The 60,948-nt window shown below is 38.7% G+C and overlaps 3 protein-coding genes across 10 annotated transcripts in view; 2 read left to right on the top strand and 1 right to left on the bottom strand.

Moving 5' to 3' along the window:
* The first annotated feature begins 1,082 nt into the window (after positions 1-1,082).
* On the top strand, positions 1,083-23,453 carry LOC112569122 (A disintegrin and metalloproteinase with thrombospondin motifs adt-1-like). Of its 6 annotated transcripts, XM_025246810.1 has the most exons (15): positions 1,083-1,238; positions 6,287-6,434; positions 8,053-8,225; positions 12,052-12,199; positions 13,065-13,237; positions 15,132-15,287; positions 15,751-15,921; positions 16,821-16,964; positions 17,377-17,547; positions 17,904-18,047; positions 19,198-19,368; positions 20,233-20,376; positions 21,256-21,426; positions 21,566-21,709; positions 22,237-23,453. In XM_025246810.1, the coding sequence occupies exons 1-15, from the start codon at positions 1,181-1,183 to the stop codon at positions 22,413-22,415; spliced, it is 2,295 nt and encodes a 764-aa protein (XP_025102595.1). In that variant the 5' UTR covers positions 1,083-1,180; the 3' UTR covers positions 22,416-23,453. The 6 variants fall into 6 exon arrangements, with proteins under 6 accessions (XP_025102595.1, XP_025102596.1, XP_025102597.1 ...); XM_025246811.1 differs by lacking the exons at positions 17,377-17,547; positions 17,904-18,047; XM_025246812.1 differs by lacking the exons at positions 19,198-19,368; positions 20,233-20,376.
* Positions 23,454-43,811: 20,358 nt separating this feature from the next.
* On the bottom strand, positions 43,812-45,250 carry LOC112569221. Of its 3 annotated transcripts, XM_025246950.1 has the most exons (5): positions 45,074-45,250; positions 44,918-44,971; positions 44,672-44,792; positions 44,202-44,443; positions 43,812-43,906 (listed from the first exon to the last, which is right to left on the bottom strand). In XM_025246950.1, the coding sequence occupies exons 3-5, from the start codon at positions 44,746-44,748 to the stop codon at positions 43,848-43,850; spliced, it is 378 nt and encodes a 125-aa protein (XP_025102735.1). In that variant the 5' UTR covers positions 44,749-44,792; positions 44,918-44,971; positions 45,074-45,250; the 3' UTR covers positions 43,812-43,847. The 3 variants fall into 3 exon arrangements, with proteins under 3 accessions (XP_025102735.1, XP_025102734.1, XP_025102736.1); XM_025246949.1 differs by having other exon boundaries at positions 44,672-44,971; XM_025246951.1 differs by lacking the exon at positions 45,074-45,250 and having other exon boundaries at positions 44,918-45,067.
* Positions 45,251-57,541: 12,291 nt separating this feature from the next.
* Positions 57,542-60,948, top strand: part of LOC112569220 (deleted in malignant brain tumors 1 protein-like) — a 32,464-nt gene continuing 29,057 nt past the window's right edge. The window contains exon 1 of the mRNA XM_025246948.1: positions 57,542-57,686. The gene's annotated coding sequence lies outside the window, so the exon portion shown is untranslated. The remainder of the gene's footprint in view (positions 57,687-60,948) is intronic.

The raw sequence follows: 60,948 nt of genomic DNA, 5'->3' as shown, positions 1-60,948 counted from the left end.
TTAGTTTCACAGAGAATGCTTACATTAATAATGACGCACACACAAAACGCAGACGCATATTAACACACACACAAACTAAAAAAAAACAACAAATATACAACACTTGAGTGAGCGCAAATAAAAAGTATTTGACAAGGCACCTTTAAAGTGACTTAGTGTCCCTAGAGGGCGTGATAGCTTAATATTCTTTACTTCTGTGCTTTGAAGACCTCATATATCTCTGGTGTGTTAATGTAGTGTAACATATATTTTGTTGCATTCAAACACACACACACTTGCACGAACTAACATTGATTAACGCATAATAGCATTTATACATCATACTACATATATGCACGCACTGTTACAATATGTTTATATGAGCTTTCATTTGTTATGATCGCCAAACGGTAATGAGAAATCTAACATTCACAATTACACAGAGTCAATATTGAGAGAGACGGCAAGAGAGAGAGAGAGGTTGAGGTTTCATGAAGGTTTTATTCCTCACTACCACCGATCGGTTCCGAAAATGTCAGATGATAAGCACATACTTACAACATACTAATGAGCCAAACATGCAATGATATGTATGAAGTCAATAATACATACGACACGAACAAAAAATCGTTTCAGAAGGTCCAAGAACTCTTTCTTAAGGGTATGTTTGTCTTAGTCTCACAAAATGGAGTAGGAATTTTTCTCTCGTATATGGCTCAATCATGACTATGTTCAGTTGTTAAACGTTATTAAGTAGAAAGCTCATTATTTTCTGCGTACGAAATAGATTGCAGCTCCTCTTTAGGAATGATTAACGATTAAGTCTTGTTCTGAAAGCAAACTACAAACTACTAAAGATAGTCATACAAACAAGATTATTTTGCACCAAATTTTGCACCATGCTGCTTTGTCTTTCAATAAAGCTGTACTTGTCTAGGGCTCAGTGCACCGCACGACTATTACTGCACTTCGGAGACACACGCACGTCCTCAGGCAGAGAGAAAGAAAGACATAAAAAAAATAAATAAAATAGCCGACCAATCACAGCGCGGCACGTGACCTATCGACGAATCACTGATCGTAAAGCTTCACATCCTGGTCGCTGTGTGTAAAGTTGCGGCGCTGCTGTCGACGTCCAGTGTCTTGTCAGTCACAGACACACCATCATTGTAAGTCTTCATCACCTGAGTCAACGAGCATCATGAGGTACAGGGTGGTCACTACTTACCTCATGTACCTGCTGTTGGTGCCAAGCCTGGGTAAGTAGTCATCATATTGCTTTAATAACTTTAATAAACTTGCTAAGGATATGAAATTCTCTAGTGGTGTGTAGTTCCCACTGGCAAGATAAGTAAGCGTTTTATGACAGGTAATGTCAATTAGGTTACCAGATTGCTCAATACAAGAGACGAAAGGTAGGTGACAGTTATCACTGGGTGTATCTGCAACAGGTGTCGCTCATACTTCCGATTGTTACTTCCGAAACGTACCAACCTGAAACAAAGCGTCTAAAGCACGTGGTATTTTGCTTTAGTTTCCCTTGGACATTCTACAAGATTTCTTATTAGAAAAAGTTTGTGTCCTTAGTCCACGTCGTGAACTATGTTTACACAAACTAGTTACTCAGCTTGACCTGATAATTAAAGAACTTGAAATGTGTTAACAAAAGCGAAACTTTAATTTGAAAGGAATAAGTAATTGAAGGTAATAATAGAGTTCCTCGCACACCTTTTAAAAAGTAAATTTTAGTTGTTGTTAACATGTCGTCCTACAAATTGTACTTAACTACTTTTACAATTAAACTGACAACTCAAAAGGGTCCACTAAAACATCAACATGAACTAAATTACAAAAGCTTCAATAACAGATTAGAGTCACATACAAAGATTGTTTCCTGAAATATTGGTTATAATAGATTTATTTTATCGAAGACCCTATTACCCGCTTGCTTAAAAATTCATAGCCTCATGGAAGTCCACGAGTTTTGCTAAACTATATACCTAACATTACCAGTGTAACCTTGATAGCATAAACAAGTGATTGTGACTATTTTGTGTGCATCATAGTTTTATTAGGTTTGTATCTCGACGTTATTATTTGATACGATACTACTTTTATTGCTGGGCACAATACAAAATGAAATACCCTTGGTCGTTTTCAAAGCACTAATTTGAGAAAAAAAATTATCTGACTTAAAAAGGTAAAAGTCAAGGATTGTAATGTAGCATTATTACGTGAGATCCAAGTTCACAAATTATGGGAAGTCTAGATTTCTCCATGACAATAACAGACCACTGCGGGGTAGACGGTGTTGTCGCTGAACGAGCCAAGCGTGACAAGCTGCCGAGTGGAGGTGGTAATGACCTCTGTGACCTAGAGGCCGTCTTTAGGGTGAGAGTGGTCAGTCAGTCGTCCGTTGACCGGCACCTTTCGTTGGGAATAACACATGGATAGACGAGGCAGCTGACAGGGCCTACCAGTTGCCTATTGTGGATGATAGTCAGCAGGTCCTGTACAGGACGACCAGTCCAGATTTTGACCTTCATAAGTCTTTTGTTCCTCTGGCCACCGCGGCGTTGGCTACCTTGTCTTGGGGGGAATTTGTCTTCGACAGGGGATCGTGCCGGGTCACATGCCCAAAGAAGACCTGCTTACGTCGCTTGTCTGTTGAAAGTAGATGTTCCTGGTGTCCTATGAGTGTGGTAATCTTACTTCGTACAAAGTAATTGTTTCTATGTTCTTTGCATGAGATCCGGAGAAATCTTCTCCTGTACCTGTTCGCCAATGGCTGGAGTTTCTTTTCCGTCTCGGCGTGCAGTGTCCATGTGTCACATCTGTAGATTATCCCTACCGATGATTTGTACAGTTTGTACTAGTAAACCTTATCTCATCTCTATGCTAGATCATGTCTAGCTTAACCATTACTACTGTTGCTGTTTACGATCCTGTTTAGATATCTGGCGTGGAGCTGCTATCCTTGAAGAGGGTTGCTCCCATGTACGTGAAGCTGTTTACTTATTCAAGCTGTACCCCGTTCATATAAATCTCTGCTTTGCCGCTGCCATTAACCAGAACTTTGCTCTTTTTATTTCTTGTCTCCATTCCATGTGTGTTTGAACTGTTTGTTAGTCTGTTGCTTAGGTCTTGTAATTCTTTGTTAGTGCCTGCTATCAGATCAGTGCAGTCTGCAAAAGTGGACTGCAAGCAGATCGGTCTTCCATTAATTGAGTATGGTGGTATTGAAGAGTTTTGAGCACGATGTTCTCCAAATCAGAAATTAGGCAGCATCGATGATTAGGGGCATCCTCGAAGTAGTCTTCCTGTGGTGCGGACGTCTGTCCTATTTGATTACTTAAGAGCAATATACTCGATGAGATACTGTACAGCGCTTCGACGAGTAGAACGATTCCGTCCTTGATGTGGAACTTTTACATCACATGGCATAGCCCCACGTGCTAGAGTCTCTCAAATGTTTATTTAAAGTCAATGAAGTTGTGATAGAAGTCCACCTTGAGACGCTTTTCTATCAGAATGTGACATTTGAAGATCTGGTTAACTGTGCTCTTGCATAGCCTAAACCAATATAGCCTGTTATAGCCTGTTATAGATTGTTATAGCCATATAGCCTGTTACAGCCTGTTACAGCCATATAGGCTGTTATAGTTTATTATAGCCACATAGCATGTTATAGCCTGTTTTAGACATATAGCCTGTTATAGGCGTATAGCCATATAGCCTGATATAGCCATAAAGCATGTTATAGCCTGGTATAGCCATTTAGCCTATTATAGCCATATAGCCTGTTATAGCCTGTTACAGCCATACAGCCTTTTGTAGCCATATAGCCCATTATAACCATAAAGCCTGTTATTTCCATAAAGCCTCTTATAGATTGGTATAGCCATATAGCATATTATACCCTATTATAGATTGTTAAAGGCATATAGCCTGTTATAGCCTTTTATAGCCATATGGCCTGTTATAACCATATAGCCCATAATAACCATATAGCCTGTTATAGCAATATAAGCTGTTATAGCCTGTTATAGCCCTATAGCCAGTTATAGATTGTTATAGTCATATAGCCTGTTATAGCCCTATAGCCATATAGCATGTTATAGCCATATAGCCTTTTATAGCTATAATGACCGGTATAACCTGTTATAGCCATATAGCCCGTTATAGCCTGTTATAGCCTGTTATAGCCATATAGCCTGTTATAGCCTGTTATAGCCATATAGCCTGTTATAGCCTGTTATAGCCATATAGCCTGTTATAGCCTGTTATAGCCCTATAGCCATATAGCATGTTATAGCCATATAGCCTTTTATAGCTATAATGACCGGTATAACCTGTTATAGCCATATAGCCCGTTATAGCCTGTTATAGCCTGTTATAGCCATATAGCCTGTTATAGCCTGTTATAGCCATATAGCCTGTTATAGCCTGTTATAGCCATATAGCCTGTTATAGCCTGTTATAGCCATATAGCCTGTTATAGCCTGTTATAGCCTGTTATAGCCATATAGCCTGTTATAGCCTGTTATAGCCATATAGCCTGTTCTTCTACGGCGCTCATGCTGTTCTGTATGACCTTCAGCATGACTTTGAAAAAATGGCTGATAAATCTTATGGCTTTGTAGTTCTGGGATTGTTTTCTATTTCCTTTTTCTGGGAGAGGTACAATTAGTGACTGCATCTATTTTTGAATTTTTTGTAGCTGAAGACCAGCACTAACACCCTTTAAAACAAGTAGACTAGTAACAGTTAACCTATAGAACTCCAAGTCGTGCGGCAAGGGGTCAAAGGATCTCTACGAAGTCGGAAGGAAAGTCACCAAACGTTGATAATGAGTCAGCTGAGCTGCTCAAGCCAGACGGGAAAAATCTAAAAAAGTTCTCACTATTCTTGTCTGGAAACGCGAGGTTTTGTTCCCCAGATGGAGTCAGGAAACATCAAACCGTGTCAGGATTACAGAACCATAAGTCTTATCAGCAACCCAAGCAAAGTCATGCTAAAGGTAACAGAAACATCATCAGCATCACCACAGAGGAGCTGCTAGCTGAATAACGGGAGTTTACCTTTGCACCACAGTAGGTGTACATAAAGAACGCCCTCATCACCGGTGACAAAAGGTCTCCACGACCATCATACCGTTTCCATTGGCTGAAAAACGACATTCAGCCTACTCTCTGCAGATGACAAAATCTGTTAGCAGGTACTAACTAACAACTGCAATGTCGCACCAACAAACAGACAAACAGTTCAAACGTATATGAAATGGAGTTAAGCAGAATAGTAATATTGTCTATGCTAGATTGGATTTGGCATAGTCGATAAGTTGAAATATCAAGTACAAGCTGTAATAATCTCTGGTAACTTGATCCTTCTCTACGGATGTGACACGTGAATTCTTGTCTAAGAGTTCATGCATTAGAGAGCAAGTTCATAAGGAGGCTGCTCTGGATCTCAAACCTAGAACATAGAACCAACTACTTTATACGAAGGACGATTGTCTCTCTTGTAGGGCACCAGCAACGTACACTTTCAACAGTCCGGCAGTTTCAGCTGGTTTTCTTTAGTCATGTGACCCGGCAAAACACCTGGTGGAATATTTTTTAGCACCTTAGAAACCCTTGACGCCTCAGTGACCACAGAAATACATGGCTTACGAACGTCAAGACTGAGCTTGTTGTCATGTAAACCACCTGCTCACTATACTCAATATAGACAATATGGTGTCAGCTGCCCATTCTACCCATATGCTCCCCCTTCCGACAGTTGCTGCCAATGTACGGCTGACTGAGTGACCGACACAAGAAACTGCCACACTGCGGTCTCCGATCTGTGCTGAATATACTTTTCAGAATGTGGTATTCGTTTATTTTTACTTCCTCACCTTTCATTCCTCTTCCCGTTTTCTCACTAAGCAATGAGTAGATATTTGCTTTAGCTCCATAGCCTGCTTTTTACTGCGATAGCTTCAATTAGGTAATGAGCGGTTTAACGGTAATTAAAACTAAATAATGAGTTTCTGATTTATCAACAACAATATTGACGATGATTTTCGTGGTCGTTAAAAGACTTTAATGCAAACGTTTATCAAGTAGACATGTTTTTCACGCCTTAAATAATACTAAACAAAAGGTGAGCATGATGTTACTAGCCCAGCTTAAGAAAAGAGGAAGAGATGTGTAACCATGTGATAATCAAGCAACATGACACTTTTTCACAGGGTTTTCATCTTTACTTACGACAAAACTCTAATTAATTTATTAATGCAACATGTTTGCATTTTCAATTTAAGCTCAACAGTTAAAAGCTCGTGTGGTCGGTGGCACAGCGGCGGCGGGACGTCTGGAAATATTTTACAATGAAACTTGGAACACAGTGTGTCATAGCGGTTTTGGACAGGAAGAAGCTTTGGTAGCCTGCAGAATGTTAGGACTCAACAGGTATGTGTAGTCTAACGAAATAAGCACAATTTAAGTAACTGGGATTTTTGCTTCTTTTACACGTTTGATCCATTGACATCTTTTAAAATGAAACAAAAAAAGCTTAGCCTGGGGTGGGCAATTAATTTTCCCAAGGGGCCGGATGAGAAACTGGGATGGTTCTAGAGGGCCGGACTAATATAGTAAACTCAGTTTTACCCACTACTGTATATATAGTATATTTACTGGTGGGCGGGCCAGCGGGCGGGCCGGTCAGAGACAGGAGGCGGGCCGGATCCGGCCCACGGGCCGGCGTTTGCCCAGGTCTGATCTAAAGTATGTTTTAGAGTAAAACTATTTCAGGTTCACTATTGACTCTGATGGGAACAGTCTTTTTCAAGCAGTGGCAGTTCCTGCCTCGTTGATAAGTAAAACAAACCACTTAAAAACGCCTCAGAAATGTTTTATTAAAATATTGTATCATATCCCACATTTTATTTCCAAGACATACTTTCTGCCATCTGCTTTTATTGACATTTTCATTAAACACTTGATGTTACTGATTTTCTGGGCGATCAAACTTTACAAGATCAAGCTTTGGGACACTTTACATGGCTTTTAGTTGGGATTCCTCTGCATTGTTTTTGCAAATGGACATACTGTTATGCAGGTAAAATGTTTTATGGTTTACTCAAAAATCGGGTGTGGTTTAACAATCAGGAAACAATGAGCTCTTAATTCGCTGCATTACCTGATTCGTTTCTTGTGTAGATTAATCTCGGCAATTTGACAGAGGAAATAAAACAATGTGCTACACAGGATGACTTTGTAATATTTCTAATATTTGTCGTATACAGTAGATAAATAGTTAATAAAATGCATCATACAAACCTGCAAGTTAGAGGTTTTGTATTTATTTTCCCAGCACAAAGTTGAGGTTAATGTCCGGGTATGTTTAACTGCATGTATTTAAGTCTTGCACTTGCTGTCTGACAGAGTAATATAAACTCATTTTAAACACTGTATGTAGTAATGTAATAAATTTTATTTTAAATTATTGCCTACATATCTACTTATCGCACTATTCGTGTCACTAACGTTCAAGATAAAGATTAACAAAAATTAAGGTACTCAAGACTTGCAAATGAGAGATATATCGATGCAAACTCTTAAAAAAATATAACGCTTAAACAAAAAAAGTTTTTTAAATTTCCCCAACGAAAAAGATAATAAATATGTGTATTGAATGATCAATAGAATCAGATACAGAAAAGCTGATGATATCATGGCTGATATAGGTACAGTGCTAAGACCACATCCAACCTACTAAGCTAGAGGGAAAGTATGGAGAGGTTGTAGAGAAGTAGACAAAAGGGAGTGCAAACTGCGATAGAACGGCGAAGGAAAACTATCAGGCAATGTTTAATATGAGAATCAAAGTCGAAAGCAGCAACTACACCAACAGCGGCAGCAACGGTCACACGATATAAACTGAGAGTTGCTCTGTGGCAAGTGCTCCGTGTGTGTCCGCGCGCGAGCTTGTATACATGTTTATAGAATTTTTTGTCTGTATTGAGTGTAAAGTGTATGTTTATTTTAATGTTTATATCTTCTGCTTTTCGTTTCTAATGTCGGACAGCACAACAGCAGTAGCCGTGGGGTCAGCGAAGTACAGACAAGGCTCTGGTCCTATTTTGTTCAGTAAACTACAGTGTGTGGGGAACGAAACCAGCCTGGCGCAGTGTGAACACCCGGGGTTCTACAAACACGGCTGTGACCACTGGTGGGATGTCGGCGTCATGTGCAACATTAGTAAGCAGACCATACAGATGTACAACTACTTCAGCATTTAATTTATCTTGTTAAAAATTGCAGTACGGTGTTGCTAAGAATTTCCCTATTAGCTTTGAATTACTGTTCTTTGATAAATAAGTCGAAAAATCAAGTACGTTCAAGGGTGTTGAAGATAAATCACATATTATTGTTATTGTTGTTGTTGCTGTTGTTGTTGTTATAGCACTGTGCAAGAATTTACAAACATTACATTACAAAGTAATTGGTATGTTTCTACATAATTGAAACATTCTGATTTCTTTGGTGATACTAAATAATAGCTTGCCGGTTTCCCTTTTAGGTTATGAAGTATTTTCTTCATTTTAGACTTTTAACAGTTTGGACATTTCATAAAATTACTATTCGACTGTTTGTGGTGGTAATGACCTTGGAATCGTGACTTTCTCCTGTAAGAAAAATTACTTTCCCTCTGTAAGAACCGACAAAAGTCGACTTTGGTATTCGGACTGCTCTTCCCTTTATTATATTCAACAACTAATGTCTTGATAGAAGCATTTCGCTTGCTCATTACTGACATCACTTTTGTTAGGAGACAAACAAATTAGATGTGAATGAAGAAAGTGCATTTTCAGTAAATATCGAGCTGCTAAGTTTGTAATCAACATCTTTGCCGTTAAATCTTTATAAATATCATATTTATTTATTTAAGAACCTTATTGCAAACGCTCTAGAAAGGCCTTGCTCCCATCTCCTAAATACCTTTATTTAAAATATCTTTAGGAAATCTCTCATTGTGGACCTATAAAAACTCCTTTCTTTTTCATAGCATTTACTAATTTAGAACATTCTGAAATAGATGTAAATGTTTTTGAAAGTCTTCGCAATATTTTTCATCAGACGCATCTCAATGTAAAGAGGTGGTAGGTATAGATTGTTAGGATTCTCAAAAGAAATTTGTTTGCCATTGACCTTTCTTGTCACATATTCATCTCTTGCTGGGCGATGAGTTCTTGAATAATGACTTCCAGTAACACGGGTACCTATAAACTTAGGAAGCACAGGTAGTTGGTGAACTCACTCTCACATCCTAAACCAATGTTTGTTAGATCATCACATCTAACAATATTTCTCACACTTTATGCAAACTAAAAATTATTACATCGCTAAGGTTTGTATCCTGGTCGCTGTGTGTAAAGTTACGGCGCTGCGGTCGACGTCCAGTGTCTTGTCAGTCACAGACACACCATCATTGTAAGTCTTCATCACCAGAGTCAACGAGCATTATGAGGTACAGGGTGGTCACTACTTACCTCATGTACCTGCTGCTGGTGCCAAACCTGATGAATTAGTCATTATTTTGCATTATTACTTGTCACGGATAGAAAACTCTGTTCACGCTTCAGTCATTGTTGAAATGATAAAGACTAGGCGTTTAAAAGCCTGAAATTGTTGCGAATGATAACTTTTTGTGTATGGCACACTTTACAGTCTCCTGAGGTCACTATGTTTGTTCCTTACAAGTAACTTTGAGCTGCTCACCTAATTCACGTGCAAAAAGGTCCTCAGAAAGAAAAGTGCGCGCGAGCATTCTTAGAGTCTGTCAACTACTGTTCAACACTTGGCGCACCATCTGACGAGGCTGTTTGTTGACGATTACTTAACCATTCAAATACCGACAGACATTGTGGGACTCGCCGAGGTTAGACAGAAATCAACAGAAAACCTCGCAACAACCTGTAGCACACGGGAACGAGGTTGGTACAGGACTCAGGCTGGAGATGGTGAAGGAAGAAGACGAGTCTTGGTGACGATTTGTAACGCTTTCGAGTGAGATCATTTAAGAGAGTAGACCAGGGTAGTAGCGATGGGCGCTAGATGCGGCATGTGACTAACCCTGGGTGTATTAACCTCGCCTAGATGAAGTATGACATTTTTTTGGTGTTTTTATTTATAGAATGGTAATACAATACAACTCACGTACAAGTTGTCAACACAAACGTACAAGAAAAAATTGTGTGTATTGGAAAATATGGTTGACAATAGAAGTATAGTGTAACTTTAAGTTACAGTTTTTTGTTTGTTTGTTTTTTTCGTGTACGGGCTGATTGTGTTGGAGCTCATTTGAAGGAGGAAGAATTACCTCCCCAGACCATTCGTCGAGCGCCTTCCAACACCCAGCAGCGTGTGGGCTCGATGCACGTTAGCCTCGCGACGTCACCTTGTGGTACCGCTGCTGTGACTGCGTTAACCTCCTCACCGACACCGCCATTGTGAACGGACTTAGTGTCAACCGTCCCTGAGTTACATGATGCGACCAAAGAGTTTCTTACCCGTTGGTGAAGCAAAAAAAAAAAAAAACTTCAAATGAATTACAAGTGTGATTTGTGTTATTTGTATTCTGACTGAGATGCGAAGGAAGACAACTCGTGAGTAAGGTTACAGGCAACTGAGGTTTTGAAGAAGTACTGAGAAAACGTTTAGCGAGGTTGTGTTTGTGAGTCGGAATACGTGGTTAGCAACGGTTATTTTGAAGACTACAATATTGGAAACTGTTGTAAAATACGAACTGAGGGAATGATATACATATAAAATAGAGAGTAGACACTATTGCATTTATTGCATTACGTTTACTTATCTTAGATGGTTTTTAACATCTTCACCAACGAACTGTGTGTTAACACATTTTAGTATGAATACAATTATCTGTGTTCTATTCCCTAAAATGCTGAGCAACATGACAACATGTGCTGGACAGCCTCAGGTGATCGTTTGTCTCTGTGTTACAAGAACTCGTACAGACACGTGTGTGTGTTGCTCTGTGAGAGGCGGCGTCCGTGACAGAGGCAGCTACACCCTGTGTCTCCATCAGCAACAGCGGCAATAGCTAGAGTAGATAGGATCTGACATAGCCATAAGTTTCCCTACCATGTACAAGTTGTACAATTACCTGGTAGTACCGATCCTGCTCTACGGATGTGACACGTGGTCTGTTTGCCGAAACGAAAAAAAAAAATCCAGGTATTCGAGAACACGTGTCTGTAACTATTACTTTTGAGGCCGAAGCCAACTTTGCTGTCAACTGGTCACCTGCAAATAGTTTTCATTTGCACAAACTTTCCCCCACAAAAGTTTCTTTTCCTTTATGTTTAGTCTTTTTAAATCCAAACCTAGCTGTAGAAGCAAGGTTGTTTGTCTCTAGCTTTCCGACATTTTTTTTATAGTTTTAACCGCATGGCCTTTTTAGCACATTTTTTATTCCATTTTATACCTCCTCAATTCTTCTCATTATGCTGTGCGTTGATATTTGTTTCTTATGATCAGTGGAAAATTCTTAGCCTAGTGCTTAGTACCGCATGTTGCACACAAATAATGAGACTCATGAATACAACACCTACATTATGAATGAGTATTTGATTTATTCTCGACGACAACAAAATTGATGCTGATGATCACGATGATGATCATGCCAATAAAACGACTTTAGCCCAAACGTGTATCAGGGCGGCTGTAGGCTCGTTGAGGGTCAGGGCAAAGAAACAAATGGCGGCCCCTTCGTCCTTCTGTTTTATATTCAATATATACTGGCGTGGCGGCCCTCTGTAGGTGCACAGTGTGTCAAGTAGCGATATTTTTCACGCCCTAATAATAAAACACCAATAATAAAACAATTGTAGATACAGTAGGCGAAGAGAATGTTATTAGCACAGCTTAAAAAAAAGAGGAAGAAATTTGTAACCATCTGTTAATCATGCAACATAAGACTTTTTCACTTCATGTTCCTTTGTATTTACGACTAAGATGTAATTAACTTTTTATTGCAACATGTTTGTATTTTCAATGTCAGCTCAAGAGTTCATAGCTCGTGTGGTCAATGGCACAGCGGAGGCGGGACGTCTGGAAATCTTTCACGGTGGAACTTGGAACACAGTGTGTAGTAGCGGTTTTGGACAGGAAGAAGCTTTTGTAGCCTGCAGAATGTTAGGATTCAACAGGTATGTGTAGTCTACCGAAATAAACACAATTTAAATAACAGCGATGGCATAAACATTACACAATTACCATTACCGTGTAGCCTGATAATCTAGATTGTGTTAAATTCAAAGGTATTAAACGTCCACTGTTGCCTCTGATGGGAAAAATCCTTTTTCAACCATTTGCAGTTCGTACCTTGTTTATAAGTATGACTAACACCGTCTACTGACCATGAGTGGTTGAAGTTACATTTATTTTGGTTTTGTAAATTTTTTTTGACAATGGAGACACCTTGCAATGTAAGTAGAAATCAGAATCAACTTTGTTTACTTCAAAAAGTTTTTTTAAGATATTGTGTGCCATTTTACGCTTATAAGAGAAAATACTTCCTGTCATCTGTGTTTATTGAAATTCTCATGAAACGCCTGATGTTACTGATGTTCTTGGCGATCAAACTTTAAAAGATCAAGCTCTGGGACACTTTAAAAGTCTTTTCGTTGGGGTTCCTCTACATTCTTATTGCCAATGGATACACTGTTGTATAGTTAACGTTTTTTGTGGTTTACTGAAGAATTGAGGTTTGTTCAACAATCATGAAAACAAAAAACTTGTTATTGCTGCGCCACCTGGATTGTTCCTTGTGTAGATAATCTTGGCTATTTTACAAAGCAAAGAGAAAATGTGTTGCACGGGATGGTTTTGTAATATTCCGGGTATTTGTCGTGAACAGAACTTAGATAATTAGAAAAAAAGAGTCACACAAATCTGCAAGTCAGCAGTTTTCTATTCTCTTAACGAGTAAAGTTGACGTCCATGTCGGTTAGGTTTTACTATATGCATGCGTTTTCAAAAATTTAGTCTCTCTTTGTATGTGATGTCTGACAGCACAACAGCAGTAGCCGTGCGGACAGCCAAGTACGGAGCAGGCTCTGGTCCTATTCTGTTCTATGACCTGCAGTGTGTGGGGAACGAAACCAGCCTGGCGCAGTGTAAACACCTAGGACTGTACATACACTACTGTGAACACTGGATGGATGTCGGCGTCATGTGCGGCTTTAGTAAGCAGACCAGTGATAATTAAATATTTACTACTCCAGCATTTAATTAAAAAAAATAAATCATGGTGTTGTGAACAGTAGCTTTATTAACTTTTAATTACTACTCTTTGATAAATAAGACTAGAAAAAAGTATTTCCATACTGTTTAAGACAAATATCATATTATTATTGTTGCTGTCGGTGTCGGTATCTCTACTCTACTCCACTCTACTCTTGTTATCTCTACTCTCGTTGTCTCTACTCTTGTATGCGCCCTTTGCAACAGCTAAAGAAATTATATCAAGAAGTAATTTATTTGTTTTTGTACATAATTGAAACATGCTGATTACTGTGGTAGTTTACAATAGCTAGCTTGACTCATTTTCAAGTTGTTATTTCTTTAAAGACTATAAACAGTAAGGGCATAAAGTGAAATTACTATTCGAGTGTTGCTGGTAGTAATGTCACTTAAATCTTGACTTCCTCCTGTAAGAGACATTACTTTCCCTCTGTAAGAACAAAGCCGCCCAATATATTTCGACTGATCTTCCCTTTGTTATAAAATTCAATGACTACGATATCTTAATGAAAGAGTTTCCCTTGTACACCACTGACATCCCTTATGTTTATTACAAACAAGTCTGTCCTTCGGTGTTTTTCAGATTGTTTTAATTTAACTCCTTTGCAGCCTACGGACTGCACGTGTATGTTGAATGTCTGGGAGAATGGATGAAACCATTAAATGGGAAAGTGTTAACCGTGACACAAAGTATATGTTGAACCCGGTTTACCAGTAGGTTTTTTGGGGGGAACGAGGTAGAAAATTGACTCAGGCCGGGGATAGTGAAGGTATAGGCATGCCTGATGTCACGTGTCACGTGTCAGAAATGTTTCTGTGCCTGTGTGTCTCTCAGTGCCGCGGACACCGGTAACAGGCTGACAGCAGACGACGTCTGACGTCATAGTCCAGGCTATTTTATCCTGATCACGGGGTGGGAAAGGTCAAGGCCTTTTTTCCGATGACTGTAGCAACACCTGACGTCATGCCCATGTTACGTCACGCGTCGTCTGAGTCTGACTCTTGTTGTAACAATGGGGGGTTCGATGTTCATTGCCCCTCCCAACCCTGTCTGCAGTGTTGGCGCCAAAGAAATCACAACATTGGTGGTGCTTTTGTGTCAATGTCCAGATATCAATAGATAACAGATATTTCTTGTCACAGTCAGCAGTACACATAGACACGTCATGTCTAACTCACTAAATGTCAGAAAAAAGGTCCACATTGTGTTTACTCTTGACAGCTGTTTATTAGAGTGAATACACAATGGCCTTTATTTCATTGAAAGTTATTCTCATTTACCTGCGACAGAGAGAACATTGAGAGCATGCCACTGCTGCCTGCAAAATAATCAACAATAAAAATTGTGTTGATTTTAGTGTTGTTTACACTTTACAATAGTCAATCGAAGGTCACCTCACTATTGTACTTAACATTAGGATTCCTGAGTAGTAAAGTTTTAGTCTGGCACATTAAGGGGCAGTACATTACCAGTCATCGCCATGGTAAAAAAGTAAAGAGACAAACAGGTAAGAACCTATGAATGGAAATAGTCAAAACGTAATCTCTCTCTCTCTCTCTCTCTCTCTCTCTCTCTCTGTGTGTGTATTTATTCCTTTAGTCTCGAGTCTCTTTGTACCATTGTCTTGATCCTTCAAGTAAACGTGCTAATCAATATTAATATTTCTTCGATCTTCCACGATTTACAATCTCTCATCAAGACGTTAACTGTACATACATGCTGGAAAAAACTTTCTTTTCGAATTTGAAAGGAACAGCATACCAAAAAATTATTTTGTAAGAATAACATTGAAACTGCAAATACTTATATCTATTAATATTACTGTAATGTTATAGGCTCTTCTGTATGGGGACAATGGGAGACCTGGTCAGCTTGCAGCGCCACCTGCGGAGACGGGTCAAGGTCACGGCGGCGCCCGTGCAGCCGCACACAAGGCGCATGTCCAGGGGAGGCTACACAGACCGACACGTGTAGCAACACCGCGTGCTGTGGTAACGTCACTGATGTTGTTCATTACAAACACCTGTAATCACCTGTAGCTTGAGGACTGGCTCATGTCACATTAAACATCTTTCTGTGTAGAGAGGGTTCATGGCGAAATATTTAATAAAGATTCTAACCTCTAGTCTCACATTGCTGTAGACCTCAGCAGTGTACGTCGAAATATTTAGTGGGTCACAGCCAGTGGGTCATCAGAGCCCGTATGTTAATGAGTTGCATCTGTGTGTGACTGGGACGATTACGACACTCATCTGTGCAAGCGATGGTTGTAAGCGTGTATCTCGAGAAAGAAACTCAAGAACGCAAGGAGATCACATACTCAACGTTGTAAAGATTGTAGTTTGAAATGAGCTTTTAGGTTTCATTTCGAAATATTCTTTCCCTATTTCTTTAAACTAGAAATTTGAAAAAGGTCAGACCACATCACATAGCAGCTCACTTCTGTTGTTACAGTTCCTCAAGATGGACGGTGGAACGACTGGGGCAGCTGGTCCTCATGTTCTGTGTCTTGTGGTCAAGGAACACGTACAAGGTCAAGGACGTGTCATGGAATGAATGACTGTGGACGACCTTGTGAGGGGAACAGTGCAACAGATGAATACTGCAACGATTATGCGTGTCCAGGTAAGCACACGCGACAATATCTTCAGCTTCTAAATGCTTTCCTAAAAGTAAATATTGCTAATGTATTAATGCATACATGTCGAACTAAGGAGCATTCGATGTTTTTAAAATTGAGTTCATATTCTTCAGAGAAAAGACCAAAACGCTGGATGAGGATGTGTTTATTTTTATCTTAAAGTTGTTGTAGTCTTTGCAGTAGTCAATCCATGGGTTAGTACAGTAAAGCTCCCTGTGATATGATGTCCAAGAGTATTTTCTATACCTCAAGCATGGAGTTTGTTTGTTTTCTTTTTTGTTTTGTTTTGTTTTGTTTTGTTTTTTTTTGTCTTGGAGAGGTTCCTACGTCTCTGGGAGCATTTTGTTGTTACATCATGCTCATTTTACTTTTATAAAGGAGCTTTAATTTTCCTTTGGCGATATTTTTTCTCTCCAATTATGGTTGTATCTGTATTTGTGTTGATAATACGGGGATGGTTTGTGTTACCGGATACCTAGAAATCCATTGATACTCCCTCTTCCATTGCATGCCAAGCATTTCTTTATCTAGTGAGAAAAGTACTTCTTACATATTTGCCAAAGATACATTTCTAGTAGAATCGGGAGTCAAAAATGCATCCAACATGGCGCTCAGAAATCTTTAAAAACATCAACATTTCTCAGCATCAACAGTTCAGAGGACGGAGCATCAGGAACATCTAGTGCAAAAGAGCAAGTGTTTTGTTATGTCCTTAGCACTACCTATACCAATTCTTGATTTATAAATGAAACTGTTAATAGTTTATATTGTATAATCTAGATGTTTATGTCCATGTTTTATTGTTAGATAAAGATAAGAAAAACAATGCTTAATGTTTGGTCAAAGCCAGGAAGAAGAATACTTTATTCGTGAAATATTGCAGCTTGGGGATCGTGGAGCAGATGGACATGCAGCGTCACCTGTGGAACAGGAACAATGTCAAGGACGCGTACCTGTACTCCGCCAGGTGCCACGTGCTCAGGTGACGCCAGTGACCAACAAGACTGCCAGCGTCCGGCGTGTTGCGGTAATGGTTGCTAGTTTATATTTTTGTACATAACTACTGATAAATGGCTTACTCTTACCTAGTTTATCTCTGACATGTTTTACTTGTAAACTTTTCCCTGTTTCTATCGACTCATTATTTTAAAGGACCTGGTAGTGAACGCTGCCGTCGTCTGCTGCCCACACAACTTATGTTAATGAGGTGTATCTGTGTATCAATGTGACGATTACGGCATTTATCTGTGCATGGCGATGTTTTTGAGCGTGTTTCTCGAGAACAAAAGGAACGCATTCACTCCAATTTGAGGAGATTGTAGTTTAAATAAAGCTTTTAGGTATCACTACAAAATATTCTTTGCCTGGCTCTTTGAATTATTCCTTCATAGCACTGCAAATATCAGAGAACATCAGTTAGAAGCTTTGTTCTGTTACAGTTCCTCAAGATGGACAGTGGAACGACTGGGGCAGCTGGTCCTCATGTTCTGTGTCTTGTGGTCAAGGAACACGTACAAGGTCAAGGACGTGCTCTGGACCAAATGCCTGTGGACGACCTTGTGAGGGAGACAGTTCTTCAGAGGAATACTGCAACTTGTCTGCGTGTCCAGGTAAGTGCACGCGACAATTTTTTAATTCTGCCCGGCGCAGAATCCATTGTCAAAATTGCATTTATTTGTGCACTTAGCAATCTTTGCAATCTCAACATTTGTCTGCATCAACAATTTAGGGGGAAAGGAAAATGAAGATAGCAGCTAGTGCAAAAGTACAAGTGTTTTGCTACTTCATTACTCCAGCACATCACCTACCGTTTATTGTTTAAAAAAATAAAATTGTTGTGATAGATTATATTGCATCATCTAGATATTTACGTTCCTGTTTGATTGTTAGTACAAGATATGCAAGAAAATTGCTAAATTTTCGGTCAAAGCAGGAAACAGAATACTATAGTCGTGGAATTTTGCAGCTTGGGGATCGTGGAGCAGCTGGACATGCAGCGTCACCTGTGGAACAGGAACAATGTCAAGGACGCGTACCTGTACTCCGCCAGGTGCCACGTGCTCAGGTGATGCCAGTGACCAACAAGAGTGCCAGCGTCCGGCGTGTTGCGGTAATGGTTGTTACTTTGGTCACCATGGTTACTGTTGTATGTCCAGTCTTGTCACTGTTCAGACTGTTAAGTCATCAACAGTGTCGCTCGCTTATACCAGTCAGTTTGTTAGTCGGTAGCAAACATTTCCACTTGATGCACTGAAACCATCTATCCCTTAACAACATTTAAAAGTGTAGAAGGGAGTTAGTCTTCTTTAAAAAGAATGTTTTCATCATCTCAGATAGTGAGTGTGTATTACATTAGACGAGAATGCTATAGAATGTAAACTGTCTTCAAGAACGACAGCTTCAACATCTGATGAATTGCTTAAGGGTAAGGACACCCGCCATTACCGCCACTTAAAGTCGCTAACTGAGATTTAACGAATTCTTCATAATGTTTACTGAAATGATAATGAAGAAAACATAATGTCAGTAGATAAGCTGTGTCTAACGTTGATGTTACTAAAGGTAATTATGAAGAATCTTATACATTCATACTTCTTAAAAAAATTTTAATCGTAAAACGATGCGGACTGTATTCCATTTTCTTGTAGCTAAATAATTATGTTAAATGCTTACCTACTGTGATATGAATGTATACGTAAATTAAACAAATCACTGGGTATTAGGAATTTTTTTCTTAAAAGAGACGACCATCTCAAAGCAGAAGATTTGGTTACTGGGTACAGAATCCAGTCGTAAACTGTATTTTTTCTCTCTATCTAGAATTAATACCTCAATAGTAATACTTACACTTAAGTTAGTTGCCCAGAGACTATTTTAAAGAAATATATTTTTCTACATAAATATAGATAAAGTGTTTAGTCTTACTTGCTTTATCTACAACATAATTTACTTGTAAACTTTTCCCTGTTTCTATCAACTCATTATGTAAAACGACCTGGTAGTGAACGCTGCCGTCGTCTGCTCTGCACACAATTTATGTTAATGAGGTGTATCTGTGTATAAATGTGATAATTACGGTATTCATCTGTGCATGGCGATGTTTGTAAGCGAGTATTTTGAGAACAGAAGGAAACTCAGGTTTGTTGAGATTGTAGTTTAAATAAAGCTACAAAATATTTTTTCCTGGCTCTTTAAATTACCCTCCAACCTAAAAAAAATGTCAGACCACATCAGTTAGAAGCTTTGTTCTGTTGTTACAGTTCCTCAAAATGGACGGTGGAACGACTGGGGCAGCTGGTCCTCATGTTCTGTGTCTTGTGGTCAAGGAACACGTACAAGGTCAAGGACGTGTTATGGACAAAACGCCTGTGGACGACCTTGTGAGGGAAACACTTCTACAGAGGAATACTGCAACTTGTCTGAGTGTCCAGGTAAGTACAAGCCACAAGATATTTAGTCTCCTAGCTTCTCAATTGTTGCCTAAAAATAAGTATTGCTTGTAATGTGCAGAACGGCATCTGCATAAATGTAATAATGGCTACACCTTTTACTAACGATTATTTCAGCTTTTAAAAGAGTATTCAGATTTGTCAAAGAAAATATGAAAATGTTAGAGGAAGACGTGTTTATCTTTATCTGTAATTTGTTAAGATCTTTGCAGTAGTCATAATGTATTATTTAGTTTAGCAACGCTCTCTGTGATATGATTTCCTACCATACCTTCAATACCTTAATCTTGGTGATCATCTGATCTTGGAGAGGTTCTTAAGTGTCTGGAAGTATTTCTGTTGTTACATTATGCCCTTTAAAATTTTATAAAGTAGATTTGATATTACTTGTGTCATTTTATTTTTATCTCTACTTATGGCTATATCTGTATTTGTGTTGCTAATACGGCGATGCTCTGTGTTCACGGAATTCTAGGAATTCATCGATACTGCTTCTTTCCTTGAACCCAAAGAATCTCTTTAGCTAGAGAGAGTAGTATTTCTGGTATATCTGCTAAGGATACCTTTTTAGGAGAATCTAACATGAATATGGCATTCAGCTTTGCTCTTAGCAATAAACATAAGGACCATCAAGATAACAGTGAAAAGTAAGAGTGTTTTGCTATGTCATTACACTAACACATCCCATACCATTTATTGTTTTACAAATGAAACTGTTGCAACAGATTATATTGCATCATCTAAGTGTTTATATCCATGATTAATTATTAGTAACAGATTATCAAGAATTTCACTCAATTTTCGGTAAAAGCTGGAAAAAATTACTGTAATCGTGGAATATTGCAGATTGGGGATCGTGGAGCAGCTGGACATGCAGCGTCACCTGTGGAAGAGGAACAGAGTCAAGGACGCGTACCTGTACTCCGCCAGGCGCCAGGTGTGCAGGTGTCGTCAGTCAAGCACAAGAGTGTCAGAGACCAGAGTGTTGTGGTAATGTTTGTTAGTTTTGTCGCTATGGTTACTGTTCTATCCCCTGTCTTATCACTGGTCTGGTTGTTCATTTGCTCGCTGAAACTAGTAAGTTTGTCAATCGTTGACAAAGACCTTTACCTGATGCACTGAGACCGTCTCTCGCTTGCAACCGTTTATAACGTCAAAGCAATGAAGTCTACCTTCAAAAAAGTATTTCTGCATTATCTCAGAGGTTGATTATGTACTACATAAGTCGAGAAGGCTATCGAAGGTAAACTGTAAAAATAACAGCTTTGTTATTTGATTACTTGCTGAAGTCATTGTCATCACTGGAAGTCTTCGACTGAGATCTAACTGTTTTCAAATAATGATTATTAAAATCATAAAGAAATTACAAATATCACTTTAGTAGATTAGCTGTGTCTAACGTGAAGTAAGACATCTTAAAAAAACACTAACATTACTTTTACTAAAACAACAATCGTAAATGATGCGTACTGGTTTGCAATTTTATTTAGAGAAGTATCACATATAAAAATAATCTCATTTTTAATTATCAATTGATAAATAATCCATCATATTGTTAATTGCACCCAAAAGTATATTCCAGCTCTAGTTCTTATTTTCTATCTTATTTTTTTCTTTACAGCTATCACCACTATGTAAGAGATAACATTTTGAATTTAGCTGGCTTAATTTATTTAAAACAAAGATAACTATAAGATCATTTGCTCTGTAAACATAAATAACCTTTTTCCTTTAACAGTTTCCACTAAATTTATATTTCACGTGTGAACGTTTACTTGTTTCTGTCAACACATTTGAAGAGAACCTTGTACTGAACGTTGCTTTTGTCATCTGTCCAAATCACTTATCAGCTCAGTTCTGTTGTCACAGTTCCTCAACATGGACGGTGGAACGACTGGGGCAGCTGGTCCTCATGTTCTGTGTCTTGTGGTCAAGGAACACGTACAAGGTCAAGGCCGTGCTATGGACAAAACGCCTGTGGACGACCTTGTGAGGGAAACAGTTCTTCAGAGGAATACTGCAACCTGTCTGAGTGTCCAGGTAAATGCAAGCCACAATATCTTTAGTCTGATATCTTCTCTATTGTTGCCTAAGAAACGAATATTGCTTGAGATGTGTAGAACGTCATCTGAGTATATATGTAGTAATGGAGACACCTTTAAATGGTGGAATATTGCAGCTTGGGGATCGTGGGGCAGCTGGACATGCAGCGTCACCTGTGGAAGAGGAACAGAGTCAAGGACGCGTACCTGTACTCCGCCAGGCGCCAGGTGTGCAGGTGACGCCAGTCAAGCACAAGAGTGTCAGAGACCAGAGTGTTGTGGTAATGTTTGCACGTCTTGTCGCTATGGTTACTGTTATGTCCCCTGTCTTGTCACTGGTTAGGTTTATCATTCGCTCCCTAATACCAGTTTCTCAATCGTTAACAAAGACTTTTACCTGATGCACTGAACCCATATATCGCTTACAAACGTTGATTGTGTCAAAGCAATTTAGTCTGCATTCATAAAAGTATTTCTGCATTATCTCAGAGAGTGAGTGTGTATCACATAACACGAGAATGCTATCGAAGGTGAAATGTCTGCAAAAATTACACCTTCATCATCTCATGACTTGTTGAAGGCTTACGAAACCAGTGAATGTCATCCCTGGAAATCTTTGACTGAGGTTTAACTATAACCACATAACTATTATTGAAACCATAAAGAAAATACATATATCACGTGACTAGGTAAGCTGTGTCTAACTCGATGAAACACATATTAAAAAACATTCTTCTGACAACCTTGTACTGAACGTTGCTTTCGTCATCTGTCCAAATCACTTATCAGCTCAGGTCTGTTGTTACAGTTCCTAGACATGGAGTGTGGAACGACTGGGGCAGCTGGTCCTCATGTTCTGTGTCTTGTGGTCAAGGAACACGTACAAGGTCAAGGACGTGTCACGGAATAAATGACTGCGGACGACCCTGTGAGGGAAACAACTTGCTAGATGAACCGTGCGACCTTCAGGCCTGTCCAGGTTATTGAGAAGTTTTTAAATGTTCAGTCAGAGTACTATGCAAATGCCTAAAGGCTTAATAAAAGTAAATTTTACTAAACACATTTCACAGCGTGCAGGAGACGAGACTTGAACTCACGACAGCCAATTGTCCAGTTATTTGTGACGTGTGTTACCGGACTATCCAGAAACGATTACTAAAGTATTAGTGACCTTCACGTGCATCATTTCAAACAATACCCAGGGTTCAGTCAGCGCACTTCCTCGCTGACAGATGTTGTGAGAGTATAAATCCGCCTTGTGTCCAGTATTGCCAAGACAATCCTGGCAAGCCAGTCTCTCTGACTTGAACATGACTATCAGGAGTAGCGCTTACTAAAAATAGATCGGTTTGCGGCAAAGTTGGGCAATAATGCATAATTTGATTGCTTTGAAATTTAAAAAAAAACGCCACAAAACTTGTCTTCCCTAGAAACAACCACAATTTATATGATTTACGTGTTGTTGTTGACTTTTAAGAACGCTTACTCCAGCCACGCGGTGCTTGTCGATGTTTACCGCACGTGTTTTCCATCCGGGTATTTTATTTATTTCACGATCCGTAATGTGTTCCTCCATTGTGAGACTCCGTGCTCACAGACGTTCGCGACATAAACCACTTGACACATTGTCCTACTGTCCAGTCTATGACATTATTATACACATTCATCCTGAGTGAAAAGAACAGAAAATATATTAATCAGATAGAATGTTCCTTAACCACAACAGCATTCTTTAAAGCATTCACTATTTTTTCAATCTTCTCTTTTTCTACTTTCCTTGTCACATTGCTAATATAAAATAGTTTAGTTTTTATTTATTTGTCTCGTGTGTCGTCAACTATAAAGTATTTGAAATATTCAGTGTCCTTGCCAGACTCTTTTCTCGCCAGTTTTCTTTTGGTCAGCAGGAGAAGGAAGAGGTGCTTTGGACTCAACAGTGTGACTTGTGTGCTGCCTTCATTTCCTGAAAACTGATGAAACAAATTAAATTAGACTTTTTAGAAATGATTTCATTAGTAAACATTAATATACAACATTGTAATGTGTTATCTGTGTTTCATTTACCTTTTCTGTATGTTTCTGTGTATGTGTGTGCGTGTGTGTGCTGTTGTAGGTGTTCTTTAGTCTAAGTGCCTGGTGTGGAAAGAATAAAACATCTAGAAAAAATATTTTATCAAGTCTAGTGTCGTTGTTATGACTTACATTACTCAACACACATAATTGTGTCTCAAAATATTTGCTGGGTGTCAACAATAATTAAGAGACCGTTCCATTTGGAATAGAGCAAAATTACATGAAATGGAGGCATTCAGAAAAGGGTGAACATTTTGATTACAAAATATTGTCATTTACTCTAAAAATCTTCACTGACTTTAAAAAAAACAACAACACAGAATTAGAAGCGATGAAAAAGGAGAACATCGATACCAAACTAACAATTCTTAATTCCCTGCTTTCAATGCTAACTAAAGATTGCCCTTATCAACATTTAATTAAGACATATTTTAGCTGCCGTCTCTCTCTCTCTCTTTTTCTTCTCTCTCTCTCTCGAACACACACACATGCGCACGCGCAATTATGAAAATTCTCTGACGTTCGTTAAGCTAACGATTATCAAAAAATAATAAGCAGACGAAAATCCATAGAATGTTAGCATTACTCTATTATCTGAAATTATAAAAAAAAACAAGAAAATCCCGTCATCACTTCAACGTCAAACAATAAACTTGACAACATCGATCTCTTAAATTTACCATGATTTTTTTATTTAAAATATAAACACAATTTATCTCAAAAAGGACATCTATGTCAACCGTAGCAAGCACATGTTTTGATAAATAGAGTTTCATCACTTTGACTCCACAGGGTTTCTGTAAAATACATCTGCTTTCGAGATCATTGAGAATCTTTAGAGTAAGCTCACTTTTGTCAAATAAAACCTTGTCTAAATTCAATTTTAAAATTTTAAGTTTATTATTAAAATTAAATCAGTTGGACTGCTGATTTGTCTACACGCACGTTTTGTTTTGATGGGTGTTTCAAGGGAAATCACTGCCCTTGCTTGCTGTTAAATGCTTTACTTTTCTGGTTTCCATGCCTGACACGATAGTTCCCTCCCCTTCTTATTTCTCTTTGATGTTTACATCACTAGATTGTTCTGTCGCAAAACTCGCCGCTGCAATAATATGGCTGGACGGACCAGGGCCACGGATTGTTGTTCAGCGGCGAGGTGTCCAAACACCAACATGGCGGAGGTTTTCTTGTCCACAAATAGGTGGTTAAGTCAGTTTACAGTTGGTCCCCTCATCACAAATAGGTTCATCTCCCTCCACATCGCTACTAGTCCCACAATATGACCATCTTTCAACAAATAGGTGGCGAAGTCAGTTTACAGTTTGTCCCCTCATCACAAATAGGTTCATCTCCCTCCACATCGCTACTAGTCCCACAATATGACCATCTTTCAGTTGTACGCTCGCACTTCTATTCATAGAACTATTGTACGAGCAGCTGAGAAGACAATGAGAGTGGTGCCCAGAAATGACGTCAGGGCCAGGGTCTAGCACCGTCTGTTAGTGGATGACGACTACCCATGACGTCAAAGAAAGAAAAAGAAAAATGACGCGTCAAGGAAGCTGTGCACGCGCTCGCAAGACCTAAGAAGAAGATGGGGCAAAAGCGTGAAGAAAACACCTAACGATGGGTCAGCTCAGTATGGGAGGCATACAAGGATGACAGCACAATCGCTGACACGCGACACTGTGAACACCGGATGGGTTCTGCTTCGCGGAAATCAGTGATGCGGGACTGGTCAGTCTCAAAACCACATCTCAGTCCAGGAGGGCGGAGACCACTCAACTCCGAGCTAAGGGGCAAGTAAAAGATATCAGTCCTCTAAATATTTATTTTATAAAATGTTTGGTAAATTTGCAGAGTAGCTTATGTATTTAAAAGCAAATGAATTGATAATGTACCACATAGATTGGTGAAAGATAGAAATGTGGGAGTATTTTTACCAAAAACAGACTGAAAAGAATTTTTGGTGTTAAACTGATGGTCAACCTATCAATTCATTCAGGGGCATATGACAGAAAAGTATTGTAAATAAATCTGTATAGTAATTAATATTATAGGTTACAAGTACTGACTGTACTGTTCTGCTTCATAGAAAACAAAGAGAAAAATAAAAATAAAAACCGCATTTTTACACGTTCACGTTTTTTTTTTTTTTTTAACAATAAACTGCACAGCAACGCATTCGCTGCAAACGCTGGTGCAATACATGTGGGGAATATATTTGTCCGCTTTGCATTCCCAGAAGCCCTTGCTTGTGGCTAGATCGTGACGTCATCTGTGGAAAGCGCCATTGTAATGTATCCGACTACAACTCCAATTTTTATTGACTTTTGTTTTCAGTGTGAATATGTGAAAGACCACCTGAGTAAAAATCACTGATGATCTCGATCACGTTTCCATCACGTGCGTGATCAATGTCAAGGTCATGCTCCGCTGGGAATAAAGGAACGAGCGGCCCCTTACATACAAGTGAATAAAAGATATTATCATAAGATTAACAGACTGCTGCAATGATGTCAGGACTAGAGACTACAAGTAAATAAAAGTAAAAATTTGAAAAAAAAGTGTGTTTTAATGGCGGTGTTTGAGACTGCATGCAATGGACTCATTGTCACTGATGCTAATGAAATTTGTTCTTCGTAATCCTCCGTTGGGAATCTATCAGGAGAACCAGTAATTCTTATGACAGTTTTGTCTTTTAAATACTATGTACTCCTTCACCCAGTTGCCTTTGAGAGGAATGCAACGCTTCTTTATTCTTTACATTATCTTTGTGTCCCTTTCATATTGTGACGGACTCTGGCATTCACCTACACGCCTGGACATTTTCGCGTTCTTTTGACACAAAATAACTCTACTCTTTTGAAGTCCTTTTTATAATTAATAATTTTAACTAATACATATACACAATAAGTATAAAAAAGTATTCCATATTGACACTGAGCACCAACGAAATCACCTTCTGATATATCAAACGCTGCTATTTGGGTCAGACTTTGTCTTCCTGGGCCATATACTCCAGGATACCAGTGTAAACAAAACAAAACAAAACAAAAGAAAAACTCCTCAGATATTTTATGTCATCTGCCAGGCCCATCACTCCGTGGCATTAGATAATCCCAGACAAGTTGTCGTTGGAATTATTTCCGGGTTAAGTGGTAAGAGCTCTTGTCTTAAAATGAAGTCAAAAAGAGTTACACATCGTGTATTTACAGCAAGCCGATGGTATGTAAATATAGGTTCACTTTTGGAAAGACAGATTGCCAAAGGATTTATTCTTGTAAATTTTTACAAACTTTGTCTTTTGCCCTTTTGCTGCCATGAGGGTGTTGAATTAAACATATTCAACCGCCAATAAGAAGCTTGTCACAGAAGTTTCAAGCAGAACGGTGACAACAGAAGTAGGCATGAGAAGGTTAGTTCAGTCTCTTAAATTAACCAGATACGTGTTACTTTGTTGTTCTTCACGATGGCCTCTCTCAAAACAGTCTTTGCATAATGTGTCAGATGTCTGCCATGCCGCTGATGTGTTTGGTCAAACTTAGTAGTAACACCTACATTTTTAGATGCTGCCTTATTACTTTTTCGTCGCTGTTTACATTAAAATCATTTGATTTGTCTCTATTGGTCGCCACCTGATTGACATCTGATTTGTCCGAAAGAGAATGTAGACTAATGTCGCTGCTGCTCGTTTAAACCAAAGACGTTTGCTCTTCTCCTTGTCGTCTTTCTCCTTAGCGGTTAAAGGGAAATAACTCATAGTGGAACAATTTTTAAAGATTCAGTAGTAGCCTCCCTTATGTATTCGTTAATTTACACACAGAGGGACCTGTTTTCCTGATGCTACCTCTATTTGTGAGCGCGTAGTAACTGCGTTTGTACACGCCGAGGAAGAGTCTTTTTGGGCTACGGATTAAGTAATATAAACAAAGGATGATTACATAGCGATGAAGCATTTAGGTAAACTTTTTTAAAGTGACTTTTTAAAGAGTTATGTTACATGTACTATGGCATTGTAAGCCTGTTTCTTTGTTGTAAGTGGCATTGCCAGGAAGCCGGCATTGTAAAAAAGCAAGTACCGAAAATTGATGTACTTCAACAACATCACAATGGCCTTCTCAACTTACAAGGGCATCGCCTTGCATTCAGTTTACTAAAACAATACTGTTAGTCTTTTTTTCAAATATTTTTAATACTTCATTGATATACTTTGCCTATAAATAAAAAATACTTAACAAGAGATCTCTATACATCAAAACAAAATAACGATATATAACGGCATTTAATAAGTAACACATAATATGATCTACCTCATACGACAGTTAGGAACTAAGCACGAGGAGATCTAATGAACCAGCTTCTTTGATTACGTCAGTTTTATAACAGGACAAGACACACAAGAGGGAACGCATTCTTGAAGTGGTTAATAGTTAAAGGAAAGTAATCTATAACTAAACAATTTCTAAAGCCTCAGTAGTTGCCTCCCTTATTTATTTATTTACCTACGCACAAGCGATGCGTTTTATAGTTCTACCTGTGCGCATAGTAACCGGCGTTAACTTAATGTGTACACAATATATTGGAAAACATATTTCTTCCGAAACTAGTCTGTCATGTCTAGACATAGGTAGCATACCACGACAAAGATCGTTTTCCGGAAGATTACCTGGAATTCGGAAAGTAATTAAACTTTGTTTAGATTACTTTATCCGTAGCCCCAAAAGACTTCCTCGGCGTGTACAAACGCCAGTTACCACGCGCTCACATGTAGAGGTAGCATCAGAAAAATAGGTCCCTCTGTGAGTAAATTAACCAATACATAAGGGAGGCTACTACTGAATCTTTAAAAAATTGTTCAATTATGAGTTATTTCCCATTAACCGCTAAGGCGAAGGACTAGGAGAAGAAGGGGAAAAAGTCAACCGGTATTTTGTTATGTTTGACAGGTTCGGTTTGAAGAAGCGTCATTCTAAAGAGCACAGCCAATTACTCATTTTACGAGATTTCTACTCACACAACCGAAAATAAGAAGAAAATAGTGAGTTATATTCATATTCTCATATATTTTTAAGAATTATAGTTTGTTTGCCTTTTTATGCTTGTTTATTTTTCGTAATTTCTAACTTTTTATCGACTTCCCGATTTGTGAATTCTCAGTCCCATACAGCAACAATCTTTAATATGATTTTACTACAAAAAAAAGCAAAACATATTTTCCTTTAAATGCACGCAACGTAAATGTTTTTTAAATGCTTTTTGAAATGGTGTTTCTCAGATAGTTGTCTGTATTGTAGGTTAATAGATATAGTTTTTAAAAATATGGGTCAAAATTTCATTTAAGAGCATCTGCCGCCACGTCAACAATGAAATACAAATGCAACAGAAATATATGATTGTGCTCATGTTTACATGTTGATAAAAGATAGTACGCATGTAAATTAAAACTATGTACATTAATAAACACACCCAGCTATTTAAAGAGAAGCAGGGTCTAATCAGGAAGAATTATTGTTATCTGGAAGTTTCTAAGCTGATTAGTTTCTCGCTAAATCCAGCCAGCGGTCTGTCAGGGTTTGTAACACTCAGTCTGTGATGTCCAAAGGGTCTCCTTTCTCTGCTGCTGAGACCCACTTGACTGGCTAAAAAATCTTTTTATTGCAAAAGATTTTTGTAAATTGTAACAAATACTTGTAAATAATTTAAACATATATTCGTAAAATTTGTAATTGTCATTTTTGAATATTGTTAAAGATAATTGTAAGGATTTTGAAAAATAAATGCAAAGAGTGTAAAAGATAGCTGTAAATACTGTGTTTATATATTCCTGTTACACCTGTTAGGAAAATGTCAGCATCCCGAGCTTTGTCTTTAGTTATGGCTGGTATACTCTCCCTCTACCTGTTCATCAAACATTATGTGTTTACGTCTTGTCTGTGTGTACTATGTTTGCTTGTACTACATGTTTACTATGTCTCTGTGTACTATATATATATATACTATGTCTGTGTGCACTGCAACTGAACTAATTGAGGGTAGTTACAAATATCATTGCATGTAATTATGTTCTGATGTTGCCAAATGCTCAGTTCCATCTCTGAAGCATAAAGACCTGGTCATGAGATAGCAGGCTGCTGCAATGATGTCAGGACTAGAGACTACATGTAAATAAAAGATATTATCATAAGATTAACAGGCTGCTTTTAGGATGTAAGGACTAGAGACTACAAGTAAATAAAAGTCAAATTTTCAAACAAAAAATTGTGCGTTTTAGTGGTTTTGTTTGAGACTGCATGCAATATACTCATTATCACTGATGTTAATGAAATTTGTTCTTCGTAATCCTTCTTTGGGAGGCTATCAGGAGAACCAGTAATTCATATGGGTTTTAAGTACTGTGTACTGCTTCCTTCAGTTGCCGTTAAGAGCTTCTTTATTCTTTACATTATCTTTGTGTCCCTTTCATACTGTGACAGACTCTGGCATTCACCCACACGCCTGGACATTCTCGCGTTCTTTCGTCTCAAAATAACTCTACTCTTTTGAAGTCCTGTTTATAATTAATAATATTAACCAATAAAAATACACAAAAAGTATAAAAACTATTTCATAGTAAACATACATCAGTTAATCCATACAACTACCTAAGATATACCTAAGATATATTATTACTACTTATTACTGATCTCTAATTCTGTCATGAGAGAAAGTTACTGTTCTTGATGATTGACCTAAAAGTAATGAAGTGTAAAGTTCGGCACAAAACTGATTACATGGATATATTGTCTATTGGGACGAATGTTCCATAAATTTATATATATGTAACTCAACATTTACAACTATTCTTAAATGACACAAACAATCATACAAACAAAACACAACTGACATGTCCACCCGAGGACAGACGTTATCCACTAAATGACTCTGAGCACGAGCGATCTTTACCTTCTGACATATCTAACGCTGCTCTTGGGGTCAGACGTTGTCTTCCTGGGCCATATACTCTAGGAGACCAGTAAAAACAAAACAAAACAAAACAAAACAAAACAAAACAAAACAAAACAAAACAAAACAAAACAAAACAAAACAAAACAAAACAAAACAAAACAAAACAAAACAAAAACTCTTCAGATATTTTATGGCATTCCACTTTCTAAAGAAACAAAAACAAAACAAACTCCGATTAGTCATTCATGAAGTGGGCTGAGCCTTTTTATAAAATTTAGGCAGGATGATGCAAACTCTTTCCACACTGCTGCTGTCATCATCATCATCATCGTCATCGTCGTTGTCGTCGGTAGCATTATAAGAGTTATTCACTTTCACGTATTATCCTCTTTTTATCAAATTTCCTCACCGTTACTATTTAGAGCTAATGTTGCCTGTATTTAGGTACATTTCTGTAGAAACATTGCTATTCTTGAGGGTTGGCAAATACACGCGTGTATGCATGTGTGTGCATGTGCGTGTGATCCGGCAGACTATTAGAAATGGCAAGAGGATGCAGGTGGTCGGTGTGCTGGAGGTCTCTTGATATTCGACAAACTAATCCTGGTTCATAGTGAAAGAAACGTAACATGAAGTCAGTCTGTCTTGTAAATATAATATATAAAGAGAAGATTCCTGATTTAGGAGAGTGCATGATTTCTAAGTATCAGCTAAGATGTTTGTTTTCCCGTGATCGTACTGTAAGTCTGAGAAAAAGTATTATCATTATAAGAAAGAATTAAACAGTTTCTTCCTCGCTTGTAAATAGTAACAAAACAAGGTTGTAACTTAATTGTCACTTTTAGAGGGTGAGCTATCCTCTCATTGATCCACTCATCCAATCACTTATACACATACCCCTCTCGTATCTCTCCTATACACAATCTGTACACTTACTGTATTACAGGCATCTCACTCACCCACTCACCCAGTCTCCTATCCATTCATATTCCTCTCATCACTATCCTACATACATACACATATACAGTCTGTGCGCACACGCTATGACCACTCACTAATACTGTTGTTTTAAAAACACATTTCATGCAGAGCAGCATCCGCATACATGGTGTCATGGACCAATCCTCCATATTTTTAGGTTAGTTTAACCACTTTGCTGCTTATGAACTGCAAGAGTAGATAGCATGTAAGTACCATCACATACCGTCTGCACACTTGTATTTAGAACATACACATGCTATTACAGATGAATTATCATTGTTTGTATGTGTGTGTTTGCTGTTGGTGTAGGTGTGCATATAAATGGTCTACATTTCTTTCTTTTAAGATCTGTCAGTTGTTCATATACATAAATAATAACCATGTAGGGAAAGATACATGTTAGTTAAAGCTTTGTGAAAATTAAACTTAAGAGAACAGGGTAAAGTTATAAGCTTATAATAGGTATTGTGATTCAATAATGTATGCAAGGTAATAGGATGCGTTTACAGCAATAAGGGAATATCCCATAATTTGACACTATGTGGTTAATTTAAAACTATAGGGACGGCATAGATAAATAATCGTCTGATATTTTATTACAGTACTTCTCAAATAATATCAAAAATTGTCTACAAGAAAGAAGAAAAGAAGAAACAGAAACAAAAGAAAGGGCACGGTCGTGGGTTCAACAAAGCTAAGAAATAAGAGCGATGCCTGCAAGTTTTATTGTAACAATTTTGCGACGATGTTTGACATTCTAATTACACTTTCTTTTATTTCTTCAGCCCACTGTATCGTAACACAGAGAAAAAAGGATATATTGTTTAATTATATGAGCATGGGTATTATGAGAAGAGGTTGAGTTCCAGCAAGTCTCTTTGATTTACCAGTTATCTGTTGGGCAAGAAACGTGTGATACACTACTAACTCAAGAAGAAGACGATATCGTTGTTACCAAGCACTATGTGTTTGGTGACCACTGTTTTTCAGATCGACCAGAGTTTTTTTTTTTTTTTTTTTTTTTTGACGTTTACAGCAACTTGGAACACTTGCAAACAGAACCTCGTCCTAACGGGATTAAGCCGTGGCTTAACGGAACTCAGTGCTCTTATCACCGGACACAAACGTGGCTGGAAAAGGGAGAAAAGGCCTCGCTTCGACGAATAACTCTGGCCTTCTGCCAAAACAAAATTATTAAAAAAGAAACAAAACTCAAGGAAGATATTTTAAGCCGGAAAGATTAGATGATGTTCGAGTGGAACGGTTCAGAGGAACAGATCCTCGTCATAACGCTATTCGGCGTGGCTGAGCGGAACTCAATGCTCTTATCATCAGACACACACATAGCTGGCCAAAGGGAGAGTACTGCGCTCTTCCAGTCTCAGCTATTAACGCTTGCATGCTGCAGAAAGTTTATACGTTGTATAACTTAATAAGTTTTTATAACTCAGTGTTGATATTTGAACTATAACTGCAGTCAGGTAAATTAACATCACTTAAGTTTAACAAGGATCAATCATATACATGAATGTCCAAACTGCGCCCACAAAGACAAATAAATGAGTGGATTTCCTGTTTTCTGTCATGCAGTATCGTTTCGTCTGTCTTCTAGGTCTGTGCCTGTAGGACCGAGGCTATAAAGTTGTCTATGACCAATGCTTTTTCTTGCATACTGCCCATTTTTTTTTTTTTTTTTTTTTTTGTAATTTATATCGCGTTCAAAGTGTCTATACTCGTCTAGGAAACTGTCGGTCTCGACAGCAATAAACAGTTACAAAGTCGTCTCCATTTAAGCAAATTTAGCGGAGTGTAGATTCCTTAATACATCCACCCATAGGCTATAAGTTATCTTACCTCTCGTCTGCATTAAATTACATTTCAAGAGGACAGGTTCAGAAGTTCGGCTGAAAGGAACTAGGAGGCTTTTATCAAAAAGACACCAACATGTCTAGCGGAAGTGAAAGAATAATTCCGGTATTCTGTTCTTTTGTGGTTTTCCCTTGCTGGCAAAGTGGACTTTAAAACATGGAGACGGGGAAAATCTCGAAGTACTTTTTGTGTGTCAACTCTTTGAATATATGGTATGTCTTAAAGAATAATAAATATGGAAATATCCTGTCTTCAAGCCACACAAAAGTTAAAGTCAGACACATGCCACATATCACCACAAAGCATTTACCAAGTTCCTTTGTAAAATTTTCAGGAGAACGGTCTTAACATTGGGCAGATAGGACTTTGGCAGTGTTTTTATAGGAAATGAAAATGACTTGTGGAAGTGTAGGAAGTGTTTCTCATTTTCAGTCTCAAACATTCACAGTTTTTGGCTCGTTTGCACTAGGGGATTGAGCCATTGGGGAAAACTAGGGAAGTATGTGCGACTCCGTGCACACCACGCCTGCCTACTTCCTTTGTCTTTAGAAAATGGCGAGATAACGATATCGTCAATTGAAATATTATGTCTGCATATTCAAAGAAATGGTTTATTTGTAGATACAGGACGTAGAAAATCAATGAAATATAAATTTACTTACGCGAATGAATTTATCAAAAGTTACCGTATCTGAATGTGAAGTATAATATTTTAGCGCGAGTCTGTATTGCCGTTAAAGTTAAGTTTGATGTTAATGCAGTCCCATGGGGAGGATGGGTACCTTTAAGTTCAATGAGAAATACACGATTTATTTTTGCCCAATGTCTATCGCAAACCTTTTCATGTTTGACAACAATACAGGCTCTTGGCTATTTTTCACAGCCTCGTTTCTGTATCACCGAGTGTTTTACCTCTTGTCCACAGCAAGAGAAGTACCTTGGGCTGAGACTTCTATTGCAGGACACAAACAGGATTTACCAAAGTGTGGGAAGTATTCCGTCTTCTCTTTTAGTTGTATTCAGTAACAGTTCCCGTAAAAAACCATTATCTTTAAAGTGACTACCCTAGTAACTTGTAACTAGACTTAATCGTTTGATCGTTGGAGACTTATGTATTAGAAATCTCACTTTTCTCCGGTAATCTTATAGTGACTTTTACTTAAAGCTTGTTTTTCGTTACAGTAGTGGTAAAGAGACGGGGTAAGAAAAATAAATCCTTGCTCATACAAATTGCTTGCGATATAAAGCATCAATTAGTCTCTTTACTTAAAAAGGCAGGATGGTGAGGCTGAGATAATATCCCGTCTTCTCGTCTCACTACAGTTTTGAGTCACACACATGCCTCTATACAATTACCTAGTTCCTGTGCCAGAGACCTGGTCTAAGCGTTTCTTTGTTTCTGTCTTCTCTGCCTAATGTCATTCCCACTGTCCGCTATGTTTTGGCATAGTTCCTAGATCGAGTTTTCCGTAGCTGCCTTTATTTTCCTCCCGATCTTCGTGTTGCTAACTATTTTGTGTCTTTCTGCTTAAATATGAGGTAACTGGTCATTACTGTTGCGGTGGTGGCTGTAGTGATTGTGGTGCCGGTGGTGGGTGTGGTGATTGAGCTAGCTGAAAATATACAGTATGTTACAATTATCGTCATTGTCAACCGGTAACTAGTTCTCGGGTCTTTTCAGGACCATGGTCCTCTACCTCATCAATCAAGGCGATATGTCAAGTCATCTAAACGGACAGAAAGGCTTCTTTCTACTGTCCGCTCTTATCATCTACCCGACCTCAACCCTGTTGTTCTACTGTTTTTCAACCCTTAAACCAGGCGGGTTTATTGCATCATGCATAGATGATCTTAAGTTTTTTATGCAATAAAATTAATGGCAAGTTCCCACCATGATTTCGTAGAACAATAATAGTAATATCTTTCTAATTCAGTATTGAGGTAGTAGAGCAACTAGCTGCTCCACGCAACAGACAAGTGATAAGTCCTAGACAGGGTCGACAGATCGCTAGTAAGCCACAGATCCCTGAAGTTCTTCACATTTTTTTATGTGGCGTCTTCCATATGGACATGCAGATAAGTGTGTGTGTGGGCTTGAAAGCCATGGTTGTCATATTCTCTTCAAATTTAGTAGGATTTTTTTCTCTTTTATACGACTCAATGTGTTTGGTTGTTAAGTGTTTCCCAGAAGGAAGTTGATTTTATTTTTTTCTACTGTAAGGAGCAGTTTGCAGGTCCTCTTTTAAATTGGTTGACGATAATGTCTTCCTGTCAAAGCATACCACAAAGTAGTTCAAGTTTGTATCTCCCTGCACTTCTCACTTAAAAAAAAAAACCCAGTTTCTTAGAATTGGTGAGTTTCCTCCTCCACATATGACTGAGGCCTGGAAGACATATTTCGAAATAAAGAATCTTTTGTGAATGTTCTGCAAACACTCATCCTAGTCATTACCTATAAACGTTTACATTGTGACTTTATTACAGTGGTATCAAGTCTAGCGAAAAATACCGTAAAGTAGTGCTAATAGGCAGTGGGAGGAGTACTGGTGGAGTTTTGTCCTTGACGGGTCTGGCATTATGAAACACTTTGAAGAAAAAATAGATACACAAAACACTGCGCAAGATGCGAGCTGAACAATTAAATTTTAATTTGTTTTAACTAGAGGTATAGTCATACACAAAAAAGAATATTCCACACCACACTTTATTTCCTTGTCTTTTAGTAAATTTTAACTCGGGCTCAGTGCACTGCACGAGTCCCACTGCACTTCAGAAATAAACGCACGTCCCCAGGCGGAGGGAGGGAGAGAGACAGATAAAAATAAAAACAGATCAAGCATTAAATCAGACCAATCACAGCCAGGCACGTGACATGTCAACCAATCGCTGCTCACGGACCTTCACATCCTGGTCGCTGTGTGTAAAGTTGCGGCGCTGCGGTCGACGTCCAGTGTCTTGTCAGTCACAGACACACCATCATTGTAAGTCTTCATCACCAGAGTCAACGAGCATCATGAGGTACAGGGTGGTCACTACTTACCTCATGTACCTGCTGTTGGTGCCAAGCCTGGGTAAGTAGTCATTATTTTACTTTAATTACTTGTCACGGATATGAAACTCTCTACTGGTGTGTAGTGAAAGGTCCCACTGGCAAGATTAGAAAGCGTTTTATGATAAGTCATGTGTAATAGGTTAGAAGGAGGACACAACTAGAGCAACAACAGGAATGCAAGTTTAGGACTAGGAATAGAAAAAGGTATCCCCTGCAATTATATAACTCGCTGTCAAGTTGAATGGAGACAAACTGACAATAACAACATATAGAGACTCATCACATCCTTCTTTTAGAGAAAAAGTACAAACAGCACTGCAGTGTGGGTGCCATAAGTTGAGCAGGCACTGAGAGGGATGTTGAAAACTCCGGCTTTCGCCAAGTGCTTTGTCAGCTATCTCCATGGCGTCTTTTTACCACACAAGAGACCGCAGGATGCAGTCCATGCAGAGTGAAAAGGAGGTTGACCTCTAACCCTGCAAAACCTCGACCTACTCCTGGTAGCTCAGTGGGATACGTTACTCTTGTCACAGAGCCAGGCGCAGATTCCTATCTGGTGCGACATCAGCTCTGCTGGTGACGGGAACTGAGTGTACACTGGTGCACGGGACGGTGAGGTGCACGTGAGAGCATCTGGGAGGGCCCTCCGTGTAGCAAAGACAATCGTTCGAACTAAGGACAAATTTATGGAGAAGGAGGAGGAAGAGGAGGAGGAAGAGGAGGAAGAGAAGAAGGAGGAAGAGAAGGAGCAGTAGCAGGAGGAGTTAGTGTTTTCGCCGAGCCAGCAACTAAAGCTATATCACGGCAAGGTAGCCCTGTAAACAGACGCCACTTGCAGAGAAAAAACAGCGTGCCCAAGACGAGAGCTGAACCCAGGACAGTCAACCTTCACTGTGTTGGTGACAGGCGCTAACCGTTACGCCACCGTACCGCCCTACGAGGTGTAGAGCGAGCGGATGTGTATGTGAATGAGTGTAGTGTAGGGCTATGTATAGTTAAAGATAGGTTTTATAACTCACTAGATACCTGGATTATTGGTAAGGGTGTAGATTAACGGGACACTCTAGACAAGTAGCTAAGATAAGGAATTTGGTCTTTTTTGTAGGTTTATTTTTCTTTAATTGTATTATATGTAAGCTCTCAGCATTTTTCTATACCCAATAAGTACTTTGTTTCCACTAAATTGCGTTGTGTTGTTCACTGGGGAGTGCGTTAGGGGCTTGAGTCGTTAATACATGTTAATTAGTAATTTAGTTGAAGTGCATCGCGCACAAGATTATGTCAGCGTGGATGGAAAAGTAGTCGAGCCTGTAGTTAAGACTTAACTGCGAGTCTCTGTCCTTTACACGTACCTAGACCCCATAGGATTGTAACATACATCTTGTTAAAAACATGAAAGGTCATTGCGTCTTACCTCACATTCTCTTTTACCCTAAAAATTACTTTATTCGTTTATAATTATTTAGTGATGTCACAGACGCTCACATGCGAGCTCAACACAAGTAATCGCCCTGACATTTGGGCGTTTCGTTTTGTTGGCTTTTTTGTAGTTAACAAAACAAAGAAATTTTCCTCTTGTAGGCCTAGTCTCAATTTTATTATAAAAAGAATATGGTACAGTACTCAATAAAAATACATGATAAATGTTGAAAACCTCATTCCTAATACACATCATCCAAAACTTACTCAATATCATTTAACAAATCTAATAATTAACTATAAAGATACCACTTTTTTGTCTTATATTACAAAGAGCTCCAAGATACCATAGACACAATTCCACTCTACTCGGCACCAAAGGAAAAACGTAAGACACTTCACCGAATCTTTACACAATGTTTTCATGTTTACTTTTCTATCCAGCAAGCCTATCAACCTAGAACAAAGTGTCTTAAACACTTGGTATGCGACTTGATAGTTTGCTTTAGTTTTCCGTGGATATTTTCCAATATTCCTTAGTAGAAAGAGTGCATGTCTTTAAAGCCCACGCCATGAGTTATGTTTACACAAACTAATTACACAGTTTCAGATAATAATTCAGGAAACAGAAATGCGTTAACAAAAGCAAAACCGTTCTTTGAAAGGAGTAGATAATTTTAGCTTATAATAGAGTTCCTCGCACGTTTTTAAACATTAAGTATTGGTTGTTGTGAACCATTGTCCAGGAGAAACTAGGGCAAAGAAGGGGTAACAGCTATTGGTCACTAATGACATCGTAGATCTCTGACTTGGCCTTCAAGAGAGAAAAGAAAAAAAAAACCGGAATCAGCTACAATATACAAAGAAGTTAGCACTTCCATCAAGAACGGGATAAAAGCAGCTAGGGAGAACTGAATCAAGAGCCAATGGAGGGACATTAGAAAAGAGAACAGCAGGAGGTGACAGCTAAAAAAACCTCCAAATCAACCATGTAGAGACAGCGAACCTGCAAACCTATCAGTCGCACGGAAAGAGGGAAGAAAAGCTGTACATAGTCTGAAGGGAGTTGATAATGTGCAAACTGATCTGCTCAACCAGGATAGGGAAGGAACTACAAAGGTCCACGCTGTTCTGTGCAAAAGAGTCTTGAAACTCAAGGAATGCACCCCCTAAAAAAATGGAAGCAGGAAACAGCAAACAGGACTACAGAACCAAAAGTCTTATCAGCCATCCAAGCATGCTAAAGGTCATACAGATACTCCTCAGCAATAGCGCAGAGGTGGTGTTAGAAAAAGAACAGGAACTCACTTTGGCACCACAGTAGGCGTTTGTCAAGAATGTCTCTTAACCCCGGTGCTGCTGCTGCTGTTGTTGCTGTTGCTGATGATGATAAATCGACTTCATTGCAAACGTCTAACAGGGGCGGCTCTAGGCTCGTTGCGGTCCTGGGCAGAAAAAAGGAAATGACCATTCATTCTTTTTTCTGTTCAATATATTGTCACTGCTCGGGTGGCACTACAACACACTTGCACCACACAAATATGCATTCTTTCAAAATAAAAAAAAATAAAAAACACAAAACGATTGCCTGAGGCTTTCTAAATCATGTTATTTAGTTGTTGAGTGGCTCAGGACTTTACAAACTACATCACATATATGCATAACTTACAGCTTGCCCCATCCACTATGTTCTATCGGCGACACAGCTAAAGATAGCTACAATGTTACATTCAATGTTTACAATCGCACTAGCAGTCTTGAGAATCTTGATTATTTTACTCACAGTTCGCCGCTTTTCACATGTTCCGCCAACTACAATCCAAAAATACGAATAACACAAACACACACAAGCCACACACACTGACTGTACACCTGACTGTACACATGGCTGTACACACTGGCCGTGTCGGTCAGTCGGTTCCCGGGGTCACAGGGAAGGTAATCCACGGTGATGTTACGGAGATCCTAGATCACATACTGCTGGGTGCTGGACCAAAACTGTTGATCCCGGAATAGTCCTGAGAGGTGATTCTTCTTTCCAGTGGAGCTCCAGCGCTTTCGTCCATACACTCAAACCAGTAAATCAAAGTTACACTATACTACAATATCTAAACTATTTTCTTCAATTCATACATCTTTCTCTCTTATGTTTACAACTTGTAACTTATGTAAGTTCTAATACAATTCCAGAAGTAATACATAGAAAGATGTCATACCTCGTCTAGGCGAGGTTAGTCCATAAACGGGTGAGTACCGAACCGTATCCAAAGTCGGTGGACACTACCCTCTACTTTACACCAATCTCACTCGGGAGGTGTACACTCGTGACTCAGCACGTCTTTCTTTCTCTGTATCTTGGGTCTGAGTAACTTTCCTTAGCTCTGTCCTGCCAAACCTACCGGTGAACAGTGCTTACTAAACAACTTCTGTCACCTTTGACCCTTTCCTGTCTAATATTCTTATACATTCAACATACACTCGACACACACGTTTTGTCACTGAGCTACTAAAGGATTAAACACTACACAAACACAAGAGGCACGGTCTGGTCCATAACATACACACACACATATATTTTATATATTTTGGCGTGGCGGTCCCTGAGATTTGATGGCCCCATGCAGGTGACAAGTTTGTACATGCCCAAGGCAGCTCATGAGTCTGGCAAATAGTCACGCCTTTCTGAGCCTTCAATAATAATAAAACATAATGAAGTGTATCCAATTATTTATAACACGAGTCAATAATTTTTGTATGTAACATATTTGTATTTTAACTGTTAGCTCAACAGTTAACAGCTCGGGTAGTCGGTGGCACAGCGGAGGCGGGACGTCTGGAAATCTTTTACAATGGAACTTGGAACACAGTGTTTCAGGACGTTTTTGGACAGAAAGAAGCTTTGGTAGCCTGCAGAATGTTAGGATTCAACAGGTATGTCTTGTCTCACTACGTATTTAAACACATTTAACTAACAAGGCCAGTAGCCTGATCATGCGGGGAGCTTTCAGTTCAAAGGGATTTAAGGGTCACTTTTGCCTCTGATGGGAAAGCTTGTTATTGCAGTAGCTATAAGTGCCCGGTTTATTAGTAAAAATAAACCACTACCACGGTTACTTTAACCACGAGTAGAAAAGTTATATTTGTTTTGGCTATGCAGTGTAAGTTGCACTCGAAATAAATGATTTGGGGCTCAAAAAAGAATTTTCGAGATATTTTGTGCTATTGCACGTATCCAGGACATACATACTTCCGTAAAACGTATTTCTTCGACCATTGTTTCTTTTATTTCTTCGGTTTTTTTTTGAAATATATAAACATTTTTTCCATTAACACATTAAACATATTACAAGCTTACCAGCGTTTCATTTCAATTTCTCATTAAAAGCTTGATGATCCTACGTTTCTAAGCGATTGAACTTAACAAGTGATGTTAAGAGAGTTACGAGAGTGATGTGCCTTTATTTTAACTACCTGCCTAGTGTCAGCTCTTCGGTAATATTCGTCTTTGCCCGTTTATCTGCGTCAGATTTTGTGTACCAGTGCTCAGTGACTTTGTGATATCATTTTCTATCTCTCTGGATTGGTTGCTGTGTCTTTGCGACTTCTATCAATTATCTAAAGCATTTTATTTCCATTATAACGTCTGCGCTATCTTGCCGTATTTTAGATCTGTGTATCTCCTGGATTACCTGTGCCCACACACAATTGTCACTTTTCCAATACTGCTGAGCATTGCTTTTTTCACATTTTCTGAATTGTGGACCTTAGTTTTTATTGTTGAAATTGCTGTAACCTAGATCTTGGATCTATACGTTTCACTTATCCCTAGTAGCATTGAAAGAAGAACCCATATGGGACCCATATCAGATTTACCTGGGATTCATCTGACAAATCCATATGGTCCCAGTGAAAGCGGGCAAAGCAAGGGACCCATATGTGTTTTCCCATGTAAAAACCCCAGGTAGATCCCAGATAAATCCCAGTTGAATTCTTGAGGATATTATTGGTATTTTTAGGTATTTTGGCATATTCTGATTTACATTGTTTTTAAATCAGGATATGCCAAAATTCCTAAAAATACCAATAATATCAAATACATCAAAATAACCCTATAAATGCTAAACAAAGGATTAATAAGGAGTGTTTTGCCATGATTACATTAATTAAGCAGCAAAAAAGTGCACAAAAAATACAAAATGTTACACAAAAAAAAACCAAACATGATTTGTCTTTTACTGAGGTTTATTGAAATTAAAATGTCTGTGAAAATAAGGATAAAAAGAAAGGTAATTAAAAAAATAATTTTAAATATACAACAATTTGAGAAGCATTGTCCCATTTAAATGCATAAAAAATATTTCCTCATGACATGTTAATGCAACACTCGTTATTTGATTATGAGTTGTAGAAGAAGCAAAAACAAGTATCCATTGACAAAACCATTAAAATTAAATTGTAGTTTTACATTAATTAGATTTTTCCCAAAGAAAAGGCTCAAAGATCTATTACAATATATCAAATGATGAGCATGAACTGAATTGCTTTCAAAAGGGAGTGATTTAAGCTATAACAGACATTTCTTGTAATAAATAAAATCCATGAAATTAAATATAAACAGTTCCAGGCTGGATTGCAGCTTCTGGTAATAACTACAACCATTTAAAAAAATATGCAAATTGAAAACTTGTACTTTTATAAATAGCTGATAAAAAAAAAAATCTCGTGAAACCTAGCAGTCTTTTTTTTCTGCAGGTAAAGTTGTACAGCTTTACTCGTCGTCCACCCAATAACAATTTACTGACTTGTACAGGCTGTGCTCAGCCCCTTCCCTTCTGCTATTCTCTCGATCTCGAGCACCAGCTAACCAAATTGATGTATACACCTTCAGGTCAGCATCTGTAGCTTCAGGAAGACTTTTTCTTGTAGCATCTAAAAATAGAACAAATATAAGAATATGAGATCCGCATAAAAAGTAATCACTTAATTGCAGGTCACCGACCCTAAAATCCAGAATGTAATGAGAAAAAAAGGAAGGTACAAGCAAATCATATAGACATGTAAAGTTCCATAACAATTTTAAGAGTTATAATCAGAAAGGAACTACAAGTGTAACTGCAATAGAATTTCTTTAGGCAGGCAAACTCTGGACATATACTGATTTTTTTTAAAAATCCCAATACATGCGAAATGTAAAGATGTCTATCAATTGTTGTGTTCATTCCTTTCTACACAGTGTTAACTAGCTGATTAAAGGACTAGACACTGCATAAACATGTGTCCATATTTTTAATTTTCCAATGTAATTGGATCACAATGAAATGAGGTAGGAAAAGTTCGCCAGGCTAGAGTTGTTTCCCTATAATGTTTTTTTTTTAATCTCATGAAAACACAGTCAAATATTTGATTCCTTACCCTGAACTGTTTGTAAAATAAAGGAGTGGTTCTTGAGTCCCTTCTTCTCTTTCAGACCATTGAAGTTGTAACACCGGGCTGAGTCAGCTGACAATAGCACAGATAGTATGCCCCTCACCATGTGCTTTAAAGTGAATATTCCACCCATCGTCAAATGGCATTCCTGGAAACAGACAATAATAAGCATACATCACTTTTTAAAATAAAAGTTGCTGTGGGCAGTATCATGATACATGTTATGAGAACTAGTATTATAAAGCCAAAATATGGATGAAAACCATTAAGGAAATTTCCCATTTTCTCTGTACCAAGCTGAAGTTGTTACAGAAAATTTATTATCAGCTGTAATCCATGCCAACATAACAATGCCTTTGTTAATTTTTAGTACTGCAGACATGTCATTTGTTCTATAAAATAAAATGCTATAAAAACCTTTAAAGGGAATAGCAAAAATAGATTTGACTCCTCCTACTAACAAATCAGAATACAGCACATACCAAGTGTGTCCATTTTCCTGGGTCAGTCTTCCAATCCCACTCCAGACAGTCAACATCCTTTGAAGATTGTACGAGAAAATGGAACCCCTCTGGCAGTTTTCCTCCTGTCATCTCCTTTTCCTGGTGTTGTTTCTCCATCCTTGAAGCCTCCTTTTCACATCTTTTATATCATCTCTCATCTCTTCCAGAAGAGACAGCTGCTGCTGTCCCAAGTTTCTCTAGTTGAGCTGGAACCAACGAAAACAATAAGAGAAAACATATAAGATGTGATCTTTGCTGGCTTCGCTATAATTCACAATGCTTGGAAAATATAACTACTCTTGGTTGCTTTTTCTATTTGTCATATATCTATTTGATATCTGATCCATATTTATTTCAATTTTTTTTTTTCACTATGGCAAAAGAAGGCTGGAATTTTCCACTTCTGGCTATATTTCACAAAAACACTGTTAATAAGTCTTGGCCGAGAGTAAGAAAAAACAAACTTTTAAAATGATTATAAACAAAATGACTTCAAATTACCTTCCAAGGGGTTGTGGGTCCCTATGCTGGCAGGATGAAAAACTGAGAATGAGTGTTGGAGATGTGAAGGCAAAAGTGAAATAGTACTTTGTCGATAGCTGCTACTTGGGGACACCCTAGGGCTGACAACTACTGGCGGCAGAGAGTATGGCAATGGTGGTGGACACTGCTGCATTGAATGGTCATCACATAGTGATTCCTCGGCATTCTTCTCTCCTTCGATGTCTGTTAGCTGTGCATCCCTGTGTCATATGAATATATTTGCATAAACTTATTTAGCTCAGTAAATTTAAAACTATAAGCTGTTGATATGTTGTTTAAAAACTTTATTTTTTTTAAAGAACATTTTATTAAGAAAAAATTTGTTTATCACTTTAAGTATGCTATTTTACCAGGAAATTGACACAGCCTTGTGTCCTTACAATGTCCAAAATGATCCCTAAAATTAAGAAGATAAAATGAAAACAGACCGAAATCTAATCGGAGTTATCCGTGGCCTTTTTGTTTGATTGGGAGTATTTGTGTCATCACTCTCCACCTGCGACATTTCTTTCAGTCTCTCGCAGATTTGGCTAGCTGCTTGGTAGTTACCTTCATGGAAATATTAAAAAGTAGCCAAATTAAATTTCACCAATCCAGACCAAAAGTATATCATACATTTCCCTTTAACAATACTACACTTTTATAGTGCAGCATAATAACCAAAGTTACAGTACCTGCTACAGTGTTCCAACAGTCCAGACATCATCTTTTTATCTCCTTCCTTTTTCCTGCAGTACATAATGGTATAGCAGTCATTTTCACAATGCTCACACGCTTCATAAATTTTCTTTCTGATATAAATTCATTATGAAATAAAAAATTGCACTTACTTAATGACTTGTGCAGGCAAACTGGATGCATGGGCCATGAGGAATCCGGTGTTTAATAATGAAGCTTGCAGATTTTGGTGGCCAGTTGCACATCCTGCGACCACTGGAATCTTTAAAAATGCTAGCAGCCAGCTGTCTGGAATTACAGCTACTGGCCCCTTTAAACCTTCTGCTTCTTCCAAAACAACATGGAATAAGGCCATCTGCTGAAACAACATGCAGTTTGTAGGCATTTTATCCTAAATATGCAAAGCTTATTTCTTTGTAAACATCACTGTTAAATAAATATGTAAAGCAAACATAAATAAAATATGTATGTGTATAGCATATTTGCACTGATAGTTCAAATGCAGGTGTTAAACACAACATAGCCCAGTACATTTCTTTCCCTCCTAAAGGCTAAAGGCTGTAAACCCCCCCTGTACCCATGAATTTACCCCCTTTTCAAGAAATTATTAAAAAGTAGCTGAACAAGATAGAAGATCTTCTATTGATAATTCAAATTGATAATGACAGATCAAAATGTGTTGAAGTGGAACAGTCTTACCTGAATTTTTCTTAAGAACGTACTTTTATGATAATCCAACCAGACTAGATTTAGACAGAGATTCTTTAAGTCCAAGGTGAAAATAATATCCAGAACTATTTTCTACAGATCTACTGTTTAACTTTTGGGGGGGTTTTCAACAGTGTTCTGGGATGCTTGGGGAGAGGTGTTTCGTTTTGATCCTGATCTAGATTTTGCGAAGCTGAAACCCATCGCGAATGGATGCTAATATCGAAATATCGCCAGTTAAATCGTAATCACAAGTTATTGGAGGAAATTCTGACAGCTCCGAATTCTCTGCATCATTAATTACGACTAAAGAATTATCAAATTGCTAGGGTTCAGAACTGCTGAGCCTGCCTTTACTTCTTTCTTGAAAACTTCTGCATTTATTGCTTTCATGTATTTCTGAACGTGTGCTCTAATCCTTCTCCTATGAACGTGGTATTGATCTGCATTAAATTTGGACATTGTTGGAATTAATAAATAACTAGTATATTTAATTTAGAAAATGTATAAGTTAGATAAACGTACTGTATTGTTGAACAGTCGAATGCTGCTTGCAATTTGATCCTGGAGAACACTTAAATTTCCGATCAGCTGCAGGAGAACAAAATGGCGAACAGAAACAAAAATTTGAAAATGGCGGCCACGGCGGCTGTGCACGTCTGCCATTGGCTAAAAGTAGTTGCTTGTATTAGGAGATCCAGTCAGAATCGGATTTTCGTGATCATATGGGACAATCTTTATGGGACCCATATGGGACCTATTTTCAATGCTGCTAGGGATGTTGGTTATGATTATTGACTGTTGTCATGTATACGTGGTTTATGTCGTCCTGCTCTTGTTGTGATGCTGTCATGTTTTCGCTTCTCGTGGTGCTGCTTTAGTTCTGGCGTTAGTGATTAACAGGATTGCCGCATGTGTGTGTGCTCACATTGAGTACCAAACTGTTTGTTATGTTTGAAACATCGTCAGTTAGTGGTGGGTCAGTGGTGTTCAATGCGCTTAGTAGCAGCAGTTTTTGTCTCTCTCACACTTGTGTTCCTTTTCAGCCACCTTTCATGAGTCAATTACACTACTCTGCTTCTGTGTTAAAAGTCCTTGCCAAAAATGTGTCTGGTGTATTGGATATTAACTTGCTGTCGTATTGCAGAAAACTTGGTCTAATTAATAAGAAAACTGTGCGTGGAGTACGTGGTGGGAGGAAAGTGCGTGCATGTAGACTTGCTCATTCCCGTTCAGACTTAGTGCAAGTGTTAGCACCAAGCTCTGGCACCAGTGAGCCTCTAGGACTTGCTGCCTCTGTGGAAAGTTTGTCTTTGGGGCTACGGCCCTGTTCCTGTAATTCTTCATGGTCCATTTCATCTGTCCTTGATGGCCCCTTCACCACTGTGTTGGTGCATGATGACAACCCTGTGCCTATTGACATCTCATTAATTTCTTGTGACACCAGTGCTCCTGCTGTTCCTCCGCCCTTCTCCCCTACTCCGGCATTCCCTTTCCAGTTCACAAACCTGTCCCCTCACTGTACGTCTATTGTGAATGAAGATGGGTCTAGTGTTGACCTCCTTACATCAGAAACGCTAGATATTACAAGTTCGTCTGAGAGTAAGATAGTTCAGACTCAACTGTTATGTGGCCTTCTTAACGCCCAGTCGGTCGTCAGGAAGGCTGTGGACATTCATGATATGATTATTGACAAGTCACTGGATTTGCTGTTGCTCACTGAGACGTGGCTTAGGGAGGCTGGAGATGAACTTGTTATCAAGCAAATCACTCCCGTGGGATACTCGTTCATTCACAATCCCAGGTCTGGAGATAGATGTGGTGGTGGGATTGCTGCTGTATACAAGAAATCCGTGCTTCTGAGGCCGTTGGTGTCAGCAACGTTCAAGACTTTTGAGTCACTCAGTTTTGCCCTCACTCGTGGTTCACTGACGTTTCATGTCTTGCTTCTATATCGCCCTCCTTACTCTAGAAACAACAAAGTGACTAATTCAGCGTTCTGTGAAGAGTTTATTCCCCTGGTCTCCAACCTAGCTGCTGCCAACAAATACTTGTTAATTCTTGGAGATGTGAATCTTCATTTTGATGTGCCATCGGACCGTGACACTAAGAGACTTTGTCAGCTGTTGGATTCCCTTGATCTTGTTCAGCATGTCAACTCCCCTACCCACTGTAAGGGTCACACCTTGGACTGGGTTATTGCGAGACCCGGCCATCACACTGTTAGGTCTATTGTTGTGGAAGACTTGCAACTTTCGAATCACTTTCTTTCAACCAGTGACAGAAAATGAACTATTGAAATTAGTTCGGCGTTGTAGCCCAACCACGTCTGTGGATGATCCTATCCCCACTCGTGTTCTTCTCCAGCACCTTGACATTCTGCTTCCTGTAGTAGTACACATAGTCAATGCTAGCCTTTTCTCTGCCTCTGTACCCAGACAATTTAAAACAGCTGTGATGAAGCCTATCTTAAAGAAGCACAACTTGGACCCGAGCTCGTGTAAAAACTATAGACCTGTGTCGAATCTGCCTTTTGTTTCGAAACTTGTGGAGCGTGTCGTTGCTCAGCAGTTGACATTCCACCTGGACCGCTACAGCTTATTGGATAAATTCCAGTCGGCGTATAGACCCAAGCACAGCTGTGAGACAGCCCTTCTGCGTCTTATGAACGATCTTCTGTGCAGTGCGGATGCAGAGAAAGTGACTCTTGTGGTCCTCCTTGATCTGAGTGCGGCCTTCGATGTCATTGACCACTCCACTCTTCTGACTCGTCTCCAGATGGAGGTGGGCATTGGTGGTTCCGCCTTGCAGTGGTTCCATTCCTACCTCAGTGATCGCACACAAAGGGTGATGGTCAATCAAGCTTCTTCAGTGACAGTTCCATTGCTGTGCGGTGTCCCGCAGGGCTCTGTTTTGGGCCCGGTTCTATTTTCTATTTACACATCTCAGCTTGGTCCTCTCATTGAGAAGCATAATGTGAACCGTAAGATGTTTGCTGATGACACGGAACTCTATTTTTCATTTAGTACTGACAGTGAGTCGGTGAGTGAAGCAGTTTGTGCTGTAGAAGATTGTTGCTTAGAGGTCAAGTCATGGATGCTGAGGAATAAACTCAAGCTTAATGATGAGAAGACGGAGGCGATGCTATGTGGTTCCAAGCTTAGCCTTAGCAAAGTCTCTCTAGACTCCATCCAAGTGGGTCAAGCTAGAATCCCACTCTCCAGCTCCGTACGGAACCTTGGACTCTATGTCGACAATCTTCTATGTCTGATCATGTCAGTTCTGTAGTCAAGGCATGTTATTTCCATATCCGCACTCTTGGACGACTCCGACCCAGTCTTAATAAGAAGACTGCAAATGCAGTTGCTGTGTCCCTCATCGGTTCTACATTAGACTATGCCAACAGCTGCCTCTGGGGGATTTCAAAGAGCGAGTTGTCGAGGCTACAGCGAGTGCAGAATACGGCTGCGAGGATAGTTGCAGTAAAGAAAACAACTGATCATATTACTCCTGTACTTCGTGACCTACATTGGCTTCCTGTGTAGAAAAGAATTGAGCACAAATTGTTAACTTTGACCTATGGCTGTCTTCACGACCTTGCGCCTGTCTATCTGCAAGAACTCATTCGCTGTTACCAACCCCAGCGGAACCTTCGTTCAGCAGCACACTTCAGACTTGAACGACAGAGTGTTCAGTCAGGGAATGCTAACAAGAAGACTGCGGGTTTCAGATCCTTCTCCAATGTAGCCCCGCTTTTGTGGAACTCGCTTCCCCTCTCGACCAAGGAGTCTGATAGTATTGCGTCTTTCAAGAAAAATCTTAAGACTCACTTGTTTAAACTTTTTTGAAGTTTTCATTTGACCTGCAGTTTGGTGGCTGCTGGGATCACCGCGCATTGAGCGCATCTTTGTGGTGCGGATACTAGCGCGTTATAAAACTACATCATCATCATCATCATCATCATCATCATCATCATCATCATCATCATCATCATCATCATCATCATCATCATCAAGTGTACGCTTTAATTTACTTTAAATATCTTCTACAGTCCTATTAAAAATGACACAATGTTGGATCAGTATTGTGCTCAGAACTTTACTGAAGAACTTCCAATGGCTCAGAAATCTTGAAAAAAAGAGAAGCGCCCTCTTAGCCGCTGCCTCACCTTGGCTGTGTTTAAATTTCGGCGTTTTAACAAAGGAAAGAAGAAAAAGTGTGACATGGAATGGCTTTGTATTATTTATAACATTTATCGTGGACAGCACTTAGGTGGTCACAGGAAGGTACCAGGTAAACATGGTCACCTGTATGTCCTGCACTTGGCTTCTGACAGAGGAGTGTGCACTCATTTTCTAACGCGATGTGTTTAAAGTGTATTGAATATTATTTTTTATTGCTTCCATAATATACATACCCGAATCGTGTGGTTTACCAGAACGATGCAGATTTTTAAAAATTCAGGTCAAGAAGACTTGCAAGAAAAGGTAATACTCTTTCATCCTGAGTTTTAAAAATGGCCGCAATGAATAAGGTAGCAAAGATGTGGATCAAGTAACCAGTGGAAGCAGATCCAGTCAAGCAGATAATCCAATACAGGTGTGGTGACAAGAACCTCATCCAACCTCCTGAGTTAGAGGGAAAGTATGCAGAGGCTGTGTAAAAGTAGACGAAGGGAAATGGAAACCACGAAAAAATCAAAAAGGAAAACTATCAGACAGTATTTGTCAACGGCAAGGACAGTGAAATAGTCATCAGGTACATCAGCAGTTTAATTTAGAAATGAAGATTTAGTCAGTGAAGATGACTGACATGGAATAATGTATTCATGACAGAATTTTTAAGAAAAAAAAATCGATTTCTTGGTTAATAGGGGGAGTTAAAACAGATCATATTATAATTCAGGCTGCGACACCAACATCATTAGTATCAAACATACAACTGTCTATAGTTGACAGTCCACCTCTTGTTTGCTAGGAAAGTCATACTCACATTCCGCAGCTTCCCCAAACACTTGATGACTATGTGTTGAAATTACCTTGTGTAATAAACATCTTGTGAAATATACATCTTGTGTAAGTAATTTAGATGTATAGTGAATTGTTTTGTGGTTTATATTTTTAATTCATATCCGTACCCGTAATTGTGATTATTTCTCTCCATACACAAGAATATATCATGTACATTGAATACTTTTTTTTGTTATAAAACACAGATTTTATGTTGAAGTTGGAAAATATCAGCGACACTTAATGTAATGGTTTTTATTGATTAATAATAAATTTCTTTTTCCTGATTTATTATTTTCCGCTTTATAATTTACATTTTTTATATTTGATAATCAGCATTCCAGAATAAGGCTGCGTGAGTAATATGTGATACAGTTAATATGATAACGAAAGTTTTATCATAAACATCATTTAAAGTCTGATCTGATGCTCATTATAACTTTGCTACTAACAGCCTTAAATCAAACTTATTACAGACAGAAGGAGGGATGAAGTAATGAAGAGTGACCTCTGTAGGAAGTGTCAAGAGGTTAGCTATTTGACCCTACTATAGTGTAGGCGGTGTGATCTCTTTATTACACGGTTATGTACACGCTGAGGCCAGACATACACTTCGTCTTTTAGAACTGCACTTGTTGGCTGCATCACAGTGCACCAGACGACACAAGCTCCATTTGCCCAAGGAAGAAATGTTTATTTCGGTCATACGACAACGACAAACATACAATACGTACTGTCACACACGCTTACATAGAGTTGTTATAAGTAAAAATGATTTTTGTTGGGATAGATTAGGGCTGAAGATCGGTTCCATACTACTTTACAGATTAGTAACTCAGTTAGTCGCCCATTGAAAAGACATTTTGCGTATCCATCACAAATGCCCTCAAAGACAGTCACATACGGACAGCGGATGTCCTCCCTGTGTGCTGCTGAGCAGTGGATCTCTTCCTAACACACTCGCCACTCAGACTACAAGGCTACATTCACACGCTCTCTGAAAACATATTTGTTCACAAAGTACTATCCCTGAATTACTATTCTTAACTCCCTGGCAATACTGTCTGTCCTGCTAACCATCATGTAACTACTCCATCATAACCTGTTTATAGTATCTACATCTCTTCATACCTTCATCCATTGCTTTACCTTCTACTCTTGTACCTCATCTTTATGTTGTTCAGTGTGTGTATACGTAGCTCACTGTCCGCTGGCTGTTATCTTTTATTTATCATTACTAGTGTGCGCAGAGTGTGAGATCTCTCTTGGTCGTGATGTTGCGTGTTATTAGTTTTCAATGTCTATATCATCTTGTTTTCGTTTCTGATGTCGGACAGCACAACAGCAGTACCCGTAGGGTCAGACAAGTACGGAGCAGGCTCTGGTCCTATTGTGTTCAGTGACCTGCAGTGTGTGGGGAACGAAACCAGCCTGGCGCAGTGTCAACACTCGGGGCTCAACATACACTACTGTGAACACAGGCAGGATGTCACGCGTCGCGTGCAACCTCAGTACGTAGACAATTAATTCTTAAACATTTACAGTTACTCCAGTAGTTTATTTATATTGTCAATAGTGTAATTATCGTGTTGTTAGGAATGGCTCTTTTAGTTTCCAATTACCGTTCTTTGGTCGATAAGACTAGAAATCAAATATGTTCAGTGTGTTTCAGACAAATAGCTTGTTGTTGTTGTTGTTGTTGTTGTTGTTGTTGTTGTTATTATTACACTGTGCAACAAAGTAAAAAATATATAAGGAAGTAATATGTGTTTTTTTATATAATTTAAATATGCTGATTACACAGGTAATATTTAATAACAGCTAGCACGTCTCACTTAACCATTTCCTTTGTTAAGACGATTAACAGGTAGGGCATACTGTAATATTAATGTTGGATTGTTGTTAGTAGAAAACGACGCTTGGATCTAGATTTCCTTCTAAAAGAAACATTAGTTTGCCTCTGTAAGAACCAGCTGGATACAAACATTGTTTGTTAAGCCAAAACAAGATTCTAAAACCCCATGTAAAAATAAAATTGATATCTTCATTAACTGTGCTCCACCCCTCTGTCACATGTTCTGAAACATTTATCCATGTTACTTCTTAGAGAACGGCACTATCTGTAGCTGCCTACATCATATTAGACGGATTGCCATTTTTGTTAGGATGTCATTATGTATGGTATGTGGCTTGTGTATTTGTTAGTGGCTTGAATCTTGAAATATTTCTAAGTATGATTGCACGATTAATGTCATGATTCAAAAAAATGTAAACAAAAACAAAACAAAACAAAACAAACAAAAAAAAAAAAAAAAAAAAAATTTTGAAATATGTTGTTGGTTTGAGGCTTGCTAAGATCGGAAATACCCTTAGCCCACATACACAATGGTGTTTTATATACAACAAACTATTTTTGGCTTTGAGCCCTAAATTCTCTCTCTTGTGGTCTTTTTTTATGAGAATGAATGTGGGTCTTGGAGAAGTTTTAAAACAATTATTTTGGGGAGTGCTATAACTTGTTAGGTATAGTAATATGCCTTAGTGTGCAATGGAAGGTTATGTGCTCATGTGCTTTTTTTTTCTTTTAAAAAGAGCAAGTAGAGTTCACTTTTATTATTTGACGCTGACATGCTTTGCTTCAGGCGTTTAGAGTAGTGGTTTTGCTGCATCAATGACAGGTTTACAGACACGTGTGTGTGTGTTTTTCTTTTTCGTGTGAAGTGAAGAAAAACACTTTTCATATACATTTTAGAAGCTTATTTATTAGTAATAAAAATCAACAAAACCCAAACTTTCCAATATGAAAGAAGCGTTCAGGGCCCAGCGATACGTGCTTCATGAGCAGGCCGACAACGGGCTGTGGTTTACATGGAGAGGATATGAGCACTACCAAGGATATAATACCCAATGTCAAAGCCATGGATATACGCCACAAAAGAGCCAACATGGCGGCTAGGTCGAGTACAAGATTAACAACGACCGACCTCGCTATCAGCAAGCTCCTGCGAGGGGTCGGCAAGAAGTGTGGTACTGGAGCCAAAGCAGAAACCAGGCTGAGGGGGGCAGATTCAGTGCACAAGGAAAGTACGCACGTTACACCAGTGCGGCAAAGTTCAATAGGTCACTTATGAACTTAAACGGTACCGATGGGACATTGTGGAACTGGCGAAGGTCAGATGACAAGGATTTGGAGAAACAAAGTAACACAGAACTGGAAAACCTCACGAACAGACAGACAGACAGACAGACAGACAGACAGACAGACAGACAGACAGACAGACAGACAGACAGACAGACAGACAGACAGACAGACAGACAGACAGACAGACAGACAGACAGACAGACAGACAGACAGACAGACAGTTCAAATGTCTATGGAATGGAGACCAGCACTGAAAAGATCAAAGTTATGATCAATAGCAGCGGCAAAGTAGATATCTGTATTAAAGAGGTACAGCTCGAAGAGGTAAGAAACTACAAGTACTTGAGAGCCAGCCTCTCTAAGGACGGCAGCCCCACGCCATAAACTGCTGCTCCGTGCCGCCTGCATAAGGTAGACAACAACCGTTTTGTGTCTAATAAATACAAAATCTAAAACCATAATGCTTGTGCGATTTATTTGCTACAATGACAAAGTTGACGTTGTTGATGATGATGATGATGAGGATGATGATGATTGATGACATCTAGTACTGGCGTCTGTAGGCTCGTTGCGCTCCTGAGCAGAGAAAGAAAATGGTGACCCTTTCAACGTTATTTTTTTGTATTTAATATTTATTGGCGTTGTGACCCTTGGAATTCGATGGCCTTGTGCAGGTGACCAGTTTGTACATGGCATAAGCCGCTTTGCGTCTGGCTAGTAGTTATACCTTTCACGCCTTCAATAATAATAAAACATTTGTAATTTCATAAAGCGAGGACAATGTTTACTAGCCCAGTTTTAGAAAAAAGGAAGAAAAACGTATCCATCTAATACTTATGCAACATGGCACTTTTTTCAAACAGTGTTCCCGTTTATTTATGACAAAAAGTACATAACTTTTTAATGTAGCATATTTGTATTTTAACTTTTAGCTGAGCAGTTAAGAGCTCGTGTAGTTAACGGCACAGCGGAGGCGGGACGTCTGGAAATCTTTTACGATGGAACTTGGAACACAGTGTGTGATTACGGTTTTGGACAGGAAGAAGCTTTGGTAGCCTGCAAAATGTTAGGATTCAACAGGTATATGTAGTCTAACGCACTCATTAAACACATCTAACTAACAAGAGATAAGTTTATTTTACACGTTTGATCCATTGGATAATTATCATGCTAATAGGAAAGTCCAGTAGTCTTCTTATGTGGAGGGTGTTCAGTTTAAAAGGATTTATGGGTCACCATTCCCTCTGATGGGAAAACTCTTGTTATTGCAGAAGCTAATTGTGCCATGTTTATTGGTAAAATAAACCACTACGACCGTCCCTTTCAGTTTGTAGAGTTTGTAGAGTTATATTTATTTTGGTTATGCAGTGTAAGTAGCAGTAAGAATCAATGATTTGTGCCTAAAAAAAAATGAAGTTTTAAGATACAGTATTGTTTCCTATAGCACGTATCCATGACATATATACTTCCGTAAAACTTATTTCTGCGAGAAGTCTTTTTTTTCTTATTATTAAATTCTTATTAAAAACGTGGTGGTACTGGTATTTTAAGCGATGTAACTTTACAAGTGTACGCACTGGAACACTTTATCTCTTGTAGTGAGGGATTCTTCTTCAGTCCTATTACAAATAGACACACTGCTGTATAAGTAACGTGTTTTAATTTCACCGGAATGTCAGGCACTTGCTTTCTGACAGAGGAGTGTGTGCTCATTTATTAACTCTAAGTGTTTAAAGTGTATTAGATATATTTGTTAAAAATTAATTCTCTCTTTATCTACATATCGCGTGATTCGTGTTGCTTATAAGTACGATGCAAATTAAAAAAAAATCAGATCGTCAATATTTGCAAAAAAATACTCTTTCATCCTGAGTTTTTAAAAATGGTCACAATGAATAAGGTAACAAAGATGTGGGTCGAGTGACCAGTGGAAACAGATACCGACAAGCAGATAATCCAATAGGTGCTACAGGTGTGGTGAAAAGAATCTCATTCAACCTGCCGAGTTATAGGGAAAGTATGCAGAGGCTGTATAGAAGTAGACGAAGCAAAGTGCAAACCACGAAAAAATTAAAAAGGAAAACTATCAGACAGTATTTCTCATTAGGAGAAAACAGCTCCTACAACAATATGACTAACAACAGCAAGTACAATGAAATCGTCATCACGTACATCAGCAGGAAGAATTTAGCAATTAAGATTTAGTCAGCGAAGATGACTGACATGGAATAACGTATTCATGACAAAATTTTTGAGAAAGGAAAAATAAATGTGATGGTTAGGAGAATAGGTGAAGTTGAAACTGATGCTATTATAATTCAGGCTGCAACACCAACATCACTAGTATGCAAAAGTACAATTGTCCATAGTTCGCTGTCCATCTCCTGTTTGCTAGGAAAGTCGTACACATTTCTTAGTTTCCCAAAATACTTGATGACTATGTGTTGAAATAATATTGTGTAGTGAAGATCTTGTGTAAATAAATTAGATGTATAGTGAACTGTTTTGTGGTTTATATTTTGAATTCATATCCGTACCCGTAATTGTGATTATTTCTCTCCATTCACCAGAATATATCATGTACATTGAATACTTTTTTTGTTATAAAACACAGATTTTATGTTGAAGTTGGAAAATATCAGCGACACTTAATGTAATGGTTTTTATTGATTAATAATAAATTTCTTTTTCCTGATTTATTATTTTCCGCTTTATAATTTACATTTTTTATATTTGATAATCATCATACCAGAATAAGGCTGCGTGAGTAATATGTGATACAGTTAATATGATAACGAAAGTTTTATCATAAACATCTTTTAAAGTCTGATCTGATGCTCATTATAACTTTGCTACTAACAGCCTTAAATCAAACTTATTACAGACAGAAGGAGTGATGAAGTAATGAAGAGTGACCTCTGTAGGAAGTGTCAAGAGGTTAGGTATTTGACCCTACTATAGTGTAGGCGGTGTGATCTGTTTATTACACGGTTATGTACACACTGAGGTCGGACATACACTTCGTCTTTTAGAACTGCACTTGTTGGCTGTATCACAGTGCACCAGACGACACAAGCTCCATTTGCCCAAGGAAGAAATGTTTATTTCGGTCATACGACAACGACAAACATACAATACCTACACACGCTTACATAGAGTTGTTATAAGTAAAAATGATTTTTGTTGGGATAGATTAGGGCTGAAGATCGGTTCCATACTACTTTACAGATTAGTAACTCAGTTAGTCGCCCATTGAAAAGACATTTTCTGTACCCATGACAAATGCCCTCAAAGACAGTCACATACGGACAGCGGACGTCCTCCATGTGTGCTGCTGAGCAGTGGATCTCTTCCTAACACACTCGCCACTCAGACTACAAGGCTACATTCACACGCTCTCTGAAAACATATTTGTTCACAAAGTTCTATCCCTGAATTACTATTCTTAACTCCCTGGCGATACTGTCTGTCATGCTAAACATCATGTAACTACTTCATCATAACCTGTTTTTAGCATTTACATCTCTTCATACCTTCATCCATTGCTTTACCTTCTGCTCTTGTACCTCATCTTTATGTTGTTCAGTGTGTCTATACGTAGCTCACTGTGCGCTGGCTGTTATCTTTTATTTATTATTACTGGTGTGCGCAGAGTGTGATATCTCTCTTGGTCGTGATGTTGCGTGTTATTAGTTTTCAATGTCTATGTCTTCTCCTGTTCGTTTCTGATGTCAAACAGCACAACAGCAGCAGCCGTGTGGTCAGCCAAGTTCGGCTTACTTCCTATTCTGTTTGGTTACCTGCGGTGTGTGGGGCACGAAACCAGCCTGGCGCAGTGTCAACACTCGGGGCTCTACAGACACGACTGTGAACACAGGGAGGATGTCGGCGTCGTGTGCAACTTCTGTACGTAGACAATTAATTCTTAAACATTTACAGTTACTCCAATATTTTATTTATATTGTCAAAAATGTAATTATCGTATTGTTAGGAATGGCTCTTTTAGTTTCCAATTACCGCTCTTTGATCGATTAGACTAGAAATCAAGTTCAGGGTGTTTCAGACAAATAGCTTGTTGTTGTTGTTGTTGTTGTTGTTGTTATTATTACACTGTGCAACAAAGTAAAAAATATATAAGGAAGCAATTTGTATTTTTTAATATAATTTAAATATGCTGATTACACAGGTAATATTTAATAACAGCTAGCACGTCTCACTTAACCATTTCCTTTGTTAAGACGATTAACAGGTAGGGCATACTGTAATATTAATGTTGGATTGTTGTTAGTAGAAAACGACGCTTGGATCTAGATTTCCTTCTGAAAAAAACATTAGTTTCCCTCTGTAAGAACCAGCTGGATACAAACATTGTTTGTAAAGACAAAAAAGATTCTAAAAATCCATGTAAAAATAAAATTGATATCTTCATTAACTGTGCTCCACCCCTCTGTAACATGTTCTAAAACAAACGCTTTTGTAAGAACTTAACCGTAGCAAATATTTCATCCACCTTGCAGTTGTTCCCTCAACCTTGCAGATTTTTATCTTCTTCCTGCAGTAGATTTTTACACCTTGCAGTTCTTTTCCTCTTGTCTGTGTCAGCCATGCGGGTGCTTAGTGGTGGGGGGCAAAACTCATAGAGCACTAGATGTAGTACACTAGTTTCAATAAAAACGAATTGTCCAGAAATCAGTGCTTGTACCGTTTACCTGAAATATGTTCTCTCCAGTGAGTAATCGAAGTCCCACTATTTTGGTTTTCCGTATTTCTGTAGGTGTTTTGCTTTGTTGTCAAGTGTAACCCGCACCTCAAAATCATATTTTTCTCTCTTTGTCATCAGTTACATTGTCACTTACGTTCACCTTTCCCACGACTTGGAACACAACTGACCATAAATCTTGACCTTTTGTACCGCCGTCAGCACGCGAGTTCCTACTGTCTGCGATTCTTCTTTACTTTGGTACTTAAAACGAAAGCTAATTTCTCTTTTAGCCTTGTTCTAAAAATTTACTGGAAAAATTAGTCTGGAGGACATACATCAGAAAAGGATGGCCGTGCTCTTAATTAGTGTAGCAGCGGAAACTGGTCATCCCGTTACTCCAACCTGGACACGCTTGCATGGATTTCACTTTAGTTGTTTTGCAGAGGATCTGGTTTTGTTACAGAGTTACGGGTGCTCTTACAGCATTTTTTGAGTACGATTTAAAAAAAAAAAATGCAAGGTCACTTGTGCAAACTTCTGATACAGAAAGCAGCACAAGAAGACCAAAAAGACCGGCTTAGTGAGTATCAGTGAATCTGATAGTTTTCCTGGGGGAAGGCCTTGAAGACAACGGTAGCACAGTATGATTATCTTGGAATTAATGTGAGCTCGCACTGGCAAACATTGCAAAGCTTGCAGAGAAGTGTTGTCACGTGGTCGTTTTTATTCGTACGAGTGACATTCTTGTGAGACTCGTAAAGTCATCCAGTAGGCGTGTCACTTAAGGCTCTACGGCAATCTGCTTCAGGGTCAAAATTGAAAATCTAAAGTGCAAAAAAATGGACACGGTATTAGAAAAAAAACCAAACAGCTGAAGGGCAGTCTTCGGCAGGGTGTTGTGCCGGGTCTAATGGCCAAAGAAGACCTAATTACGTCGCTTGTAATGTGGAAGTAACAACCACCCCAAGTGACAAACCCGAGAACCTTTAGGGAAGAAAAGGGAGAGCATATGTGCCAGTGTAGAGGTGTCCTAAGTGGAAGATGCGCAGAGTCACGATACATTGTGGAGCAATACATTTAGTAATTACTCAAAGATATCCTTTTGACAAGCTCTGGGCTGGAACCCACAGGGGAGGCGCAAGGTTGGGAGACCCAGACAGACGTGGAGACGATCAGTCCACAGAGAGGCAGAGACAGCTGGCATGACATGGTGCCAACTAGAAAGGGATGCCCAGGACCGGGTCCGATGGCGGCGTGTGGTTGCGGCCCTATGCTCCACTGGGGGCGAATAGGAACGAAGAAGAAGAAGATCCTTTTGAAAACAGTGGCTCTGTTTTTTGAAAACAGTTCCAATTATCCATGTGACTTCTTAAATAACGGCAGTCTCTGTAGTTGCCTCTATCATATTAGACGGATTTCCATGTTCGTTAGTATGTCATTATGTATGATATGTTGCTTGATATGTAAATATTAGTGGCTTAAATCTTGAAATATTTCTAAATATGATTGCATAAGTATCATGGTTTTTATAAAAAGAATTAGCAAAAAAAGTAAAGAAGAAGAAGAAAAAGAATCAGGGAAAGGTTGTTGGTTTGAGGCTTGCTTAGATCGACAATGCCCGTAGCCCACATACATGGTGGTCTATATACAACATACTATTTTTGGTTTTAAGCACTGAGTGATCTCCCTTGTGGTTTTTTTTTTGTAATTTAGGAGAATGAATGTGTTTCTTGAAGAATTGCCACTGAATGCTTTGCTCCAGGCTTTTAGAGTAATGCTTTTGTTGCATCAATGAGAGGTTGATAGACAAGTTTGTGCTTGTGTGTGTGTGTGTATGGTGAGAAGTTAAGCATAGCACTTGTCATGAACATTTTAGAAACTTATTTATTATGTAATAAAAATAAACACAAACGAAACTTTCCACGATGAAAGAAGCGGCCATGGATATACGCCACAAAAGAAGCAACATGCCGCATCTGTCGAGTACAGGATTAACAACGATCGCGTTCACTATCTGCAAGCTGCTGCGTGTGGTCGGCAAGAAGTGTGATACTGGAGTCAAAGCAGAAACCACGCTGAGAGAGGAAACATTCATTGGTACAAGGAACGTATGCACTTTACACCAGTGCCGCAAAGTTTAACATCTAACCCAGCGGTTCTCAACCTGTGGGTTTCGCCCCCCCCCCCCCCGACGTGGGGGGCTCGACGTGCTTACGCGCGAAGGTGGTCATTTTTAAAAAGTTTCTTATACCAGTATTAGTGAAATCAGCTTACATTGCTGGCTAAGGGGGGCGCGCGGACGTACCTTTGTTTGTCAGGGGGGCGTCACAAGTAAAAGGTTGAGAACCGCTGATCTAACCCAAGAGCTTAAACCTTTACTGGTGGGACATTGTAGAACTGGTGAAAAGTCAGATGAAAAGGATTTGGACAAACAACAACAAACGGCTACAAACTAACAAAGAAATT

The sequence above is a fragment of the Pomacea canaliculata genome, linkage group LG7 (genome assembly GCF_003073045.1).
Source record: "Pomacea canaliculata isolate SZHN2017 linkage group LG7, ASM307304v1, whole genome shotgun sequence".
NCBI lineage: Eukaryota > Metazoa > Mollusca > Gastropoda > Architaenioglossa > Ampullariidae > Pomacea > Pomacea canaliculata.
Note: the sequence above shows the minus strand (reverse complement) of the source record. Positions and strands in the feature narration are given on the sequence as shown.

Bases quoted from the DNA above. Each gene is read 5' to 3' on its own strand.
- LOC112569122 (XM_025246810.1), top strand. From the start codon at position 1,181: ATGAGGTACAGGGTGGTCACTACTTACCTCATGTACCTGCTGTTGGTG. The intron at 6,435-8,052 runs GTATGTGTAGTC...AATGTCGGACAG, and splicing joins AGAATGTTAGGACTCAACAG to CACAACAGCAGTAGCCGTGG. The intron at 8,226-12,051 runs GTAAGCAGACCA...TTTCAATGTCAG, and splicing joins CGGCGTCATGTGCAACATTA to CTCAAGAGTTCATAGCTCGT.
- LOC112569221 (XM_025246949.1), bottom strand. From the start codon at position 44,748: ATGTCGCAGGTGGAGAGTGATGACACAAATACTCCCAATCAAACAAAA. The intron at 44,444-44,671 runs GTCTGTTTTCAT...CATATGACACAG, and splicing joins ATAACTCCGATTAGATTTCG to GGATGCACAGCTAACAGACA. The intron at 43,907-44,201 runs GTAATTTGAAGT...CGTTGGTTCCAG, and splicing joins GACCCACAACCCCTTGGAAG to CTCAACTAGAGAAACTTGGG.